The sequence below is a fragment of the Xenopus laevis genome, chromosome 5S (genome assembly GCF_017654675.1).
Source record: "Xenopus laevis strain J_2021 chromosome 5S, Xenopus_laevis_v10.1, whole genome shotgun sequence".
Lineage (NCBI taxonomy): Eukaryota > Metazoa > Chordata > Amphibia > Anura > Pipidae > Xenopus > Xenopus laevis.
Window position 1 is genome coordinate 134,346,467 of NC_054380.1, and position 72,089 is coordinate 134,418,555.

At 39.3% G+C, this 72,089-nt stretch overlaps 2 protein-coding genes across 3 annotated transcripts; one reads left to right on the forward strand and one right to left on the reverse strand.

The window, feature by feature from the left end:
- Window positions 1-1,079: 1,079 nt before the first annotated feature.
- On the forward strand, window positions 1,080-23,573 carry LOC108717501 (adhesion G-protein coupled receptor F3). The gene is made up of 15 exons (XM_041565088.1): window positions 1,080-1,238; window positions 2,943-3,119; window positions 5,623-5,726; window positions 6,663-6,721; window positions 6,810-6,943; window positions 9,981-10,214; window positions 10,927-11,148; window positions 12,678-12,812; window positions 13,201-13,403; window positions 15,102-15,284; window positions 16,108-17,487; window positions 18,727-18,765; window positions 19,916-19,951; window positions 20,329-20,417; window positions 22,844-23,573. The coding sequence occupies exons 1-14, from the start codon at window positions 1,157-1,159 to the stop codon at window positions 20,413-20,415; spliced, it is 3,075 nt and encodes a 1,024-aa protein (XP_041421022.1). The 5' UTR covers window positions 1,080-1,156; the 3' UTR covers window positions 20,416-20,417; window positions 22,844-23,573.
- Window positions 23,574-24,518: 945 nt separating this feature from the next.
- Window positions 24,519-45,280, reverse strand: MGC86332 (protein). Of its 2 annotated transcripts, XM_041564031.1 has the most exons (15): window positions 44,896-45,280; window positions 43,878-44,032; window positions 43,747-43,771; window positions 43,602-43,655; window positions 42,002-42,042; window positions 41,839-41,917; window positions 41,181-41,298; window positions 39,911-40,086; window positions 38,737-38,958; window positions 37,038-37,184; window positions 33,847-34,062; window positions 32,403-32,873; window positions 30,227-30,400; window positions 27,321-27,498; window positions 24,530-24,723 (listed from the first exon to the last, which is right to left on the reverse strand). In XM_041564031.1, the coding sequence occupies exons 2-15, from the start codon at window positions 43,944-43,946 to the stop codon at window positions 24,576-24,578; spliced, it is 2,118 nt and encodes a 705-aa protein (XP_041419965.1). In that variant the 5' UTR covers window positions 43,947-44,032; window positions 44,896-45,280; the 3' UTR covers window positions 24,530-24,575.
- Between the last annotated feature and the right edge of the window lie 26,809 nt (window positions 45,281-72,089).

Consider the following 72,089-nt stretch of genomic DNA (forward strand, 5'->3'; position numbering starts at 1 on the left):
ACATCTGGATTGTGTTACTGCTGTTACTCAGCATCAAAATGATGTCTTTGCCTGATGCTTTAGATTCGAAACTGCCACTTTCGAGATGGCAGTAGCTCCAGTGTCCCCCTGTGTTAATAGGTAAGTTTTCCACTGGAACTGATGCAATGTTGCTGAGGGCAACTATGCAGTGAAGTGATGGAGCAGATTGAATTGATTGGCATTGATGAATTGTTGATAACACTATTAGACTTATAGCATCAATAAAATCCTGAATGGTGTGAAAAATGTTTGGGGGAGTGAGCATGTGACAGGACATACCCAACATTGGACTGGGGACCACAAGGGCCCACAAGGGCCACTATTTCAAGGGCCCCCACATCCCACAAGCCAACCCCCCCCTGGTCCCCCCACCCTAGGCACAAATCCCTGGTCCCTTGCTCCTACTGCAACCACCGCCCAGGCCCCCCACTGCAACCCCCCTCCACACACCCCCGGCATGTATCCTCCCAATCTTGCGGCCGTAATGAGGCCAGCGCTGTACAAATCCACAGGGAGCGGATCTGGGCTGGTGGGGTCCACAAGGGCTGCAGCCCACTGGGTTTTTTCCTTGTGTCCTGCCGGCCAAGTCTGACCCTGAGTGATATCGATTTCTAATAATCTTAAAGGAGTCACTAGAAAACTATATAGAAACTGCAAAACAAACGAGAAAAAAACATAATAATAAAACCTAATTACAAGATGTTTATTAAATCTACTATAGTTGGGGGAGGGGGTTGATATTTGCATACAGTATGCCACAAGGATCTGAAGATCAAAAAGTAAAATGGGAAGAAACTGTTGAAAGGTTTAATAGAGATTCTTGAAGCAAGAGGTATTTGGGGGAGTTGTAAACAGGCCACAGGTTGGACAGTAGAACATCAGCAACTTCCAGAAGCAGCTATCAATTTTGCAACTTTGCTAAAGCTCCAATTCTATTCTGGCTACATGAGGCATATGATAACTATGGGCCACCTGTTCCAGAACTTGGCATGAGGCTTAACATCAAGTCTCTGGATTTGAGGTATAACATAGAATCTCTGGTGTGTTTCCAGCCAGTGAGGCCACGCACGAGTATGTACTGTACACGCATCTCCTTATTGAGGGATTCTCCACTGCCGAAGCAGAAAGCCGTTTGATGAACTCAACAATGATGCCCTATAACATATCCCTCAATGATACCACATCTGCGAACATTCTGAACCTTCAGATCACTACAGGTGAGGATCAGTGAGAGGCTACAGTGCTCTCTACTGCCAATAGAATTGATTGCACAGTGTGTTTTCTCTGATGTTTCTCCAGTCAGAAGAATTCTTGCATCTCAGCTGTAGGGTAAGATCAGAATCCCACTGCCCGGCACATAACTCTAGAAATGTATCTTCCCACCTGGATCAGGTCATGTTCATAGCCCAGTGCCAACCCAACCTTTTCACTAACACAAATCCCAAAGAGTGTTGGTTTAAAGGGGCTTCTTGGCCCTTGTCTAACATGAGTGCAGTGTATATGTCAAAAAAGGGCATGTGTTGAACATACTTTTTGCATATTTTTGTTAATCCCAAAAAAGTCTATGGCAAGGGAAACTGAAGCTACTCCATGTTTGGTCCTTGCGAGCAAAACAGGCAATTCGATTTTAGGGGGCTTTGTTCTTCAGCACTTAATACTGCAACACCAATTTAAAGGGAAACTATCCCAAAAATCATCATAACAAAATAAGAAATTTTCAAAATATAATCAATTGCAAATTCTGACCCGTTTCTGGAATAATCAAGTTAATCTTAGCTCTCTCAATTCCTCTCTTCATTCCCTCTTCATGCTGGAGTTGGAAGTTTGCATGGCAGTTAGATGCAATGGAGCCTTTGGGGGGGGGCAGAGATTTTGCCTGAAAGATGTCTTAGAGCTCACTCTTTTCAAATCATCAGAAATACTCGCTCTCAGCATACATGTTTGATTTTGTTTATGCTGGAGTCTGTTGTTTTAGTGAGCTTTAATACATCTGCTAGAAAAGGGAGTCCCAACCCAAACAGATATATTGGATCTCAATGTCAATCAATTCAGAAACGGTATTGAACATCCCACAAACCAACCACACCCCCCCTGGTCCCCCCACCCCAGGCTCAAATCCCTGGTCCCTTGCTCCTACTGCAACCACTGCCCAGACCCCCCACTGCAACCCCCCTCCACACACCCCCAGCATGTATCCTCCCAATCTTGCGGCCGTAATGAGGCCAGCGCTGCACAAATCCGCAGGGAGCAGATCTGGGCTGGTGGGGCCGCAGCATTTTAGTATTATGAAGCTTAAATAACATTTTCGTGATATTTCACATGGAGAAATGTAAGATTTATAAAAACATTATTCATGATTTTTTTAATATGTAGTGCATTTTTGTCTCCTAAAACCAGGAGTACTGCACCAATGAGGTGAGTTGAGAAAGGCGGTGGCATCCCACTGGTTACCAGGGGCAGCAAAAATGCTATAGCGTAACAATGTGCCACCTGGGCCCTCTCCCCACCAAAACAGTCTTAAGAGGGGTGTGCACAGCCACTCTTGCTCCATCCCACACTGCCCGCCCACTCCCCATCCGCTGGTCCCCAATGCTCCCCACCAGCTCTCAATTAGGAGAGCAGCTGCAGAGTGGAGATTTACATTTAACTTAGAGGAAACAGACCCTGCTTCCTGGCCCCCCTTATTCCCTGGGGACCCTCAATGGGGTCTGCTTTCTCTATAGTTACACTACTCCTGGTACCTTTAAGAGCAGAATTACGCTTCTCTATGCTAGTGTTGTAGACCCCTCTGGACCCCCTCCAGCACCAAAAAAATGAGCACCCAGGGGGCAGCAGTAATCCGCCTCAGGTCACAGTGGCCAGAATCACCCCTGCCTAAAACAAATTGTATTATTTTATTACACTTAAACTGTCTGTTCTAGAGTGCAACATTACGAATTTTGGAAGGTCCTGTGTATGCAAGGCTGGATTCCTATGGAACATGACATCCTGTTACACGTATCCAACATGTGCCGGTTATCCTTTCTGCACCTGCCTAATGGTGCCAAACGGCAGTGTTCCATTTTGTGAGCTGCCGTGCGACCCTTCTAACGCTACAGGTAATCACTGTGTTTATTTCTATAATGGACACAGGAAAACTCAGTCCTTGGGAAGGGTAGTGTTTGGGTTTCTTGTGCTTTTGTTAGTTTGGCAGCTGCCAGGTTTTTGGAATCATATTCCCGACAGGCAGGGACCTGAAAACTGCACAATTATCTGTCTTCCTAGAATGAGAGCAAGAGGGCAGCCCTAGAAGCGTGGCTGCCATGATAATTGACTCCTTGGATGTTCAACCCATGCCTTGGTCAAATCATGACTTCCTGCATGTAATGTATAAGGAAACCCACTACGTTTCTAACCAGCACAGACATTGCATTTTTCATTCTGTTCTATCTAATTATAAGGGGGCCAAATAATAAAAGTTGCAAAGTCTGCATTCATCATTACAACCAGATGAATGCTTATGAACAGGTGACCAATTATGCAACTGCTAATAATATGCTATGAGCTAATAGACCTGGTGCAAACTCTTAAATTATACGTCCACATACTATAAAGTAGACCCAACCAACAGTGGGGCAGATTTAATAGCACATCTGCTACTGTACCAGTGCAGTTACCCATAATAATCAATTCTTATTTTCACTCATTAACTTGTGAAAGGTCAACCAGAACTAATTGCTGATTCGTTGCTTTGAATAATGTGCGCTGATGCAATTTAGAAAATCAGCCCCAGTGGGGGTCATTTATCAACACTGGGCAATTTTGCCCATGGGCAGCAACCCATGGCAACCAATCAAATTGCCGCATTCATTGTTCTACTTGCAGCTGACTTCAAAAAGCTAATCCCTGATTGGTTGCTATAGGTAACTGCCCATGGGCAAATTTGCCCAGTGTTGATAAATGAGCCCCACTGTCTTTTACTTTGATCTGTCTCTGAACTGAGCAAATAAACTTGGTGACATAGAGGGGTGTCTCTTATTTCCCTAGAGCAGTGGTCCCCAACCAGTGACTCGCAAGAAACATGTTGCTCACCAACCCATTGCATTTTGCTCCCAGTTAGTGTCGGACTGGCCCACTGGGATACCAGGAAAACTCCTGGTGGTTCCAGGTGTCAATTGGCCTCTTGCTTCTAAACATTTGGCCAATTTCATGGTCATTCCCTATTTATAGTACAGAAAGTAAATACAAAAGACTAGAGGAGACTTGAGTGAGGAGAGAAGGAATAGTAGTTTGGAAAGTGGGACCACGGTCTAAGGTTTTCTGTTGGGCCCATGGACTAATGTTTTCTGGTGGACCCCTGGCATTCCAGTCCAACACTGCTCCCAGTGGCCTCAAAGCAGATGGGTTTTTTTTCAATTCTTGGTTTGGAGGCAAGTTTGGTTGCATAAAAACCATGTGTACTGCCAAACAGAACCTCTTGTAAGCTGCCAGTCCAAATAGGGGCTACCCAATAGTCAATCAGAGCCCTTATTTTACACCACCAAGGAGCATTTTTATGTGCTTTCTTTGCTCCCCAACTCTTTTTTATATCTGAATGTTCCTCATGATTAGAGGACTCCAGTCCTAGAGCATAGGTTTCCAGTGAAGATCCTTAGAAATCACAAAAACATGAAACCAGTCCTACTTAAACAATGTGAATTTAAAGATCTTCATTTCTTAACAGAGGGTTGATAATTATTTGGTGGACATTGACATCACTTAACACTTTATATAGTGAATAAAATATCCACTATTGTAATAGATAAGGATATTCTAAGTCACTGAGGAGTGCCATGACCATATAAAAGTACAAGGCCGATATATGGAAAAGTAATACACCTCTAGGCATCAATTATAACTGATGACATCATGAAGCACCGTTTCTAAGGATATCATTTACAGAACATCCATGGCTCTTGTGTATTAAGTACTCTTTATTGTAAAATAGAAGGATACATGTATGGGATCCGTTATCTTTAAATCCGTTATCCAGAAAGCTCCAAATTACGTGAAGGTCATCTCCCAAAGACTCCATTTTATCCAAATCATCCAAATTTTTATAAATGATTTCCTTTTTCTCTGTAATAATAAAACAGTTCCTTGTACTTGATCCCAACTAAGATATAATTAATCCTTATTGGAAGCAAAACAATCTAGTGGGTTTATTCAATATTTCAATGATTTTCTAGTAGACAAGGTATGGAAATCCAAATTTTGGAAAGATCTGTTATCCGGAAAACCCCAGGTCCTGAGCATTCTGTATAACAGGTCCCATACCTGTATTATAAGTCACCAAGGTGTTCCATGACCATATAAAAGCTTTGGCCTCGTGCTTTTCAACAGGCCATGAAACTCCGAGGTTACTTCTAAAATCCTCATATTTTCCAACAAGGGGTACTTTATTTTTTTTAATACACACGTTTTAGTGAGTCATGTGACAACAATGACATCACTAAGCTCCATTTATAACTGACGAACCGTTTATAAGGATATCATTTACAGGATATTCATGGCTTTTGTATAGTATAAAGCTATATATCACACATTATTAATAGGTCTTGTGTATGTATTTTCTTTTTGCAGTTGCTCTTAATGGAATATTTACACTTAATCAAAAATATACAACAGAGCTGCAAAAATCCAGCAACCCAGCCTATAAGACTCTAGAAAAGAATATTACTACAGCTGTAAGTAGAGGCTTTCTGGGAACAATGGACCATAACTGATTGGCAAAGTATTTGATGTATAACCTTAGAGAATCATAGAAAGTTACAAATAATAGAAGATTACAGTGGCAACTGGTCTTAGTTGTAGTACTGGGTATCTAGAAATGAGACATGAGCAGGAAAGGGAAAGAATGGACTTTGGAGAGTGGAGAGAAAAAAACACCATTATTATTGATGAAGTGAGTTGTTGTTGGCAATGAAATGTTGGCTAAAGGTGGCGATTTTTGGCAATCTCATATCATCTGCCCACCCAACAATTGTGCAGTCCAACGTCTGACTGGCCCACCGGGATACAAGGAAAACTTCCGATGGGCCCTCTGGCTTCCAAACATTTGGCCTATTTCATGGCCATTCGCTATTTCTATGAGAACAAAGAGGCTAAATAGATGGAATAATACATAATAGTATGTAAAGACAAGAAACTAGGAGAATAGTGGGTGAGTGAGGAGAGGAACAAAAATAGCACTGAGAGAGGGACCCTGGTCTAAGGTTTTTGGGTCTAAACCAGGCATCTGTGAGGGGGGGCTAAACTGTTCATGAGCCTTTATAGGAGAATACAGGGCCAGAACTAAGTGTAGGCAGAAGAGGCAGGTACCTAGGGCGCAATGATTGGGGCACTGGGCAGGTACATCTTGAAAAGTCTTCTGCCTACTCCTAGCCTGGGGTTTCTTGCTGGTGTTGGCTGTACTTAGCTCTTCCTGATCTACAGGAACGTCACTACATGCGAGAGTGCATGTTTGCACAAGCGTGCACATGGGGGGAGAGGTGTCTGGCCCGGCTGCCAAGGGTGCCACATTGACTTTGCCCACCCCTGGGAGAATACTTAGTTAGATTCCCCAATAATACCTTATTAATAATGTCCTTTTTCAAATGACGTCACTTCTTCTCTTACTTCAGCTCGTGTTTGCCTATTCAGGAAAATGTTCTCCTTTGAACGTGTCTATATCTGGATTCAGGTAACAAAAATACTGCCCATAATAATCAGACTGACACTTGTAAGACAGTTTTTTAAATATTTTAATATTTAATAATTCCATCTACCAGCAATGCAGGAGGCGTTATTGCACATTACCAGATGTTGTTGGGAGATCCAGTAACCACAGGCAACCTCACAGCAAGTGCCACTACAGCAGTTCAGCTTCTTCAAAATGCTGTTAATTCCACCGTTACTGTAGCAGGTAATCTGATCTGTGCCCATAAGCCTTTTATTTACTACTAAGGACAATTTTATTTATTAGTAAGGACAATTTTATTTACTACTCAGGACAATTTTATTTACTACTAAGGAGAATTTTATTTACTAGTTGGACAATTTTATTTACTAGTAGGGCAATTTTATTTACTAGTAAGACAATTTTATTTACTAGTAAGGACAATTTTATTTACTACTAAGGACAATTTTATTTACTAGTAAGGACAATTTTATTTACTACTAAGGACAATTTTATTTACTAGTAGGACAATTTTATTTATTAGTAAGGACAATTTTATTTACTAGTAGGACAATTTTATTTATTAGTAAGGACAATTTTATTTGCTAGTAGGACAATTTTATTTAATACTAAGGACAATTTTATTTACTAGTAGGACAATTTTATTTACTAGTAAGGACAATTTTATTTACTACTAAGGACAATTTTATTTACTAGTAGGACAATTTTATTTATTAGTAAGGACAATTTTATTTACTAGTAAGGACAATTTTATTTACTACTAAGGACAATTTTATTTACTACTAAGGACAATTTTATTTACTACTCAGGATTATTTTATTTACTACTAAGGAGAATTTTGTTTACTAGTTGGACAATTTTATTTGCTAGTAAGGACAATTTTATTTATTACTAAGGACAATTTTATTTACTAGTAGGATAATTTTATTTATTAGTAAGGACAATTTTATTTACTAGTAGGACAATTTTATTTACTAGTAAGGACAATTTTATTTACTACTAAGGAGAATTTTATTTACTAGTTGGACAATTTTATTTACTAGTTGGACAATTTTATCTACTAGTAGGGCAATTTTATTTACTAGTAAGACAATTTTATATGCTACTAAAGACAATTTTCATTTACTAGTAGGACCATTTTATTTACTACTAAGGACAATTTTATTTATTAGTAGGACAATTTTATTTACTAGTAAGGACAATTTTCATTTACTAGTTGGACAATTTTATTTACTAGTAAGGACAATTTTATTTACTAGTAAGGATTATTTCTGGCCATGAGATTTGGGCACCTCTTTTGAACTATTGTCTTGTCCATTCTCCTGTTTTCAGTAGACTTCTCACGCCAGTTTGTTCGCAAACAACGCAGAGAATGGGCTGATCCACTCTGTTTATCAAGCTCTGCTTTGCCAAAGGACAAATAGTATCTCAAATGATAGAAACTTTAGGGAAACACAAGAAGAAGTGAAGCTATAGCCTAAATATATACAATGTAAAGTCAGCTCAGTGTCCTTCCTGCTAAACTGCCTTCACCACTTCACGGATAAAGAAGTTGTGACTAGTAGGTGGCAAACGGGAGTCAGGCTGTGCTGGTCATAACAGGAGATGCTGGAGGAGAATTATGCCATATACAGGTATGGGATCCGTTATCCGGAAACCCGTTATCCATAAAGTTCTGAATTACGGAAAGGCTGTCTCCCATAGATTCCATGTTATCAAAATAATCGAGATTTTTAAAAATGATTTCCTTTTTCTGTGTAATAATAAAACAGTAGCTTGTACTTGATCCCGACTAAGATATAATTCATCCTTATTGGAAGCAGAACCAGCCTATTGGGTTTATTTAATGTTTACATGATTTACTAGTAGACTAAGGGGCAAATTCACTAACCGGCGAAAATTCGCCAGCACTGGCTTCGCGCACATCGCAACACGTAAATTCGCCTGGACAACGCTAATTCACAAAGATCTGAAGGGTACCTAACGATGGTGAAATTACGCCAGCGAAATTACACTCAGCAGTTCGAAGTTACGCTAGCGTTGGCTAATTTGCATACGGCGTGCAGTTAAAGTACAATGGCCATATATGCTGCAGCAAATACATTACACTACACAAGGCCACGGAACCTTAATAAAATTATATGAAGTTGTTATATTGCCCTACGCATGTGCCAACAGTATAGTTTAGGTGCCATATGTTAGCAAATGTAGGGGAGAAAGGAGGGTACCCCAAAAAATGTACGATCTTTTTCAGTCTATCACCCTTTAAATAGGAAAAATCTACTCTATTGCACTTCGCCTGGTCTGAGTTGGCAATGGCAAGTTTGGTGATAGAGGTGACGGTCAGTAAAATCACAAACTTAGGGGCTGATTCACTAAGGGTCGAATATCGAGGGTTAATTAATCCTCGATATTAGACTAGGAATTTAAATCCTTCAACTTCGAATATCGAAGTCGAAGGATTTAGCGCAAATACTGCGATTGTACGATCGAAGGATTATTCCTTCGATCGAACGATTAAATCCTTTGAATCGAACGATTCGAAGGATTTTAATCCAACGATCGAAGGAATATCCTTCGATCAAAAAAACTTAGGAAAGCCTATGGGGACCTTCCCCATAGGCTAACATTTACTTCGGTGGGTTTTAGGTGGCGAAGTAGGGGGTCGAAGTTTTTTTTAAAGAGACAGTACTTCGACTATCGAATGGTCGAATAGTCGAACAATCTTTAGTTCGAATCCATCGATTCGAAGTCGTAGTCGAAGGTCGAAGTAGCCAATTCGATGGTCGAAGTAGCCCAAAAAATACTTAGAAATTCGAAGTTTTTTTACTTCGAATCCTTCACTCGAATTTAGTGAATCGGCCCCTTAGTGTAATGCTCTTTCGCCAGACCAAAAACTCACCTGGCGTTAGAGTGCGAAGTTGCGCCAGAGTCTATCTCCTTGGTGAAATTACGCCAGCTACCTTTAGTAAATCGGGGAAGTGCCGAAATGACGTCAGGTTGGTGAATTTTCACCAGTGTTAGCCACTTCGCCCATCAGTAAATTTCCCCCTGAAGGTGTGAAGATCCAAATTATGGAAGGATCCGTTATCTGGAAAACCCCACGTCCCGAGCATTCTGGATAACAGGTCCCATACCTGTATTAAAACTGCAGTGGTTTTTGTAACTCTGTGTCTGTTTAGAATTCCTGAATGAATCTAAAAGAAAGCCCAAAATGATGTCTATTTCACTCCAAAAACATCTGCTGTTGTTTTTTTTTTAGGAATGTCTTCCATTGAACCCCAGCAACTCAGAGTGAACATGTGGAGTCCAATTATACTGACATGTACAATTAATGAAAAGATGGATGCCGTGGATTGGTATTTGATAACAAATAACGGCACAGATATGATTTTCGATGCTGGGACAAATATACGAATTTCAACATCATATCCTGCAGGGGCAGGCATGACTATCTCAACTCTCTCAATCGCCAGAGCAGATCAGTGGTCGATTGGTAAGTTACACGTTGCTCCTTTTCAGAAGCGAATGTCTATTTGGTTGCTATGGGTTGATCCAAATGGGAAGCTTTGTGTTTTTTAACACATGCAGTGTGGATGAAAGGATGTTATATATCAGGTACAATCTACTTTGACCAGATTACTATTGGCTGCTCACATCCTTGTTGCCTCCAAACTTCCAGACATCTAATCAACTTACCCGTATATACTCGAGTATAAGCCAAGTTTTTCAGCCCCCAAAATATGCTGAAAAACTCTACCTCGGCTTATACTCGGGTCAAGCGCAAAAACGGTCACTGGCGTCTAAGAAGAGCCGCCGGCGCCTAAGAATAAGAATAGTCGCCGGCATCCAAGAATAGTTGCCAGCGTCCAAGAATAGTCTCCAAGAATATTCGCCGGCGTCAAAGAATGGTCGCCGGCATCCAAAAACAAGACGCCGGCATCTCCAATTGGAACAGAAACCCTCAATTTTTTGATTGAAACTTACCAGAAGCTGCTGCATTTCTCACCCTCGGCTTATACTCGAGTCAATAAGCTTTCCCAGTTTTTGGAGTTAAAATTACGTACCTCGGCTTATACTCGGGACGGCTTATACTCGAGTATATATGGTATTTCAAATTGATTTAATTCTTCCTGGAATGAGTTCCATTCACCTAAGGGCTCATATATTAAGGACAAACTAAATCCATTTTTTTTTTTCATTTTTAGGAACATATCTCTGCCAGTTTTCCCGCAAAGGCCTACATTATAACGCCACTGCTCGAGTTAATGTTTCCCTGCTCCCGTCTGAAATCATCCTCAAACCAATCCAATTAAGTTTTCTTGCCTCTGCCGGAAATAGTGTGAGACTGCAATGCTGTGCTAAAATTGATGGGGAATCCTATAGGGTAACATGGACATACAATGGAAAAACAGAAAATGCATATGCTGGTCAGTATACTCAGGAATAAAAGTGATGAGTCTTCAAAAGCCAATTTTGCTCCATTTTACAGCTTACTGAAGCCCTAATTTATTAGGCTATTTTTAGGTGCATAGTGCAAAATGGGTGCAAATTAGTATCCATAAGAACACTGTAAAGAAAGTATTGGCAACGTGCCACTGTAGCATTTGGCATCAATATTTTAGCACCAGAGTTGCCCATTCGCAGTAAAGGAGGTCCTGAATACTTGCCAAATCTACAGAGTGTGCAGAGTTGTTTTGAAATGTGGAAAATGTCAAGCAATACAATAAAACGCTGCAAAGAAATAGTAATGCCTTATGTGTGACATATAAATTGTTGAGAGAATCAAATCTACTGTTCTACTCAGTTCAGTTAAGGTATCCAAATAAGTCAAGAAAAGAATTACTTTGAAAACACACAAGAAAAAAAAAGCCCATAATCACCAATGCATTTTGGTGCAATAAAAAAACAGCCTTTGACTCCAATGCGTTTTTCGAATTTTTGCTGGGACAGATTCGCTCATCACTAATTCTTTTCTAAGCAGACCATGGTCTTCAACAATGGGTTTTCAATACACCAAAAATAGTGATTTCATTTAAACCAATGTAAAAGCTTCTTCACATTGATTTTTCATTTTAACAACGTGTTTATTATTTTCCATAAACAAGACAATAATGGAGCAGTACCTATACAAAATCCAAAATATTGACTATAGAAGTATACATATATAATAACAAGTAATGATCTTCATGAAAAAACTAAGAGCAATAAAATTGCCAAAATGACATGCTTCTTCACATTGAAGACAGTATGGACAAAAAATTCTCTATCTCCTGATGTTGTAGTGGGAGATTCTCTTGAGGATGATAACATTTTTGATGTTAAGCAGAGCAGGGTGTCCAAGCTCAGTTGAAGAGAGGTCTAATGGTCAATAGTGCATAGCAGTGGTTCCCAAACTCTGGGACTGGTCTCCCTAGAAGTTCTCAAAACCATGGTTGAGTGAGACATTGGGTAGAACGCCTATTTACTGTCCGAAATACTCCTGGAAACCGTATTGAAAGTTATATTTGTTTAGATTTAGGGTGTCCAAGCTCAGTTCAAGAGAGGTCTAATGGTCAATAGTGCATAGCAGTGGTTCCCAAACTCTGGGACTGGTCACCCGGCCTAGAAAGTCTCAAAACCATGGTTGAGTGAGACATTGGGTAGAACGCCTATTTACTGTCCGAAATACTCCTGGAGAACGTATTGAAAGTTACATTTGTTTAGATTTAGATTTGGGTGAACACTTATTTGATGTCCTATTTATTAATGGAACTGTGGCTAATGGTTAATAAATATTAAATAATATTCCTTCAAACTTAGCTGGGCTTTGGTAAAATGCTGGTTGGTTTGAATGAAGTCTGAAAAACCGCTATAGTAAAATTAGTATCTCTGACCAGGGACCCCACTGTCTAGATTTTTATATAAAGAGGTGGCAGTGAGAAGTATGTTGGAATTGAGTGTTGTGTTTCCACCTTAGCAGGTACACAGGCAGATTTACAGTGTTACACGTTGAACGTAAGTGCACCCTCTACAGACACCAATTACAACTGCACATTTATCAACAGCGCCGGCCAAAAACAATCGGCCATTATTCTCGTCACCATAATAAAAGGTATGTGGGAGATGGATTTGCACAAGTTTAACGTTAAAGATTCAGAGCCATAATGTGAAAGGCATAGAAACGACCACAGCTCCATAGAATTTTATGTAGAACTGTGGATCATGAAAATAATTATAAATGATATCTTTGCATGCCAATTGATGGGGATCAATGAGGGGATCAATGAGGTGATTCAATGGATGCATTGGACTATACCTTTAATCCACCAATCACTAGATAGATTGGGAAACTTAAACTAATTAAGCCACAAAGTAGGAGGTCTCTGGAGGGACCTACAGGTCATTGGGCCTCATTCCAAGTTGAACTTCAACTCAATTGGTCCACTGTGTATTGGGAAATGTTTCAATAAGTTCACTTGGCTTATCACTTCTTCCAACAGACGGAGAACAATTTTGCCCGCAAACTAAAACAAATGATGGAATTAGTTGGGGCATTACAAGAGCTGGGTTACAGGTCACTGTCTGCTGTGCCTCGGGAAAATCAGGAAATCAGACGAGAAACTGTTCTGCTAATGGAGAGTGGATGGAGGTGCAAGATAACTGTATTAGTCTTATTCTGAAGAAAGCACTGACTGATGCCCAGGTAAAGGTCTTTGAATAATGTACACGAACAGTTGTGTATGTTTCTGTTGTTGCTGGTTTCTCAGGGTTTTTTGTTTGTTTGATTGTCTTTTCAACTGTGATTGGTGGCAGCAACCATCTCTACTTAAAGGAAAACTATACCCCCTAAATGAACACTTAGGGGCAGATTAATCAAGGGTCGAAGTGAATTCGAGGGAATTTTCTAAGTAAAAAAATTCGAAATTCAAAGTAATTTTTTGGATACTTCGACGATCGAATAGGATACTACGACTTTGAATTCGATTCGAAGTAAAATGGTTCGAATATTCGACCATTCAATAATAAAAGTACTGTCTCTTTAAAAAAACTTTGACTTCAATACTTCGCCAAATTAAACCTGCCCAAGGCCTATGGGGACCTTCTAGAGCAGTTTTCTACATTTTTTGAAGTCGAAGAAAAATCGTTAGCTCGATCGCTGAAATCCTTCGAATCGTTCGATTCGAAGGATTTAATCGTTTCGATCGACCGATTTTCCTTCGACCGCAAATGGCCAAATTCGATGAAAAAAAAGTTCGACTTCGATATTAGAAATCGAAGTAATTCAATTAGATGGTCGAATTTCGAAGTATTTTCAACTTCGAAATTTGACCCTTGATAAATCTGCCCCTTAAGCAACTGACTTATATCATATTAAGTGACATATTAAAGAATCTTACCAAACTGGAATATATATTTAATTAAATATTGCCCTTTTTACATCTCTTGCCTTGAACCACCATTTCGTGATGGTCTCTATGCTGCCCCTGAGATTACCTGACAGAAAAACTACAACTAAATAACAACAAGGGGGTTATTTATCAAAGTCCGAATTTATCTCAATTTTTTCTGCGACAAACTGCAATCAAGTCCGCTCAGGTTTTTTATGCTTATTTATCATTACATTTTCCCAAAAATTTGGTTTTCCCGATTTTTTCGAAATTTTCACCTGAAAACTTCAGTGTATTGCCCGAAACCCAGCGCACATCAAAAAATCATTGGGACTTCTTCCATTGACTTATATGCAACCTCGACAGGTCTGTGATGCCGGATTTTCAGATAAAGATTTTTGCATCCTCAGGGTTTAATAAATTCTGAAAAATTTGTGATTTTTTAAAAGTCTGATTTTATATTAAAAAACACACGATTTTTTGGTGATTTTTGCACAGAGTTTAGTAAATAACCCGCTAACTGTAACAGGAAGACGTGTTGAAGCAAAAGACACAACTCTGTTTGTTAATTGGCTCATGTGACCTAAGAAGTATAGTTTGTTTGGTGTGTTTGTGTGCACAGTGAATCTTACGATCCAGGGGGCGGCCCTTATTTTTTAAAATGGCAATTTTCTATTTATGATTACCCAATGGCACATAATACTAGAAAATTATATTATTATGAAAATGGTTTATTTACATGAAGCAGGGTTTTACATATGAGCTGTTTTATGCAATGTCTTTTTATAGAGACCTACATTGTTTGGGGGGTATAGTTTTCCTTTAATACCATTAGCCCTGCAGCATGCATCTTTCATACAGGGCTTAGGTGGGAACCCTAATTTTGACTTTAGTTGCTATTCAGCCATACAGCCGTGGATTCAAACCCCATTTAGCAGGACCTTAAATACTGGCTGCCGAACCCCTATAATGTTCATGTAGTTGTAAATGTCCCCAATTTTTCCTTTTGCTAGACATTACAAAATGGCCTTGGAAACTTGCAAGAAAGGGTACCAGCGATACTGTCAGTGGTGACTGATCTTTCAGCAGTATCAGTTAACAATCCTGCAGGAGTGACCACTCTAGTGTCTATACTGGGAATCATCTCAAATGTCTCTGCAAACATGAAAGTGACTTTTGGCGCCAGTGTTGTAACAGTAAGTACACGTGGCTTTCTTTGGATAACATTGGATTGTATTTTACTAATGGAACGTATCACACCCATAATATTCCCCAATACAAGAAACTCAAAATTGGTCAATAATAGCTTTCCATTGTCATATCATTAGCAGGAACAATCACTTCTACAGTTTACAGTCTATAGAGAGATAATACAAGCCATATATGTAAGCCCCATTGTGCAAGAAAGGTTGGTATATAGTTGGGACACACCTAAGATCAGCTAAAAACTCCTCTGACTCAAGGGCAGGAGATATATTTGGCCATACTAATATTTGGTCTGACCTGTGATATGTTGAAATTCCAGCTCATGTAACCTAAGTTGTTGAAGACCAAAAGTAGAGCTGGTGCTCCCTGTCATTGGCTTTATAAGGTCTGCCCTGGATGATATTGACGACTAGATGAAGAAGGCTCTCTCTCATAAGTCATAAGTACAAGTATGAGGAAATCATCTTAATATGCAGTTCATACATCCATTATATTACTCAAAAGCATAATATTTGGTCTGACCTGTGATATGGTGAAGTTCCAGCTCATGTAACCTAAGTTGTTGAAGAGCAAAAGTAGAGCTGGTGCCCCCTGTCATTGGCTTTATAAGGTCTGCCCTGGATGATATTGATGACTAGATGAAGAAGAAGTAGTAGTCATAAGTACAAGTATGAGGTAATCATCTTAATATGCTGTAGTTCATACATCCATTATATTACTCAAAAGACTTATCCTGGGTCACTTATTTATATACGTACAAAGGTTTGGGTGGATTATAATCTAAACATGTTCCCTATATCACCTTACCTGCAGGACTTCCTGGCAGTTGCGAGCAACCTTTCGGATGCCAGTTTCTCGTCACTATGGAAGACCAGCAGAAGCCCTGCTGCTTCTAATATGATGAAGTCAGTAGAGCAGTTTAGCGCCCTGTTTAAAACAGACAATGATACATTTGATATTCTTCTACCGTATATTCAGCTGAAGAGAAGCTCCTATGGAAACATGAGCAATATTGATGACTATGCAAAGGCATTCAGTGATTTCAATGGAGTAACCACATTCATAAATAAAGAGACCATCACTGCCATGTTGGCTACAGATAACATCACTATTACTACTCTGGTGTTCAAGACAATTGGATATCTGTTGCCCAACACCACTACCGGACCATTTAACGGTGCTCAGTTAAATAGTGTCATTCAGTCTACTTCTATAAATTCAGCAGTCTCAATCAATTTGTGTGGTGAGATTCATATGAACTTTACGACTAACTTCTCAGGCAGTAATTATGGACAACGCTGTGCTTTTTGGGACTTCTCCCAACCTGGCGATGGTGGTGGATGGTCAGATCAAGGATGCAAATCCAACGTTAATGAAAATTTGACGATCTGCTCATGCAACCACTTGACCTCCTTTGCCGTGCTGATGTCCATTAACGCTGAACCCTTATTTTTAATTGATGAGATCACATATGCTGGCCTGGCGGCTTCCATACTATCTCTGTGTGTGTGTATCATTACAGAATGCTTAGTGTGGAAGTCTATTGTAAGAAACAACATCTCTTATTTTCGACACATTTCTCTATTTAACATAGCACTTTCCTTGTTGTTTGCCGATGCTTTCTTCTTCTCCGCCACTTTCGAATCAGTAAAGAACTACAAGTTCATCTGCCTTTCGATAACCTTCCTGAATCATTTCTTCTACCTGGCCCTTTTTTTCTGGACTTTTTGCCAAAGTGTAATGCTTCTCCATCAGCTCCTGTTTGTTTTCCACCACGTTCGAAAGAAAATATTTATTTCACTTTCGCTTATTGTGGGATATTTTATCCCTGCCCTAATAGCCACCGGCACTTTTTTCTATTTCTACCCTAAACAAACATACCTACACCAAAGTGTGTGCTGGCTGAATCCTGAAAGTGGAGCCATTTATACATTTGCCATTCCCGCTGGATCAATCATTATTTTCAATTTCATGATCTTGATGGTGGTAATTTCCAAGTTATCTCGACCCTCTGTGTCAGAAGCTCACCGTCCAGAAGAAAAGGAAACAGCCAAAAGAATCATGAAGGCAGTGTTTGTGTTGACACCTGTTTTCGGTTTAACTTGGAGCTTTGGCTTTGCTTTACTCAATGACCTTGATTCTCTAACCAGACAAATTTTCTCATATGGATTCGCTGGGCTGAATGCTTTTCAGGTATGTCACATTCAGAATGTCTCATGGTGAAAAATGTAGCATGTCCTAAAAATTGCCAAACCTTGGGGTCTGCAAACAGTAGTCCTAAAGACCAGGAGGCTACTTTCACTAGTCCGTGCATCCAAGGTAAGCAGCACAAATGCTGAATTCATATGATTCATGGTAACATCTAAGTAGGTTTTATGACTTGGAATCAATGGTATCAAATTATATTTCTTCCAATTAAAAATAGAAGAGTCTTTATGGCAGCTAAGGCCATCTGCTTCCTGCCCAAAACGGTGTAAAGGAAAATGAAAACTATCAGGAGATTAGTCCATTACTGGACCATTCCATCTAAGCATCCGTCGGGGGAATTCCTGGGGTAATTAGCTATTTGGTACTGAAAGAACACATTCTTGAGCCCCACGTTCTTGAGGGCCAAAAGTATCTTAAGACCAAAGCATCTGACAAGGTGATCCTCCCCATTGTAGCTTTTATTGGCGAAAGATCTTCAAAAAGAACAACCATTTTTAAGGAATATTTGTGGAGATGCCACAACCAAATGAAAGTCTGGCCTGCCTTCTGCAGAATATTGCAGCTAAAATATCAAAGAGAAGGTGGGAACACATCAAGGTTTATTAACATATTGGAAGGACGACTGGCTTTGACAAAATTCCTTCAAACATACAAAAAATAGATAGGATCCCCTCGCTTGGTGTTGTATTAGCAAATCATTTGATGGAAGGGTTTCAGTAGACAATTCATGATCATAAAGTTACCAAGTTGCCATGTCAACTCCATATGATGGTCCACTGTTAACTATTTACATTTGGAATCTGCATAACTTGGCGAAAGACCAAATTACTGTTCTCACACAATGATCCTCCCCCATTGTAGATTTTCTTAGGGAAGAAATCTCCAGCATTGATAAAACCTACATTATAGGGTCAGATGTGGGGTTGCTATGTATTCTACATTGTTCTACTAGGCTGAACAAGCAGGAATTGAAAACTAAAAGCAGATAATACTCTACTTTTAACTTTTTTTGGAAAATAGCACTGCTGGCAGGATTTTAGGCATTTTTACCATTCACCTCTTGATTAACTGCAATATCATGAAGCCAACTCTCAGAGACTTGTTACGGTCAGTATTTCATGATGATGGCAAGGGTACCCCAAACTATAAATAAATATAACTGATGTTTACAAATAAAACCTGATGTACAGTGTACTAATTTATTTTTGTATTGTTTTCAAACAGGGCTTCTTTATCTTATTAACGTGCATGACAGAAAAAAAGGTAAGTAAGATGTAGGGTTTTCTGAAAACTACTTTGACCAAATCTGCACTGATTTTCCCACCCTATTTATCAATAAATGTTCCCCAAAAATCCTTGCAGTATTCTTGTGGATAAAAACTAGATAAAATCTTGGAAAAATCTGAATATCGGAACTTTTTCAATTTGCCGCCCTAATACCGCAACTTTTCAGATTTGACGCACAAATACCGCAACTTTTTCAGATTTAACGCACGAATACCTCGATTTTCTTTGATTGACGCCGAATACCGCAAAATTTTCCGATATACCCCCGAATTACTGCAATTTTTTTGGGATTTGACACTCAAATACCGCAACTTTATCGTATTTGCCTCCAGAATACCTAAACTATTTCAGATTTGCCTCCCAAATACCGTGACTATCTGGACAACTTTTTGGATTTGATGCCCGAATACCACAACTTTTTCAGAAACCCATCGTAGATCAGGATATCAATGGAACATTTGCCATTAACTTCTACATGAACTCGGCAGGTCTGAGTTGGAGTACTTTTTTATTCAGACTTTTAACACCATTGTGCTTTAATAAATCACGAAAAATTTGTGTTTTATTTTTCTAGGAAAATGTTTTTTTCCCCTTTAAAAGTCCAATTAGAAAAAATTGGAGCAGATTTATTGAAATTCAGGAAATGTGCCCCTTTTCTAAAGGTGGCCATAAATGCACAGATAATATCATATGAAATTAATTTTCGTACGATATTTGGTGTATGTATGGTGGAAGACGAGCAGACCAATATCAGCAGAAGACTTGGATATTGGTTGGCTTGACGATCGGGCCGGCTGGAAAATTTTGATCGGGCCCTTGGAAGGCACTTGAACATCAGCCACTGTTAGTGCTGAATCGTCAGATGCAGGTAAAATCTATTGTTTCTATATGTATATCTGACGATTCAGCTCTACATGTGTGTATTGAAACCAATATTCTTTCTTGGCTACATCTTTCCCAGGATAGATCGTAATTGTTACATCTATGGCCACCTTGGTGGTTCCCATAGGCTATAAATTGCTAAAAATCAGAGATAATCTCTTAGAACTCGGATAAAAACACTGATAGCACAAAACAAATTATTTGTGTGTATCAGAAACCATATTTTTTGTTTTTTCACATTTAGGTGCGAGACGCTCTCACTAAAAAGGTTTCCTCACGTGTAAGTAAAAATATATTTCTCTTAAAATATTGTAATAACCTGCTTGTATTTTTCTTAGATTTCTTAAAATCAATCAAACATGGCTTCTGTGTTTGATTTGTTTGTTACATATAGAATCCAGTTACCAATATATCAATATTCATAATATTCATAATAAAACAAACAAAGCTACAGCCCTGGCAATGCAGATAACTAAAGAACTCTATTATTTTTAATTCTAGTTAAAATGGATTTCATGCATATTTGAAAGTCACACATTACAATACTGTATCTTTTTTTTTCATATATTGTATTTATGATCTCAGTAAGTAAAAGTACATTAAAAGCAGTTAGATTCTATCCCAAGGCTTATTATGTTATATAATATTTTTCTCTAGATCAAGTCATCAACAAAGTCATCAATGACTAAATCTGAAGTTCCAAAGAAAATATTTAAGGTTTCCACCATCAGTAAAGACAAGTAAAGGTAAGAACCCAGGAATAACTGTGTGCTGGGTGTTGGCTCTATTATTAAAATGTGTACTTTGAAACTTTTGGCTTACGCCTTATAGGTTCACTTTCTTCAGGCCTATTGCAGTTGACATCAGGAGTAGGAAAATGTCCTTCATCAAATGAAGCTTCTCCAAAGTCATAACAGGAGCAAGACGACTTGCATTCCATATGCGTCCATCAGACAGTTCATATGTGTATGGTCCTCGCTGGCATCTCACTTCAAGTGGTGTAGTAAATTTAGATTGTCCTTGTTTCAGTATTCCTGGTTTCTTTATTCTGACTAAAGATCCAGGCTGAAAGTGCACTTCTCTTGCACCACGTTTTCTGTCAGTATAAGCCTTGCATTTGGCTTGTCGGCGTTTCACAATGTCAGCAGTAGATGATTTTGTAGGCACAGTATTTTGTGGAAGTTTGATGTCTGCAACATGTAACTTAGTGCGCATCTGTCTGCCATGTAATAATTCAGCTGGAGATGATTGGGTTGTTGCATGGCGCGTTGCTCTGTAGTTATGTAGGAACTCTGTTGTAAATACTTTCCAAGATTTCCCAGTAAGATTTGCTGTCTGTAGTGCTTCTTTCAGACTTCTATTGAACCGCTCGATTTCTCCATTTGCTTGTGGGTAATACACTGAATATTTCCTATGCACAATATTCCTCTCTCTCAGAAAGGATTCAAACTCAGATGAGACAAACTGTGGTCCGTTGTCTGATATTAACTCCTTTGGATTACCTTCTCTGCTGAAGACTGTAGACAGAAATGTTATTACTGTATCTGATGTTATATGAGAAACAAATGCAATTTCATGCCATTTACTTCAATAGTCTATCAAGGTTATAGCAAATCTACAGTCTATAGCTATAGGAGCATCTATAAAAGGACCGACAATATTAATAGCAAGTTTTTCCCATGCTGAATCAGTGAATGGTACTGGCTGAAGTGGTGGTGTATGTTTGATAGCTGTTTTGTCATGATTCTGACAAGTAACACAAGAATGAATGGCAGTTACCACATCAGCATCCATTGCTGGCCACCAGTATAGTTCTCGTAGTCTTTGTTTTGTACGTACAATTCGTTGATGACTCTCATGTGCAAGTTGTATGAGCTTTTCTCGCAAGGTCTCTGGTACCAGTAAATGGTGAGCTCCACGGACAACATAGCCATCTACTAAGGACAGTTTGTGCCTAATCCTGTAGTAAGGTTGAAGATCAGGACTGAGTTTCTTCTCAGCAACCACATTTACTCTTGGCACGAAAAGTTCTTTATAGCAGTAAGAGCAGTTTCATAAGTATCATCAGGTAATGGTAATGTATAGAATATATGCTGTCCCAGGCAGTGAATAAGTAAAGCACACTTTCTAGCATCAGAAATCTCCCCTTGGTCCGCAACAATAATGTAATTTTCAAACATATGGATCCAAGCAATAAAAGGTATGGTAGGCTCACCAGGGTTTAGAAGGAAAGGATGCAGGCTGCTGCAGAGGTAGAAGAGCCATCTCATCGTCAATTTATGTTTTGGGTAGCCGAGGATGAGTAGAGTATAACAGTGCTTTATTAGCAGACTCATGCAGTAACTTTTACTTTCAATTTTAAGCTATCCAGGAAGTATGCACAGTATAAGTCTGAGCACAGTGACATCTACAGGCCATTTTTATAAACACCACACCTAATTTCTAACTAACCCTTTCCTAGCTTCTAACTAGTCCTTCCTTAGGTTCTAGCTAAACTTTCCCTACCTTCTAGGCCTTCTCTTGCTTCTTACTAAGCTTTTTCTACCTTCCAAGTAGGCCTTCTCTAATTTTGAAGTAGGCTTTTACTTGCTTCTAACTAGTCCTCCCTTAGCCTCTAGCTAAGCATTCCCTACCTTCCAGGCCTTCCCTAGCTTCATACTAGGCTTTTTCTACCTTCAAGTAGGTCTTCCATAATTTCGAACTAGGCTTTTCCTAGCTTCTAACTAGTCCTTCTCTAGCTTCTACCTAAGCTTTCCCTAACTTCTAGCCCTTCCCTAGCTTCTAGCTAAGCTTTCCTTAACTTCTAGGCCATTCCTAGCTTCTTACTAGGCTTTTTCTACCTTCTAAGTAGGCCTTTTCCCAATTTCTAACTATGCTTTTCTTAGCTTCTAACTAGTCCTTCCCTAACTTCTAACTCCTAGCTTTCCCTAACTGCTAGGCCTCCTCTTGCCTCTAGCCAAGCTTTCCTTAACTTCTACGCCTTCCCTAGCTTCTAGCTAGGCTTTTTCTACCTTCTAAGTAGGCCTTCCCTATTTCTAACTAGGCTTTTTCTAACTTTTAGACACCACACGGAGGCATAGTCCTCTGTATGCTGAGCTGTAGAGATGGAACCAGAGGGAACTGAGATTCTGTCCCAGGCTCAATCTTTTAAGGTTAACTTTTTTTTTTACAGAAGAATTTGGGACATGCTTTGGTCACATATATCAGCTCTGAAGCTCTATCAAGCATCCAAGAATAAAGACAAAATACTGTATACTCTCACTATTCCATACCCTATATTTTATTTTTCCTGAAGAAATGTAATTGAATTATATGCTATTAGATAAATAAAATAACAGTTGTGTGGACAATCTTGGTCTCAGCAGATGTTGTTCAACTACAACTTCCAGTGATAGTAGCTATAGCTGACTGATATCTAGAGGCAGCAAGCTTGCCCAGCCCTGCTGTGGATTATATTCCAACAGGCCAGGAGATCAATGTTTTATTATAATCCAGGAAATATTCCGGTAGCATGATGAGTAACTGTATAGTAATGTTGATCTGTGTAGTCCATGGGAAATTACATTAATGTGAGATCACAAAGCTCCTAGTTATAAATCCAGAGTACATTATGGATGTTGATGCGTGCATCCGACACGACACATCTATCAGATGAAGACGCAACATGCAGCGTTCACATCCGACAGTCGTGACAGATGCACGCAGCAACAACGTCCGACATGGGCGCTTCCGACGTGACTCCTGCGTCATCTCAGCGTGCCGGAACATATGCAATTGCAGGTAAAATCGCTTGTGTAGTTGTAGTACCCTAAGGGTTGGAGCTACATGCCTAGGCAAAAAAACAGGTAACCTCAAACAGTGTCAGACTGGGGGCCCTGGGCCCACCAGACCTGTAGCCTCAGGGGCCCCCACACCACCCCCTGGGCCCCCCAGCTGCAAACTATTCTATGCCACAATACCTCCTCCACCCCGGCGTTGAGACAATGCAGGAACTGAGTGTCGCCAATACCTCCTATACCCCCTCCACATCGCACACACCGCAAGTTTTTTGTGCAGAAGAGGGAGTGCAGGAGCGGGTCTGGGACAGCGGGGCCCAAAAGAGCCTGGGCCCACCGGGTTTTTTCCCAGTGTCCCATCGGACCAGTCCAACCCTGACCTCAAATCACATCAGAACTGATATTTTATGTGAGTGGACCCTGTGTATTGATTATGATCAGCATGTCAGTCCTTGGGGGACCACATCACCGACACCCAAATATACAGAGAACTATTTAACGTACGAGGGCAACAAGCAGAATTCAGCCATTAGCATCTGCAGAAGAGTTTTAGCTAAAGCACCTCAAAGCAAAAGTAAGCAAGCCCACAAACATTATAAAGGTTTCCTTTAATTTGAATTTTAGCATTTTTTAGAATGGCAAATTTTCAATTGGCCCTCATCTTTTCTTTTTTAAAGTTGTTTAAAATGATTTAAAATGATTGTTCTTCTGCTGACTCCAGCTTTCAAATGGGGGTCAATGACCCCATCTAAAAAAAAAACAAATGCTCTATAAGGCTGCAAATGTATGGCTACTGCTACTTTTTATTACTCAGCTGTCTATTCAGGCCTCTCCTATTCATATTCCAGTCTCTTATTCAAATTAATGCATGGTTTCTAGGGTAATCTGGACCCTAGCAACAAGTCTGTTGATATTGTAAACTTAACAGCTGCTAAATAACTCAAAAACCACAAATAATAAAAAAAAACAAACCCAATTTCAAATTGTCTCAGAATATCCCTCTCTACATCATACTAAAAGTTGATTCACAACACAAACCCCTTTAATATAATTCAAAGAGAAGAGCCTACATTATATTGTTGTGGTTTTTATTATTAATGTCTCTGCAGTGAGCAAAGTGGAGTGCAGTTATCTTCGGCTTATTATGGCAAGAATAGCCATAGTGAGGGCAATGGCACCTGCCCCTCCTCCAATCAGCATCCCGAGGACATTCCCGTGCATCTTCATGGACTCACACTGTTCCCCGGCATAAAAAAAGGCCTGGCTGGAGGAGCATCTGTGCAGAGAAAGTCTAATTATTATAGAGCCACAGGACTATGAAAAAGGAAGATTTTACAAGAAACAAAAATAGTTAAAATTGGGTGCTGAAGGGCAAACTGGCCAAATGATAAATGGACCATAACTGGTACCATCTGGCCCAGCCAACAATATAAACTAACAATACAATGAGGGTCACAATATGGATTTGGAAGCAATGGGGCAGTACAGGTGATGTTGTATAGTGACAATGGTAGTGCTTGCTGAATAGCAATAGCCAATAAAAACTAGGGATGCACTGAATCCCCAAATCCTTTGTGAACGATTCGGCCGAAATACCAAACCGAATCCTAATTTGCATATTCAAATTAGGGAAAGGAATAAGTGGGAATATGTTTTTTTTTACTTCCTTTTTTTGTGACGAAAAAGTTATAAGAATACCCTTCCTGCCCCTAATTTACATATGCAAATTAGGGTCCAGATTTGGTTTGGCCAGACACAAGGATTTGGCCGAATCCTGAACTGGATAATAGATTCGGTGCATCCCTAATAAAATCAATCAGCATTCTAACTGCCAGTAAATTCTAACTGCCAGTCAGTTGCTATTGGATATAAGACCTGAAAGCAAAAGATCTTTAGTAGCAGTAGCAGTGCTAGGTACTAAACAATGCAGAGAAAGGCACCATAAAATGCTATAAATTAAACATTTGTTTATTTGTATTCTGCCAGTGTGCCAATTCAACTTTAGGTTGTGAAGCAGATATTAAAGGGGAACTATTGCGAAACTGAAAAATTACTATAAGCTTCATCATACTGAAATAAGAAACTTTCTAAATATAATCAATTAAATATTCTGCATTGTTTCTGAAATAATCAAGTTTATCTTCCCTATTCCTCTCTCAGCATCTGTTTCTCTTCATTCTGTCTTCATGCAGCAGTTGGGTGTCAGATATTCACTGACAGTTAGATCCAATATATTTTATAGGGGGGCTCCATTCCTAGCAGATGTATTCGAGCTCACTCAAATAACTGATTCCAGTACAAAAAAATCTAACAAAATAACTGTCTTTTGCACAAATCCTGCATGTAGAGAGACGTGATGTCTGGTGAGTTTAATAGAGTGAACTCTAATACATATTCTAGGCAAAAGGAGCCCCCCTATAAGATATATTGGATCTAACTGTGAATATCTGACACCCAACTGCTGCATGAAGACAGAATGAAGAGAAACAGATGCTGAGAGAGGAATAGTGAAGATAAATTTGATTATTTCAGAAACAATGCAGAATATTTAATTGACTGTATTTAGAAAGTTTCTTATTTCAGTATGAGGAAGCTTATATTATATTTTTACGACAGTGTAAGCTCAATGCTCCCTTTGCACACTCAATGCACTAAATTCTGTGCCATTTACATATTGCACAATTGAAGGGTGTATAGAGACAGGCCCCAGGCCTTGTTTGGGTCTCTTTGTATTTGCGATGCCAGGGCCTATTTTGAATCTCAGTCTGGATCTGTTTATAGAGATTACAGTAAGAAACTGGGCAGAGGCCCATCATAGAAGACAGAGCAAGGCTGGTACGAGAGGATTCAAGACTAGATAGGAACATGGTTGAGCAGTGTCGGACTGGGGGTCCTAGGCCCACTGGGACTTCTACCTCAGGGGCCCCTACACAGCGTCAGACTGGGACACCAGGGACCCACCCAAAAACCTTATACCAGGGGCCCACTCTCGGTAGTATTTTCTTCCTCTCCTCAATTAACCTCTTGCTTAAAGGGATACTGTCATGGGAAAAAAATTTTTTTTTCAAAATGAATCAGTTAATAGTGCTGCTCCAGCAGAATTCTGCACTGAAATCCATTTCTCAAAAGAGCAAACAGATTTTTTTATATTCAATTTTGAAATCTGACATGGGGCTAGACATATTATCAATTTCCCAGCTGCCCCAAGTCATGTGACTTGTGCTCTGATAAACTTCAATCACTCTTTACTGCTGTACTGCAAGTTGGAGTGATATCACCCCCTCCCTTTTCCCCCGAGCAGCCAAACAACAGAACAATGGGAAGGTAACCAGATAGCAGCTCCCTAACACAAGATAACAGCTGCCTGGTAGATCTAATAACAACACTCAATAGTAAAAACCCATGTCCCACTGAGACACATTCAGTTACATTGAGAAGGAAAAACAGCAGCCTGCCAGAAAGCAGTTCTCTCCTAAAGTGCAGGCACAAATCACATGACCAGGGGCAGCTGGGAAATTGACAAAATGTCTAGCCCCATGTCAGATTTCAAAATTGAATATAAAAAAATCTGTTTGCTCTTTTGAGAAATGGATTTCAGTGCAGAATTCTGCTGGAGCAGCACTATTAACTGATGCGTTTTGAAAAAAAAATATTTTCCCATGACAGTATCCCTTTAAAATTATATACAAGCTTACAAGCTTAAAATGATACTTTGCAGGTTCTCACCCAGTCAGAATGCAGTGTATAATAAATATATATGATAAATAGAAGACCCATCATTCATCCGCTTAATGTTATTTGCATCCCTCCATATCTCGAGCCCCAGCTTTAGCACAAGCCCTTATCAGTAGATCTTATTATAACCTTGCCCACCTGCAGGAAGCCTTTCCTTTTTCTTGGACACAAACGCCGCCATTCAAACAGGGGTTGGGATCGCACAGAGTTTCGCCAAAATGTTGTGGAGAGCGTTTGCTCCTCTCAAGAACCACTTCTTGTTCTCGTGGTGCAGCGGCCTTGATCGGTACTTCTGTTTTACTGAGGAACGCAAGGTCTGGAGGAAAAGTATGAGAATGAACGTGCGATGTCAATTTGTCAAATACATCAATGAAGAGGTGATACAGTATATGTTTTATACCATAATACCAAGCAGTGTTGCTTTAACTTAGGTCTGGGCGAAGGGCAACATATCTTTTGAGGGGCTTTATATAAAGTAGGACTAAGAAAGCTTCTTTAGATATTGATGAACTACGAGAACCTCTGACAGCCTTTTAGTGATAGTAAGAACTGGTGTACAACTAATGGACTGCAAGGGCCACACACTGACATCAGGAGGTATTTTGGCCAAATAACCTTAGCATCCATATTATACGACACTCCCTTCCCAGAGACTATTATCCACTGTTACTATAGGCACCATCTCTCCCTACTATACCTGCTATCCCACAGTCACACTCCCTTCCCAGAGACTATTACCCACTGTTACTATAGGCACCATCTCTCCCTACTATACCTGCTATCCCACAGTCACACTCCCTTCCCAGAGACTATTATCCACTGTTACTATAGACACCATCTCTCCCTACTATACCTGCTATCCCACAGTCACACTCCCTTCCCAGAGACTATTATCCCACTGTTACTATAGACACCATCTCTCCCTACTATACCTGCTATCCCACAGTCACACTCCCTTCCCAGAGACTATTATCCACTGTTACTATAGGCACCATCTCTCCCTACTATACCTGCTATCCCACAGTCACACTCCCTTCCCAGAGACTATTATCCACTGTTACTATAGGCACCATCTCTCCCTACTATACCTGCTATCCCACAGTCACACTCCCTTCCCAGAGACTATTATCCCACTGTTACTATAGGCACCATCTCTCCCTACTATACCTGCTATCCCACAGTCACACTCCCTTCCCAGAGACTATTATCCCACTGTTACTATAGGCACCATCTCTCCCTACTATACCTGCTATCCCACAGTCACACTCCCTTCCCAGAGACTATTATCCACTGTTACTATAGACACAATCTCTCCCTACTATACCTGCTATCCCACAGTCACACTCCCTTCCCAGAGACTATTATCCACTGTTACTATAGACACAATCTCTCCCTACTATACCTGCTATCCCACAGTCACACTCCCTTCCCAGAGACTATTATCCCACTGTTACTATAGGCACCATCTCTCCCTACTATACCTGCTATCCCACAGTCACACTCCCTTCCCAGAGACTATTATCCACTATTACTATAGGCACCATCCCTCCCTACTATACCTGCTATCCCACAGCCACACCCCCTTCCCAGAGACTATTATCCACTGTTACTATAGGCACCATCTCTCCCTACTATACCTGCTATCCCACAGTCACACTCCCTTCCCAGAGACTATTATCCACTGTTACTATAGACACCATCTCTCCCTACTATACCTGCTATCCCACAGTCACACTCCCTTCCCAGAGACTATTATCCACTGTTACTATAGACACCATCTCTCCCTACTATACCTGCTATCCCACAGTCACACTCCCTTCCCAGAGACTATTATCCACTGTTACTATAGACACCATCTCTCCCTACTATACCTGCTATCCCACAGTCACACTCCCTTCCCAGAGACTATTATCCCACTGTTACTATAGGCACCATCTCTCCCTACTATACCTGCTATCCCACAGTCACATTCCCTTCCCAGAGACTATTATCCACTATTACTATAGGCACCATCTCTCCCTACTATACCTGCTATCCCACAGTCACACTCCCTTCCCAGAGACTATTATCCACTGTTACTATAGGCACCATCTCTCCCTACTATACCTGCTATCCCACAGTCACACTCCCTTCCCAGAGACTATTGTCCACTGTTACTATAGACACCATCTCTCCCTACTATACCTGCTATCCCACAGTCACACTCCCTTCCCAGAGACTATTATCCACTGTTACTATAGGCACCATCTCTCCCTACTATACCTGCTATCCCACAGTCACACTCCCTTCCCAGAGACTATTACCCACTGTTACTATAGGCACCATCTCTCCCTACTATACCTGCTATCCCACAGTCACACTCCCTTCCCAGAGACTATTATCCCACTGTTACTATAGGCACCATCTCTCCCTACTATACCTGCTATCCCACAGTCACACTCCCTTCCCAGAGACTATTATCCCACTGTTACTATAGGCACCATCTCTCCCTACTATACCTGCCATGATACAGTCCTTTCCCAATGGACATGAACTTCACTGTTATAGCTGAGGTTGCTGCACTACAAATAAGGTCAAGAAATAAGTGTGTGGAGCAAAACTTTCCTTCGTGAGTATAAATTTTGCATTTTCTGTGTCTAGCATTTATTATTATATTTTATATTTTTGATGTTGTATAAGAAATATAGACATTTTGGATAAAACTGTATATTGGAATCATATTTACTTTCATATACAGTACACATTTTACCAAGTCTTTTTGAATCGATAGCATATGGAATCATTTTAAACTTTTTGGCCCAGGTGATAAAATAGTAAATAACAGTTTTACTCACAAAAAACAACTGATATACGGTATAGGCTGATTTATTTGCTAAAATGTGTAAAAATAATGATGTGCTGTGATAGCGGGAACAATAAAACTAAACCTTCAATAAATGTCCATGTGTATTATTATTTTGAACGTTAAAAGCTCATTTTAAAATGATAAGAAAAACAAGCCACATAGGGAAAAACTTTTTTTTCTCCTACAAAAATAAACGTACCTTCAAAATCCACGAATAGAATCAGATTGTCGTTTTTCAAGAAGCTCCTCCTGTGCAGTTGGCTGTGGGATATAAATGTGCTCCAGCCAAAGTCAAGGGTTCTGTAGCAGTCACACGTAACATCATACTTTCCTATAAGGGAAGGCCTTTCCCAGCGTGAGATGTTATTCATTGCTGCACAGAAATACAAGATTATTTAGTATATGAACCTTATAACATAGAAGCAAAAATGTTCAACTGCCACCTGATTGGGCCGTTGCTCTGGTCAGAAGGAAAGGACAGTTTCCCTGGAGAACCTGCTGAGCAATGACATTAAAGAGATATTGATACATATATGTTCTACAGGAATGTGCCAGTATGTCTCCCCTTAGTCACCATTGTTACTTAGGTATTCTTGCAAAATAGGTGATGCTTTCCCATCATTATTATTCTCAAATACAGGTTCTTCAAACAGAGTAGAGGCACCAGCATGTCCTCCAAATCAGGAACAAATATCATTCTGGATAGCCAAGAAAATCATCCAGTCATCTATTTATTGTGCAAAGCGCAACATGTTTTGGATCCAGTGATCCTTCATCAGGTGTTTAGTCTACAGTGTACATAATCCAAATCACCTTGAACCCTCACAAATACCCACAAGACAAGTGTCCATTATGGAGCCAGATGCATTGGAATCCATGCTACAGATTTTCCACTTACAGTTCCATTATATGGCAATAATCCATACGTGGAATTATGAAGTTTGTATTCCAATGCGTCTGGCCACTTGCAGGAAATGACCTTCACTCGCTGGTATTTTGTGTGTGGGGGGGTTAAAGATGATTTTGGTTATGTTCCCCTGATCACTGGATCGGCTTTATACAATCAAGGGACTACTGCATGATTGACTTGGTACTTCATATTTAAATTTGTTGCTCATATACTCTGCTACTTACATGTATTGGCCAATGACACCTTTTCTCCCAGGGCTGCTAAATTAGTGATGGTTACACATGAAATATCTTGAGCACTGATAGAAACAGCCAATTGGGTCTTCTGACCCATCCTCTAAAACCAAAATGTATTTTGGGTAAATCTTGAATGGATTTTACTATCATATTAGGAGCTTAAGGGGTATATTTATCAAAGAGTGAAGTTAATAGTGAAGTTCCGCCACTAGAGTAAAATTCCGCCACTCTCCATTCATTTCTATGGGATTTTTATAGGCGTATTTATCAAAGGGTGAACTTTCACTTTCACCCATTGATAAATACGCCTTTCAAAATCCCATAGAAATGAACTGAGAGCTGCGGAATTTCACTCTAGTGGCGGAACTTCACTCTTTAAAATTTACCCCTAAGTTTCCACTTGGAACATGGACTCCGCCGACTAATTTCATGGTCCCCATTTGTCCATTAACGGTGGGCCAGAGTTAATTCCATATCTTTCTCAGACATTGCTCTCCCTGCTTCTCCCTATAACCTTGCATTTGGGTTAAAGTAAACCTTTAAAATAAGGGAAAGTAAAATTGCTGAGGGTGTTATTCTAAGCACTTTTGTCATTTACATTCGTTATTTATTTTGTTATACATGTATCCCTTAGGGGCTGATTCACTAAGGGTCGAATATCGAGGGTTAATTAACCCTCGATATTCGTCTGGGAATTGAAATCCTTCGACTTCGAATATCGAAGTCGAAGGATTTAACGCAGATAGTACGATCGAACGATCGAAGGATTATTCCTTCGATCGAACGATAAAATCCTTCGATCAAAAAAAGTTAGGCAAGCCTATGGGGACCTTCCCCATAGGCTAACATTGACTTCGGTAGCTTTTAGATGGCGAACTGGGGGGTTGAAGTTTTTTTTAAAGAGACAGTACTTCGACTATCGAATGGTCGAATTGTCGAATGATTTTTACTTCGAATCCTTCAATAGTCGTAGTCGAAGGTCGAATTAGCCCAAAAAAACTTTGAAATTCGAAGTTTTTTTACTTCGAATCCTTCACCCGAAGTTAGTGAATCGGCCCCTTAATATCTTGAAATAAAAACAAAATAAATCATGAATGTAAATTACAAAAGTGCTTAGAATAGCCCCCCCTCGTTAATTTTACTTTCGCTTATTTTAAAGGTTGACGTATCCTTTAGCAATAGTTTTAGTGAGATGAGAACCTAAAGATTATTTCGCAAGCAGCTCTTACATTCTATGACTTGAGAACTCAAGGTTGTGAAGCTCCTGCTGGACGACATCCTGAGCTGGACATTAGGGTCCTGGTCAAGAATGGTGATAATTGCTTGTCTGTTTAAGGCCGGCCATTCCATAACGTCGTCATCCTCTCCGCTGCACATGTGAAACGAGATCCCTGTGTAGTTTACATAGGGCGATGATTCTTGTCCATGAGGGTAAATGGATACCGCATATCCGTACCCCTCTGGGCTGGTGAAACAATTGCTCATAAAACGATCCCCTTTAGTTGTGCTTTCCAGGATTTGGGAGAAATCCCTTACTTGCCATACAGCGTTGGGGCATGGCGTTTCTGTGAGGCTGATGTCATCCAGTAATATCCCACCTCTGGTCTTATTATTAACGTGGACTCCTTGGAAGACGTAGCGGAACTTTTTGTCGGCGTTGAGGGTCACATGAGCAATTTTCCACTTATTGTCCCTATCACCTAAAAAGAGAAAAGTATAAATGACTGTAACGGTTACATAGCTATTAATAGATGTGCTAATTAAGGCTGTTGGTTCAGCGCTTTAGAAACAAGTTTCATGAAGATCAGGTATATGCCCTTCAACGTGTGATAAAAAGTTAATTAAGTCGTTACTTCTTCCAAAAAAATGTTGTTTCCTCGATCTTATGTTTGAAAGAGAGGGAGTCATTATGGATATCTCACATCCTAGTGGAATTCATTATAAATAAATTAGAGATCTTTCTAATCCACCAAAAACTAGGGATGCACCGAATCCAGGCTTTGGTTCGGGATTCGGACTTGTTCAGCAGGATTCGGATTCAGCCGAATCCTCCTACCTGGCCAAAACTGAATCCGTATCCTAATTTGCATATGCAAATTAGGGGCGGAGAGGGAGATCGCATGACTTTATGTCACAAAACAAGGAAGTAACATTTTTTTCCCCTTTCCACGCATAATTTGCATATGCAAATTCGGATTCGGTGCGGGATTCAGCCAGGATTTGGCCTTTTTCAGCAGGATTCGGATTCGCCCGAATCCTTCTGCCCGGCCGAGCCGAATCCGGATCCTAATTTGCATATGCAAATTAGGGATGGGGAGGGAAATCACGTGACTTTGTCACAAAACAAGGAAGTAAAACAGTTTTCCCCTTACCACCCCTAATTTGCATATCCAAATTAGGATTCAGTTCAGTATTCGGCCAAATCTTTTGTGAAGGATTCGAAGGTTCGGCCGAATCCAAAATAGTGGATTCAGTGCATTCCTACCAAAAACACATCCAGAAATGTTCAGATCCCACCTTTACACCCTCCCAAATTTTGGTTAGCATTTGCACCAGCCAAGAGATGAAAGCTATGCATCAATACTGGTGCAAGTGTTGCATTTTACTACCCCAAGAACACTAGATAAGTGAGGCCCAGAAACTCATGTCAATCAATTTCAGTGCTGACAATACCATAAATGGTGTGAATTTTCCTCATCTTTCTAACATTTCCGGCACCATCATCTATCCGTAACCAGATCACTAGTTTGTCCTGGGAGTTTCTTTCCATCTTGTAGAAGAACTGCAGACACTGCTCTGATCTCTTGGGGTACAGAATACGAGACTCGAGGAGGCCAGTGCTTCCAATGGGGCCAGAATGGGTGTCAAAGAACATGAAGTAGCCAGCGTCTGAAAAGGCAAAAACGGTTGATTAGAACAAGGACAATTAAGTTGACCATAAGTTGACCACATGCAGGGAAGTAATGTCAGCAGATTTGGATCATTTAATAACAAGGAGGCCTATTTCTGGTGAGGAAACTAAACATTCCACCTTACTAACAGGAATCCAAATAGACCTGTTAAATAAGAATGTGTCGCCCTAGTTGTAGGTAGTCTGACCCATTTGGAAAATCTAGCACCAACCTTGAGTTGAACCTTGAAATGCCTACAGTTATGGAGCATAATGCAGCTAATTGTCAGTAGGGATCATGTATGACCATAAATGCAGTTGTAGTTTTCAAAACCCCGCCCCCCCCCCCTCATTTGAAAGCTGGAAAGAGTCAGAAGAAGGGAAATATTTCAAAAAGTATAAAAAAATTAAAATAAAGGCCATTTGAAAAGTTGCTTAGAATTAGTCATTCTGTTACATAATAAAAAGTTATTAAAAGGTGAACCATCCCTTTAAAAGTACTTGCTTTAAAAGACACTCCTTACACTTCTGTATAGTTGCGCTTGGTTCTTCTTGCCCTGTTCTGAAACAAGTCACTATTGATGTAGGGGAACCCATAAACTACCACTCAGTGTGGAGGTGGTGGTAGCTCCAATGTTCCCCTGCCTCAATAAGGTCCCCATAGTGTCCTGCATCAGTCGCCATAGCACATTGGCAAACTGGCAATCTGGGCAGCTAAGTGGCAAATGAGATTCAATGTTGATAAATGTAAAGTCATGCACCTGGGATGTAACAATATCCACTTATACCCTTATTGGGACTGCACTAGGCAAATCCATTATGGAAAAGGACCTTGGAGTCCTTGTAGATGATAAACTTGTCTGTAGCAAGCAATGCCAGTCAGCAGCATCAAGGGCAAATAAGGTCTTGAGCTGTAGGGGGAGGAGGGGGTCATTCTTCCACTGTATAGAGCACTGGTAAGGCCCCATCTAGAATATGCCGTACAGTTTTGGTCTCCATCACTCAAACAGGACATTATTGTATTAGAGAGGGTACAGAGAAGGGCAACTAAGCTGGTAAAGGGAAAATCTTAGCTATGAGGAAAGACTGGCCAAATTGGAGATGTTCACGCTGGAGAAGAGGCGCTTAAGGGGAGATATGATAACTGTATAAATATATAAGGGGATCATATAATAATCTCTCTAATGATTTATTTACCAGTAGGTCTTTCCAGCTGACACGAGGTCATCCATTCCCATTAGAAGAAAAGAGGTTCCAGCTAAATATTGGGAAGGGGGTTTGTTACAGTGAGAGCTGTGAAGATGTGGAATTGTCTCCCTGAATCAGTGGTACAGGCTGATACATTAGATAGGTATAAGAAGGGGTTGGATGGTGTTTAGCAAGTGAGGGAATACAGGGATATGGGAGATAGCTCATAGTACAAGTTGATCCAGGGACTGGTCCCAATGTCATTTTGGAGTCAGGAAGAAATTTTTCCCCTCTGAGGCTTTAGTTGGGTTTATTTGCCTTCCTCTGGATCAACTGGCAGTTCCCTAACTTACTATGTCACTATGTTACATTTGCACCAATAGACTAGGACATTCATGTCATTTATTTAATACTGGAAAAGATGCCAACTGGATTTACAAAAATTTCAGAATCATTACGTACAATGAACAACATTGACTGCAGCAAAGCTGGAATTCTGGGGAAAACCACTGAAGTATGGGGGGAAAAACATGGCGATTGTACTCAAAATTCCACGTTGATCACTGCACTTGTTGTAAACCACCCTTATAACCCAATAACTTACTCTTGCAATTCAATCAGACGAGGTGCTTGTTTTTTCTGCATTTAATGTGTTTAGTCTATCCTTACAATAATGAATCTGAGGCAAGCATCTTGCACTGTATCCATTAATGACTGAAGGCAGGAGCCGCCCTGATCAGACTCAGATACCCTTCTTCTTAGTTTTCCTTTAACTTATCAGGCAAGTGCCTTCAGGAATGCACTGAGCTTTCAGATTATGTGTTTATGCCAGTGGTTAAGCAATAATAAACGGTCTTTAAGATGTAGTAAAAAATGTACCTAATCATGAAAGGTCAAGGTTTAAAAAGACAACATACACAACCATATGGCTTTCATTAAAAAACATGCATCCTGCCATAGAGCAGTGATTGGAAAACACAATTCTTTCATATTTGTGGGAATTTGAAAGACATTATCAACCAATCACAAACCAAGGCTTCATATAATGATAAAACAGTTTAAAGGGATTCTGCCACGATTATGTTTTTTTTTTATTTCTAAATTACACTGCAAATAATTCACTCTACAATATAAAATTTCATTCCTGAACCAGCAAGTGTATTTAGTTGTAATATTGGTGTGTAGGTGCATCTCAGGTCATTTTGCCTGGTCATGTGATTTCAGAAAGAGCCAGCACTTTAGGATGGAACTGCTTTCTGGCAGGCTGTTGTTTCTCCTACTCAATGTAACTGAATGTGTCTCAATAGGACATGGATTTTTACTATTGAGTGTTGTTCTTATATCTACCAGGGAGCTGTTATTCGGTTACCTTTCCGTTGTTAGGCTGCTGGGGGGGGGGTGATATCACTCCAACTTGCAGTACAGCAGTAAAGAGTGACTGAAGTCTATCAGAGCACAAGTCACATGCCTGGGGGCACCTGGGAAACTGGCAATATGTCTAGCCCCATGTCAGATTTCAAAATTAAATATACAAATATCTGTTTGCTCTTTTGAAAAACAGATTTCAGTGTAGAATTCTACTGGAGCAGCACTAGTAACTGATGGATTTTGAAAAAAAAGTGTTTTCTTATGACAGTATCCCTTTAATAAACATGAAATCACAAGCCTTGAACATGTACTGATTTGTGTTCATATTTAGATTTAGTTTCTTGCTTTCTGCTGAGCCTGGTATTATTTAGCGCTCCCTAAGCTGACAGTTAGATATGTCTCCAAATCAAGTTTTTACCCTGGCAGCCTCCAGCTATAGTGTGATCCTCAAGACCCGGTTCGCTCATCATATGCACCCAGTCGGCATTATCGTTGGTCCCCTGAATCATGCCGCAGATATTAATGAACTCAAATGAGCACTGGTCCAGCAGGGTGTGTGAAGCCGCTGAAAGGTAAATTTAAAAAACTGGATAAGACAGGGCATATTTTTAAAAGCAATATGATTCTTATCTAATTCTAATGTCTGCTTTGCTTCACAGTTAAGATCATTTATTTTACAGGATTTATGTTGAGCATACATTTCGGAATAAAAGAAAGACTTGATTTATCTTAATGAGCAGAAAGATCTACTCTGACTCATAAGAAACACGGAGATGCATTGGCCAGAACATCATGCCCCAACATAATCATACAATACCCTTCGGCAGCAGTCACCATTATCCTTACTCTTCATTCTCAATGGAGACTCATGAGTCACCCTCACCATCCTCCAGCCCTTCCATTGTACATAGAGATTTACTGAACACCACCATTCCCCACCCTTCTGTTGTACATGAAAACTCAATGGCTGTTGACATCAGTCTCTATTTTATCTCTGAACATAGAGATGCATCATCATGGCTGCCGTTCCATTATACTTGAGAAAAAACTGGTCGTCATCATCATGCCCTACCCTACCATTATATATTAAAATATACTGGTAATCATCATTCTCTGCCTTTCCATTATAAATAAAATGTTCCTCATCAACATGCCCAACCCTTTCATTATATACTGTATGGGGATATACTGGTCTACATCATTCCCTACTCTTCCATTATATATGGAAATATACTGGTCATCATCGTCATGCCGTACTCTTCCATTATACATGGAAATATACTGATGGTCATCAATATGCCCTACCCTTCCATTATATATGAATACATTAGTCATCATCATTATGCCTTCCTTCCATTATATATGAATATATTGGTCATCATCATTATGCCTTCCCTTCCATTATACATGGAAATATACTGATTGTCATGAATATGCCCTACCCTATATGTATATATTAGTCTTCATCATTATGACTTCCCTTCCATTATTTATAGAAATATACTGATTGTCATCAATATGCCCTACCCTTCCATCATATATGAATATATTAATCATATCCATTATATGTGGAAATATACTAGGTGTATATGTGTAAAAATATAAACTGGTAGTCATGATAATGCCTATCTTTCTATTATACATTCCATTATATATGAAAATATACTGAGTATCATCATCATCATGCCCTACCCTTCCATTATACATTAAAATAGACTGGTTGTCATAATCTTGGTCTACCCTTTCATTATACATGACAATATACTGGTCATCATCATCATGCCCTTGTCTCCCTTCCATTATACATAAACTTACACTGATCTTCATGCCTTTCTTTCCACTATACAAGAAAATAGGCTGATTGTCATCATCTTGGGCTTCCCTTCCACTGCACATGTATCAGTCATTACATGGTCTATTCCCTCCACCTGAGGATGCATTATCTCGTAGTTTTATCATCACCCTCAGGCACAGCAAGTAAATTTATGGATCCCCATTACATGATACAATTATTTTTGCAAACCCTACATTAAAAGTTCAGATAACTCTTGACCCCTTTATAATTAAAGAATATATTTATGGTTGAAATGCCAGTTGTAGAAATAACAAGAACTTACTGCAGTTATACATGCGATTCAGCCGCTCTAAGTCTATTTCAGAGAAGTCCAGGCGTTGCCCAATAATATCATTGAAAGCTTCTATCTTGGCCGTGATTGTTGGGACGTTTTCATTCTTATTAAAGGATAAGGGACCATAATGCATGACAGATTCATAATCATATGGGGTATTCAAATCCGTGATAAAGTCATTCTCATATTTATTAAAATTGTGTTCCAGGCCTGGAAATAAAGTTAGCAGATATAACATAGAACTGTTATTTATTATTTAAGTTATCACTCCCGCTAAATGACTTGTGTTATTTATTACCCACAATTCAGTATGAATATGTCTCATGTGCAAAACACACGTATAGATAAGTAATAGCTAATATAAACCAGTTGTTACAGACCGTTCTTCATAATTTAATGGAGTTCATTTCATGGTATTAAAGCAACAGTAACACCCAAAAAATGTGTTTAAAAGGAATGACAATATAATGTACTGTTGCCCTGCATTGGTAAAACTGGTGTGTTTGCTTCAGAAACACTACTATAGTTTATATAATCAAGCTGCTGTGTAGCCATGGGGGCAGTCATTCAAGCACAGGATACACAGTAGATAACAGATAAGTACTACTATAGTTTATATAAACAAGCTGCTGTGTAGCCATGGGGGCAGCCATTCAAGCACAGGATACACAGTAGATAACAGATAAGTACTACTATAGTTTATATAATCAAGCTGCTGTGTAGCCATGGGGGCAGCCATTCAAGCACAGGATACACAGTAGATAACAGATAAGTACTACTATAGTTTATATAAACAAGCTGCTGTGTAGCCATGGGGGCAGCCATTCAAGCACAGGACACACAGTAGATAACAGATTAGTTCTGAAGAATCCCATTGTATACTACAGAGCATATCTGTTATCTGTTGTGTATACTGTGCCTTTTCTCCTTTTCAGCCTTGAATGGTTGCCCTTGGATACACAGCACTACATTATATTGTCATTAACAATAGAACTGAGCTGATCCTTCTGTATTATGTTTAATGAGCAGTAGAGTACATGACTACTACAGATATCATATATTAGAAGTGAATCTTGAATAGTTTTGAAAGGTTTTACAGGAGTTGTAGAAGGAAGCAAATTGGACAACCCAGGCACGTAATATATGTAAACTTTATACTGACCGCTAGTAATCTCATCCCACCAGATCTTGACATAGTCATCACGGTCGGATCTTGACTGTTCATGATAGAAGCCCAGAGCATGAAGAATCTCATGTTCCACAATGGCCTTGTAATCGCATCTCTCCCCAATGGAAAGGTTCTGTCCTGTCTTCAGGTCCCCAACCATCGACCAGCATCTAGGAAGCATATGACATTTGTTCAGAAGATGAAAAAAAAGTCTTCTCCAGTTATAACATGTGGTAGCTACAGCGAAACCAGATGAATGATATTTGGTTCAACTGTGTTTTAGTAGATCCTTGGGATCTTCTCATCCAGGCATAATGGAACTCTTCAATGAATAATAAGCCCACAAACTCCTCTAATATTACAGTTTCCACCTCATTGGGCAGAAACATTTCTAAAATCCCCATGCTGGGAAATATAATTATGGGTAACAGAGTAATTCCCATGATATGTTATTTTTATATGTGTTAGAGAGGAAGTCACGGAACAGAATCATTTGCATACTACTCTTTCCCTTCATGATAACATATTTAGGGAAATAATTTCCCTATTACCTTAGGGTAGTATTAAGCATGCAACAGATACAGTATATTCACAACAACAAGAGTTCAATCCTTTGGGTGCAACAGAATCATCTGCAAATGAAGGTCTAGGTGCAAAATACAAGCAAACATTTGTACAATGCTCCCCCAGGAATTTGTAAAAAGTGCCATTATTTGCACGCCTAGAATGGAGTTGGGCCTTTCTCTGTGTGTGAGGGGTTGCCATGCAGGGGGTGAAGGACATGGACATTATACATGAGCATCCTGAAAGCTATGATGGAACTTGGTCACAAAACTTGCCCATGTTTGTAAAAGACATGGACATTGTGAGATTATTGGTGCACTAAAAAATCCACAACCTCAGTGTACAAAGAGGACCCTGTATTTTTGCCTGGTCTATGCCATGCTGAAAGTAAAGTACGGGTCTCACCTTGAGCCTTAGCCATAGTAATAAACCAATGGATGCCTAGACACAAAAACGTGGGAGCCAGAGCTTCAAACATTTCATTTTTGTGGGTAACACTGTGGAGTCAGCCAACCCACATACATTGACCTGGGCTCCCAGTACCTCACTATGAAAATTAAAAAATATAAAGTACTTACATTATGTAACAATACGATAATAAATCATTGTTCTCAATGTAGACTAACCTCCCAACACTGCCCACAGGTTCCTCCCCCAAGGATCTCATTTACCCGCAGAGAATGTTAAAGACGCCACTTACCCGCCGAATTTCTGAAAATGGATATATGTAGGCTCCCCTTCGTATGGTTTAAAATCCACACAAGATTTTAGTCGAAACATTTCAAAAGTCTTTAGTATGACAGACTTCGCGTTTAATCCTAACGAAAAAAAATAATGATTACTGGAAGGATATTCATGGGGCTACTTCATAAACAATGTTTTTGTGTCTTATGGCTACAAATTGAGGCCCCAGCTTAACGGAAAGTCACACTGGGAATCTTTCAACTTGAAGTTAGGTATAAATAGTCCATGAGTAAGTGTGAATGCGCACAAAATGCGTCAAGCCTATTGTTTTAGAGGGTATCAATAAAATGGAGTTTGAAAACACATTTGACTGGTGGAAGGTGTGAAAAATACACAAACAAATGAACGCTAGCGCATCTTCCCTATCAAATGCTCACATTACCGAAGTAACTATTGCGAAAAGTCGCCAGCGTTTGGCGCCCAGGACAAAACTCTGCATAATAGTGAATTGACATAGTCTGAGCGCATTTGTGTCCGGCGAAGTGTTGTGATGGGCGCGAAGCAGACGCTGATGAAAATTCGTCGGTTAGTAAATCTGCCCCATAGTGTTTAGAGCATGTAAAGTATAGTTCCCTAATGCACTAACACTAAAGTCAATGTATTATAAGGCTTACCCAAGTTATCTGCCAATATGTAGGGGATGGGGAAGCTCCATCGGTATTTGTCATCACGCAGAGCATTGCGAGACTGAGGCTGATGGAAGAAACAGTTTAGCTCCATTACTTACTGCAAAATAAAGTATTCTGGGGTGGACAATGGTGCAAGGACAATACTTACTGTTAACACAATGTCTCCCTCAAATAGGTCCAGTCCTGATTCTGCAAGAGAAGGGATTTGTGTAATTAAATGCACTGGATTGTCTATGTAACATAAGCTGCATCATCCCATAGTCACATACGTGTGATTGGGACCTCAACCAGCTTAAGAAAGTGTTTCATTGACTTTTATGTTTTGGTATTATGTTTTCAAGAGGTCTATCTTTTAGTCAAGACCTCCTTACCTAACAACATTAAGGGGCCTATTTATCAAGGGTAGAATTTCGAAGTAATGGGAGTTTTTTTAAATTCCCATCAACTCGAAATTCGAATAAAAAAAGTCCAACCAAAATTTATTAAAAAAATCTAATGTTTTAAATTCGAGTGAATAGGTTGTATTGGAATAGAATTTGGGTCGTATTTGTACGTTCAAAAAAAAACTTTGATTTTTCAAAGTCCCCCAAATGACTAGGTTCGAACAGGTTCTAGGAGGCCCCCCATAGGCTACAACACCAATTCGGCAGGTTTTAGATGGCGAATAGTCGAAGTCGAATTTGTAAACAGACAGTACATGATAAATTTTGATATTCTAATTTTCACATTTTTTCAAATTCTAATCGAATTTGGACTATTCCCTAGTCAAAGTACACAAAAATTAGCTCGGAAATCTCGACTAAGCACACCCGCTATCACTTCTTTAGATGCCCCAAGCGATACCCATAGTGTAGAAACTACAATGTAACTTGTATTTATACAGGTATGGGACCTGTTATCCAGAATGCTCAGGACCTGGGGCTTTCTGGATAATGGATATTTCTGCAATTCCTTAAGTCTACTACAAAATCATATAAACATGAAATAAACCCAATAGGCTGGTTTTGCTTCCAATAAGGATTAATTATATCTTAGTTGGGATCAAGTACTAGTTACTGTTTTATTATTACACAGAAAAAATAAATAGTTTTTAAAAATGTGGATTATTTGGATAAAATGGAGTTTATGGGAGATGGCCATTCCATAATTTGGAGCTTTCCAGATAAAGGGTTTCCAGAGGATGGATCCAATACCTGTATTCCCTTATATTTGCTCCAATACCTGTAATAATCAGTAAACGTATGTATAGTGGTACTATTTACAGTACAAGTATAGGATCTGTTATCCAGAAAGCTCCGAATTATGGGAAAACCAACCTTCCGTCGATTCCCTTTTAATTCACATTTTAAATACGATTTCCTTTTTCGCTGTAATAATAATAAAGCAGTACCTTGTACTTGATCCCATCTAAGATATAAATAATCCAAAACAATCCTACTTGGTTTATTTAATGTTTACATTTTTCTAATTTTTTTTTTTAGAAAAGTATAGTGATCCAAATTACAGAAAGACCCCTTATCCGGAAAACCCCAGTTCCTGAGCATTCTGGATAACAAGTCCCTTTGTATGTGAGGTTATGCCTGTTCTTGATATAATAAGTTTTAATCTACTCTTCGCACAGTTTTTGAGCTATAAATAGTAAAATCTGTGCATCCTCAACCCCATTAAACAAACCCATTAAAAGTGGGGAAATAAGCAAACACAAGGGCATTGGGCATTGTCTCTGAAATTAGGAAAAACCTACTTACCCAGATTGATTTGAGGAATATCTTCCCTTCGCTCCCCAGCATCGGCGTCATTCCCTGTGGGTTTAAAAGATTCATATCTGATCAGTTATTTTATAATTAGAAATGACCGCAAAAACGTTACATTTGTTTTTCAATCATCACGTACCAAGTTTTTGGGGTCTGTGGTTTATCTACAAGGGGGAAAAAAAAAACAGAAATCATAATTAAATCTTTCCAACCAATCAGAAGCCTTCCCACCCCAGGGAGAAACATTTGTATTTGGGGAACCATTGTTACCGAGAGAGCTGCGAGACCGACAACGAGGGTGAGGAGAGAGCAGAGCTGGAGGGATCCTTGGAGACCCATCACTGTTGAATGGAGGTGGCAGAATGACTGGGCTTCTCTCGGGCAGAGGGATAAGATCTACGTGAACTTTGTACGGTCTATCAGCGCTGGGTTAAAAAGTTCGTATTTATGGAAGGAATGGTTAAAAGAAACGATGTTATTTTGCACACTGCTAATTGCTTTATCTTCAGTTTAAAGACCATAAAGCAACATAAAACACGGGCATCAGGTTTAACTGCTTTATTATTAACTATCCTTCTACCTTGAACATGAGAGTGATGTACAGCAACAAGGCATTCCTGGGGCCCCCAGTGTCATAAGGGGCCCCATAGCAGAAATATTTCCTACTATTTTTTCATTTTTTAATTATTAACAGAGATCATGAATCTCAATTGCACAACAGCTGAGGCTACACAGAGACTCCCGGCACGGCTGTGGGTATTATAGTAAGTAGGTTAAACATTGATTCAAAAGGAATTTAATCCAACACCAAGGGGCACATTTATCAAGGGTCAAATTTCGAAGGAACTGGAAGTTTGTTTTTTTTTTGAACTCCCATAACTTCGAAATTCGAATAAAAAAAGACCAACCGAAATTTATTTAAAAAAATCAAAGGTTTTTTTTGCTGATGAATTGGCTGCATTAGATCGTAGTAAGATTGAATTCGATTGCATTTGATTCAAAGTATTTTCATAAAAAGTCCACCAATTGACTCCATATAGGTTCTAGGAGGTCGTCCATAGGCTAAAACAGCAATTCGGCAGGTTTTAGATGGCAAATGGTCAAAGTTTTAAAGAGACAATACATGATAAATTAAATTTTTCAAATTCGAATCGAATTTGGACTGATCCCTAGTCGAAGTACACAAAAATATTTCGTAATTTTAATTTTTTTTTGCTTTGAATTTACACTTCGACCCTTGATAGATCTGCCCCCAATTGCCCCCTATTTCTATAGGACTTCAACTCACCCAGCCTTTTCCAAAGTAAGTGGTTATGGAAAATGTTTTCTTGCTCATAGTAACGAAATAGATGACGTTTTCCAGATCCCTGTTAGGCTGCACCGCATGAAGCCCGAGACCACATCTATGTTGACTTCTTTTAACAGGATATAACAAAGGCCATATATTCCTAGAATAAATCAGGTTTAGACAAGAATGAAAACAACTGGCAGTAAGACCATCATAAAAACTAGGGGATAACAAAGAATCTGAACAAACGTTAGAAAGCTCAAAATTTCATTTACATAAAGCCATTAAAAAGCAAAAATTAAGGGATAGTGGCCACTTAAATAGTCGTTTCTATTCTTCTTTCAAATCAGGCCTCTCTTATTCATATTTCAGTCTTTCATTCAAATAGCTGCCTTGTTGCTAGGGTAATTTGGACCCTAGCAACCAGATAGCTGCTAAATTCCAAAGCTTCTGAACTAGGGTTGCCACCAGTCTGGATTTGAAAACCAGGTCAAAACTGCCTGCCTGGTTTTCCTAATTTGGATCGCCAACCTCCACATCATAGCCCTGCCCACCAACCCAGCTGTGAGATGTCATTGTCCCGCCCACAATGTAATCTTCCCACCTCCGAGACATCATTGACCCGCCCAGAGCTCTCATTAGGAAAGGTGGCAACCCTATTCTGAACAAACTGAGAAAAAAATATATTTATATAAACATAAACATGAACTTACTGCACCACAAGCCTAATCAAACAAATGATTTATGCTTTCAAAGTTGCACCATCTTGTAACTTTGTTAGACATCTTTTCAAGACCAAGACTGTGCACATGCTCAGTGTGGTCTGGGCTGCTTAGGGATCGTCATAAATTATCAAAACAGCACAAGTCAAATAATATCTGCCAGAAGCCGATACAACATACTGATTAATAATCAGAATATACAGACTGCACTGGGTCCTGTGTTGTCATGTAATCTAATGTGGATTTTATAGTTTTTGTATTGTTTAATACAAACTTTCTCTAACTCTGCAGAACCAGTGGCTGCAGCAAAATAATCCTCCAAAAAGAATCCCAGTTTATCTGTTTCAATCTGGCTCCATGATCTTTGTCCCTGCAGCTGGAGTTGGAAACAGTAAAGGGGATGTAAAGGCAAAAATAAAATTCAATACAAAAAGTCGCTGACTGCTCTACAGGGAAACAAACAAAGCTGCTTGAGTTCTGCATGGCTGGGAAGTAAGGCGGGGGCTCCCTCTGCTGTTCATAAGTATGATTGTTTCCCTGCAGAGCAGTTAGGGACCGTCTGACAATTCCTATCCACAGCAGTAAATGAAGGGAGGATTTCACTGCATACAGTCAGTTTTCTTATAAAAACGGTACACATTTTTTAATTAAAGGACATTGGAAATAGATTTCTTTTTCATTAAAGAAAGTAAAAATGGGATTTTATTTTTTTGCCTTTACATGCCCTTTAATTTTAAGGTGAACTAACCATTTAAGTAGTATCTTCTGAAATAGGGGGCTAGCCTTAGGTATATATAACTGCTTATAGATATCAGGACTTCATACTTTTATGTCAACAATTTCTTTTGCAATGTTAATGATTCTATACACCTACATAACACTTAAAAAATACTGTAAATTCCTAAGAAGTGTCCCGTGAGCTTTACTCAGATAAGAGCAGGAGAAATATAACAGCTTTATGGCCTTTATCTACTGCTGAGCAGGTCATTATTGGCCTATGGATCAAGAAGTGATGTGTAGCTGGTTACTATTTCAATGAATACTGCCGTCCCTGGATCACCCTTATACTTTAGGAATTAATACTCATAACCATTTATTTTTGCATTAGCCTCCAACCCTTTCATGACACTATCTGAGTTATCTGCTAGTACAGAGTCTTTACAATGAGAATTATACACATCTGCTCTCCTTAAAGGATTGAACTTGGGCATGAACCGTCCTTTGTTCTAATCTAAAGGAATGCTCTTATTGATGAGGCCTTTACTCTAACATGGTCATTATTTCATCATCATATATACCAACCCGCAGTCCCTCATTTGTACTGGAAAGTCCCTCTTTTCTCTGCACTGAACAGCCAGAAAAAGAAACAAAGTTTCTAACTTAATTGGCTTTTAGCAGAGAGCCCAGAACAGCTAACAGGTGCAAATAAGATACTTTGTAATAATTTTGAGGCACAAAAACACAGTTTAGATAAGGAGAAATATTTTCAAACTTTCATAACCTGCCAAATGTTGTAAAACAAACATGGTAATTAGGGGGTGTGGCCACGGAAAGGGGTGTGGTCAAACAATTTGCTGCGCTACGCACTGAAAATTTTTGTCCCTCTTTTTACTTCCAAAATGTTGGGAGGTATGTAAATACTCAATTAACTCCATTCTTCATTACCTATATCTGCTTAAAATAGCTTGCATAATGAAAGGAAATAGAATTCTAGAAATGAAATGTTCCCCACTTTGACAAACTTTGGAAAGAATTTAATTCGGTTCATCAAGCCGTGCACCTTATTTTGCATTTGTTTTGATTGACACAAACTGTGAATGAATGAATTGTGTTGCAACAGCGCCACCTGCTGGTCATTTTCCCACCAGTCTGACCAGCAAGTAGTCAAGGAAGTTGTCAGGAGAAAGAAAGAGGCTGCTCTGATGTTCTTCTACTTAGGAAAGATGTGAGAAAGGTTTTTAATTTTATTCCTAAGCAGAAGAACATCAGAGCAGCCTCTTTCTTTCTCCCGACAACTTCCTGGAGCCCCAGTGTCCAGAAAATGGCACCTGCCTGCGTGCTGTGATTGTGTAATTCCAAGACTAAAGGAAAAAAAATGTAAATAATAAATACAGCGTAAGTACATTTATTTTGCTCAACTAACATGATAGAAAAGAATGTGGAATTATTTCTTAGGGTGACAGGTCCCCTTTAAATATTGAGATAAAATCAGATTTTAGTAAATAACCCCCTAAGGCTAAAACCCCTCAGGGAGTAGTTATGAGCAGGTTGTGGTTGGAGAAATTTACTTTCTGGGGAGCACTTGGGACACGCAGCTCCCCAGTGTTCCAGCATTGGAGATTTATTATCCGTGAATAGTGTGCCACAACATAAATCACACTTGAACATCGGAGTTTGCACTTTTAACTACTGTCTGATATCGTGACTTTTGGAAATTTTTGTGACTTTCGGCGAATGGGCAGTTGTTCGGGACCGGAATATTACTCCAACTGCACATGCACCGAAAACGACGGTCTGCTTCTGAAGTTTAAGGAAGAAAAGAAGGTGGCAGCTGTGAACTCCTGAGGACAGAATCTGCACTGAGGGGTAAGTAAAAAGTTAGGGGCATTTGCCCGGGTACCAGGTAGGCTTGGTGGGAGGAGGGAGGGGGGTCTACGTAGGGTAGAGGGGTAGGGGTTTTTATGTTACGGGTTGCATTCTCCTTTAAGCCACAGTGAAAGTTAAAGAAGAACTAAACCCTAAAAATTAATATGGCTAAAAATGCTATATTTTATATACTGCACGTTTAAAACCAGCCTAAAGTTTGAGCTTGTCAATAGCAGCAATGATCCAGGACTTCAAACTTGTCACAGGGGGTCACCATCTTGGAAAGTGTCTGTGACACTCACATGCTCAGTGGGCTCTGATTGGCTGTTGAGAAGCTAAGCTTAGGGCTTGTCACTAATTATCCAGCAGAAAATGAGCTTCCCTGGCTGTAATATAAGCTGATGCTACAGGTTTGCTGATTATTCAATTCTGATGCTAATTGCACTGGTTTCTGTGCTGCCATGTAGTAATTATCTGTATTAATTACTATTAATTACTATTTCTTTTCTTTGTTTGGATCTCCTGGAGCTTCTTCTTCTTTGCTTCCAACTCTTCGTCCTATTCATCCATAGGGTTTCCCTCTGCTTCTGCTGTTTGTCGATACGCAGCACATTCTGCCTCTGCTCTGAAATGTGAAAAATCAAAGTTTAGAACCCCACATTAAAATATTATTTCCTTATACAGGCAGTCCCCAGGTTACATACAAGATAGGGTCTGTAGGTTTGTTCTTATAAGAAATCTGATTGTGTGCAGTGAAATCCTCCCTTCATTTACTTGCTCTGACTGCTGTGGATAGGAATTGTCAGATGGTCCCTAACTGCTCTGCAGGGAAACAATCATACTTATGAACAGCAGGGGGAGCCCCAGCCTTACTTCACAGCCATGCAGAACTCAAGCAGCTTTGTTTGTTTCCCTGTAGAGCAGTCGGCGACTGTGTAGAGATTTGTATTGGATTTTATTTTTGCCTTTACATCCCCTTTACTGTTTCCAACTCCAGCTGCAGGGACAAAGATCATGGAGCCAGATTTAAACAGATAAACTGGGATTCTATTTTGAGGATTATTTTGCTGCAGCCACTGGTTCTGCAGAGTTGGATTACGTTTGTATTAAACAATACAAAAACTATAAAATCCACATTTGATTACATGACAACACAGGACCCAGTGCAGTCTGTATATTCTGATTATTATCAGTCTTGTTTTATCGGCTTCTGGCAGATATTATTTGACTTGTGCTGTTTTGATAATTTATGACAATCCCTAAACAGCCCAGACCACACTGAGCATGTGCACAGTCTTGGTCTTGCAAAGATGTTTAACAAAGTTACAAGATGGTGATCCCCTGTGGCCAACTTTGAAAGCATAAATCATTTGTTTGATTAGGCTTGTGGTGCAGTAAGTTCATGTTTATGTTTAGTATACAAAATACAGCATTTCTACCCTAATTCTATTTTGCACTTTAATTCCCCTTTAAGTTGAATTTGTATATAAATTGAAATATATGTGTACCTATTAAATACAGATGTCTGTTTTAACATACAGTAGTATTTATTTTTACCCTTCTGTGCTCTGCAGTAGTCAACACGTGCCAGAGGGGATTGGGCCAGATGGTTTATTAAAACTAAATTATAATAAAGGCCAAGTAAACCATAGTATGTTACTGTAATAGCCTTCGTTTAGAAGTGTGAATTGTATGTAAGTCACATGTTTGTAACTCGAGGACTCCCTGTACTTATACAATAGGAAGTTCATTATCTCTTGTAATATACACATATCGATGGGTTGCAATATGAATTACACAGCTAAACACTTTTTAAAAATGATGACATCACTGAGCAGCATTTGATTGAGTATATGTGTTGTGTTTATTATTATTTCAACACTCTCTATTCTGTTTTTCTTGCAAAGTTCATGATTCAGATTAGGGTTATAATGGAAGAAACCAAGAAGGGATTGGGAAATAAATTGATAGCATACTTCCCAAAAGCTAGAGCTTGGTCATTATATGGGCACCCAAGGGCCACCTCCCTAAAGTGCCCATTCTAGGCATGGACTCGTACCCTTGGGTGATAATATAAAAAATACAGCACTGGCCCCTAGGTTCAACAAATAGTGTTCCCAGTGGGTTTTACATGGGTTGCCTGGTTCAAAGCTGCCTGCACACATTTCAGAACTCTCCCCTAATTAATGCAGAATATGACCAATCACAGGTCCCATAGCCCTGTCCTGACACCAAAGACCCGCCCCTAAACATCACAAACTCTGCCCTGTCATGTCATCTACTCCACACCCCTGTGTGCAACATGGAGGATCTAAAGAGGGCGACCCTATTGGCAAGACAGACATAAAGGGGGTTATTTATTAAAGTCTGAATGCTAAAAACCCAACAAACTTTTACTATAAAACCCGAATTTTTAGTGGAAAAAAAACTTTAATTTTCTGAGACTTATTATACTCTAAGGCAGTGGTCCCCAACCAGTAGCTCGTGAGCAACATGTTACTCACCAACCCCTTGGATGTTGCTCTCAGTGGCCTCAAAGCAGGTGTTTATTTTTTAATTCCTGGCTTGGAGGCAAGTTTTGGTTGTATAAATACCAGGTGTACTGCCAAACAGAGCCTCAATGTAGGTTGGCAATCCACATGGGGCTACCAAATGGCCAATCACGGCACTTATTTGGCACCCCAAGACCATTTTTCATAGCTAGTGTTGCTCCCCAAATACTTTTACTTCTGAATGTTGCTCACGGGTCCAAAAGGTTGGGGATCCCTGCTCTAAGGCTACAAAAAGTCTGAATCTGAAAATCCTCCATCTGAGACCTGCACAGTTTGTATATAAGTCAATGGGAGAAGTCCCTATTCTATTTGGAAGTCTCTGTGGTCTGCACTGGATTTAGCCCGAAAAATCCCACCATTTCGGTGAAAAATCCCAAAAAATTCAGACTTTTCTGGAAAAAGCCAGAAAAAAATGGAGCGATTTGGGAAAAAATCAGAAAAAAATCATACGATTCGGGTTTTCGCTGATTTCATCAAGTTCTTCCCCAATTTATCAAGTTTTATCCCCAATTTTAAAATCGTGTTTTTTTTTAAAAATAAAAAAAGGTCAAATAGTGGATTCTAGTTTGGTCAGACTTTTTTATTTTAAAAAATCAGATAAATTCCGATTTTCATAAATCTGGGCAGACAACTGTCAACGTATTCAAACTTCCACTTCAAGGAACTTGAAACAGTCTTTATGGCCATGTATCTCTGCTATTCTCCTCGCGTTGTTTCCATGTAAGTCTGCCATGTTGATAGGCGCATGCAGGGAGTGATGGGCCCTTAAAACACCAAGGGGCATATTTACTAAAGGGTGACGATTCATCAGCGTTAGTGCTTTTAGGCACTTTGCCGATTTACAGGCGTAAATTCGCTAGCAAAAGAGAGGGACACTGGCGGTTATTCACACTCTAACGTCAGGTGAATTTTCGCTCTGGCGAATGGATGTTACTTAGCAAATTCACTAAGATGTGGTTTTTACTGAACGTTACCTCTTTCGCCAGCTCAGACCTCAGGAGAAGTGCATTGGAGTGCACAGATCTTCCTCATTCTTCTGTTACTTTCATCATATTTTTAGTGGAAAAAGTTTTTAGGTCCCAAAAAACGCTGGCGTCTTTTCCTTTTTTCAGGGTGACAAGCTGCAAAAGTCCTTAAAACTTTTTTGGGGTAACCGGGTTCCCCCCTACATTTTCTAACATACGGAACATTAAGTGGCAGATTTATCAAGGGTCGAATTTCGAAATAAAAAAATTCGAAATTCGACCATCGAATTAAAATACTTTGACTTCGAATATCGAAGTCGAAGGATTTTTTACCGAATTTGGGAATCGATCGATCAAAGGATTTCCCTTCAATCTCTAAAGACTTAGAAAACTGCTCTGGAAGGTCCCCATAGGCTAACATAGCACTTCGGCAGGTTTAATTTGGCGAAGTATTGAAGTCGAAGTTTTTTAAAGAGACAGTACTTTGATTATCGAATGGTCGAATATTCGAACGATTTTTACTTCGGATTGAAGTCGAAGTAAATTCAAAGTCATAGTATCCTATTCGATGGTCGAAGTATCCAAAAAATTACTTAGAATTTCAAATTTTTTTACTTAGAAAATTCCCTCGAATTCACTTTGATCCTTGATAAATCTGCCCCTAACTATGTGTAGGGCATTATAACAACTCTATTGTCTTTGTTAAGGTTCCCCGGGTTTGTGTAATGTACATAACATATACGTCCATTCAACTTTATAATTTCCCGCCGTATGCAAATAAGCCTGAGCGAAGACCTCTAACGAAGTTGCGCTAGTCATAATAGAATGTTAACGCATCTTTGCTTTGATTGCCAAATTAATGCTAGTAAAATTCGCCAAAGTTCAGCCCTGGACGCAACTTTGCATTCTAGTAAATTAGCGCTGTCTGAGCGAATTTTCGCCTGGCGAAGTGTTGCAATGGCTGCGAAGCCATGCCTAAGGCATAAAGGAGGGGCAGACAATATTTGATTGACAGCTGAGATTTTTAAATGAGCTTACAACAGCTATGAATGCTTTAATCAAAAATATAAATTGGATTTCACGTTTAATTTGAACAGGACTTTTATTATACATTTTATGACAGGTCCAATTTAAGGCCACACATTTATTGTTATTGCTACTTTTTATTACTTATCTTACTATTCAGGCCTCTCCTATTCATATTCCAGTCTCGTATTCAAATCAGTGCATGGTTACTAGGGTAATTTGGTACCTAGCAACCAGTCTGCTGAAATTGCAAACCGGAGAGCTGCTGAATAAAAAGCTAAATAACTCAAAAAACACAAATAATAAAAAATGAAAACAAATTGCAAATTGTCTCAGAATATCCCTCTCTGCATCATACTTAATGTTGAATAGAAAGTGAACAACCCCTTTTAATTTAGGGTTTAGGAGATTATCTAAATATGATCAGTGCAGCCAATCCGGCTGAAGTTCCTAGAAGCTCATTTTTACATGATTTGGTAAAACGACCTTAAACGGATGCTTCACCATAATTTCACTTTTAGTATGATATAGGCAATGATACGCACTTTCCAGTTCATTTTTATTTTATGGGAATTTTAAATTATTCATAGTTTTGCTGTGCAGCTCTCAGACTTGACTCAACTTGAATCTGGTTGGTAGGGCTCAATTACCCTAGCAACTAGGTGGCCATTAGAAAGTCAGAATGAAAGATGAATGGTAGGCAGCCTGAATAGAAACACAGTCGTATGAAGAAGTTTTGGAACCCCTCAGAATAATTTACTCCACTTTCAACAAAAAAGATAACAGTGGTAAGTCTTTCATTTCCCCGGAACATCCGAGTACTGGGGGGTTTTCTGAACAAAGATATTTAGTGAAGCAGTATTCAGTTGTATGAAATTAAATCAAATGTGAAAAACTGCCTGTGCAAAAATTTGGGCATCCTTGTAATTTTGCTAATTTGAATGCATGTAATTGCTCAATACTGATTACTGGCAACACCAAACTGGTTGGATTAGCTCGTTAAGCCTTGAACTTCATAGGCAGGTGTGTCCAATCATGAGAAAAGGTATTTAAGGTGACCAATTGCAAGTTGTGCTTCTGTTTGACTCTCCTCTGAAGAGTGTCATTATGGGATCCTCAAAGCAACTCTCAAAAGATCTGAAAACAAAGTTTGTTCAATATCATGGTTTAGGGAAAGGCTACAAAAAGCTATCTCAGAGGTTTAAACTGTAAGGAATGTAATCAGGAAATGGAAGGCCACAGGCACAGTTGCTGTAAAACCCAGATCTGGCAGGCCAACAGGGACAATCCTGGCCCCTCCGCCGCCTGAGGCAGCAGCAGTTGCTGCCGCCCCCTCCCCGTGCGCTTACCTTTTTGCACCTGAGGGGGTCCAGGAGGGCGTCAGAGAGGGTCAGTACGCTATCGCAGAGAGCCTAACTGTGCTCTCGTGCTAGAAGAGCTGAATTTCCGGTTTGAGAACTGGAAATTCGGCTCTTAAAGTATCAGGAGCGACATTTTTGCTGCCCCTGGTACCTAGTGTGGTGCTGCCGCCTGAAGCGACAGCCTCAACTCACCTCATTGGTGAAGCACCCCTGCAGGCCAAGAAAAATACAGGAGCGGCATATGCGGAGGATTGTGAGAATGTTACAGACAACCCAAAGGTCACCTCCAAAGACCTGCAAGAACATCTTGCTGCAGATGGTGTATCTGTACATCGTTCTACAATTCAGCACAATTTGCACAAAGAACATGTGTATGGCAGGGGGATGAGAAAGAAGCCATTTCTGCACTCACGCCACAAACAGTCGCTTGTTGTATGTAAAAGCTCATTTAGACAAGTCATTTTGGAACAAAGTGCTTTAGACTGATGAGACAAAAATTATTTTTTATTTGAGTTATTTGGTCATAACAAAAATCGCTTTACATGGCGGAAGAAGAACACGGCATTCCAAGAAAAACACCTGCTCCGACTGTCACATTTGGTAGAGGTCCCATCATGCTGTGGGGCTGTGTGACTAGTTCAGGGACTACTGGGGCCCTTGTTAAAGTCGAGGAATTCAACCCAATATCAACAAATTCTTCAGGATAATGTTCAAGCATCAGTCACAAAGTTGAAGTAACGCAGGGGTTGGATATTCCAACAAGACAATGGGGGTCATTTATAAACTTCGCGCAGGGCAGATTGGTTCGCAAAGTGAATATATTTGCCCTGCGCATGGTTATATTTATAAAGCTGAATAAGAGGGTGCATACAGAATTGCAATTTTTTTATTCACAATGCGAATATCTAAAGGGGCTTTATAAATATGTCACAATTCGCAAATTGCGAATCTTTATGCGCACACTCTGCGACTCAATTACGCCACAACTTTGGTGGCGGATAAAATATTCGCAAAACAGTTTTGCAAACTGCGAATTTAACGCTATTTTCGCGCACAACAACCTCGCACATTGGGTGCGCTCGCGCAAACTACTGTCTCATTTGCGCGCCATTTGCGAAAATTTATTCACACTGCGAATTCGCAAAAACCGGAAAGACGGGCAGAGCAGTGCAATATATTAGCGCTCAGCAAAAAACATGCGCAATACAACCATTTGCGAAAAATATGCGCTTTATAAATGACCCCCAATGAGCCTAAACACACTTGGAAATCTACAAAGACATTTATGCAGAGGGACAAGTACAATATTCTGGAGTCCCCCGACTTGAATATCATGGAAAATCTATGGGATGATCTGAAGCAGACTGTCCATGCTCGGCAGCCATCAAATTGAACTGAACTGGAGAGATTTTGTATGGACCAATGGTCAGAAATAGCCACATCCAGAATCCAGACACTCATCAAAGGCTATAGGAGGCGTCTAGAGGCTGTTACATTTGCAAAAGGAAGTTCAACTAAGTATTGATGTAATATCTCTGTTGGGGTGTCCAAATTTATGCACCTGTCTAATTTTGTTATGATGCATATTTTCTGTTTATCCAATAAACTTTATGTCACTGCTGAAATACTACTGTTTCCATAAGGCAAGTTATATGTTAAAAGGAAGTTGCTACTTTGAAAGCTCAGCCAATGATAAACAAAACTCCAAAGAATTAAGAGGGGTTCCCAAACTTTTTTATATGACTGTATATACAACCTCGCCAGGTCTGAGATGCCGGATTCTGACTTTTTGCAGCACTGGACTTTGATAAATTTGAGGGTTTTTTTCCGCACTAAAAATTCAGATTTTATGTAAAAATATATATATTTTTTAATTCTTTAATAAATAACCCCCCTAGTGTTTCAGGAGGGAAGGGAATACTAATTAGGGGCACATATATTTGTAGTCATTGACTTCTTCTCTAATAATATCAATAATAATACAGGTATAGGATCCCTTATCCCGAAACCCGATATCCAGAGAGCTCCGAATTACGGAATGGCTGTCTCCCATAGACTCCATTTTATCCAAATAATCCAAATTTTTAAAAATGATTTCCTTTTTCTGTGTAATAATAAAACAGTTGCTTGTACTCGATCCCAACTAAGATACAATTAATCCTTATTGAAAGCAAAACCAGCCTATTGGCTTTATTTAATGTTTAAATGAATTTCTAGTAGACTTAAGGTATGAAAACCCAAATTACGGAAAGATCCGTTATCCAGAACATTCTGGATAACAGGTCCCATACCTGTAATAATATTGGGCAATTCTCCAGTGCAACACAAGGTGGCAGTCATAGCAAGCTCTTGCATTATCATTATTATCCATATAGTGGCAACCTATTCAAGGCCCATTTATCAAAGTCCGAATTTATCTCATTATTATTATTACTCCGACCAAATCCGCACAGGTTTTTCCCCTTATTTATCAATACATTTTCCCGAAAATTTCTTGTGTGGGAAAAAACCTGAAACAATCGTAAAAAAAATAATTGTACCGATTTTTCTGATTTTTGCCCTAAAACCACAAAATCTTTGGATTATTGCATGAAACCCAGCGCAGATCAGGATATTTTTGGGACTTCTCTCATTGACTTATATGTAACCACTGCAAGTCTGAGATGCCAGATTTTCGGATTCTGACTTTTTCCATCCTCAGGGTATAATAAATCCTCAATTTTTTTCACTAAAAGGGGTGGTAAAGGGGGTAAAGGGGTGGTTCACTTAGTTAAATTTTAGTATGTTGTAGAATGGCAAATTCTAAGCAACTTTTCAATTGGTCTTCATTATTTTTTATATAGTTTTGTATTTATTTGCCTTTCTCTTCTGACTCTTTCCAGCTTTCAAATGGGGGGGGGTCACTAACCCCATCTAAAAAATTAGGGATGCACCAAATCCAGGATTCGGTTCGGGATTCGGCCAGGATTCAGCCTTTTTCAGCAGGATTCAGATTCGGCCGAATCCTTCTGACCGGCCGAACCGATTCCGAATCCTAATTTGCATGTGCAAATTAGGGCAGAGAGGGAAATCGTGTGACTTTCTGTCGAAAACAAGGAAGTAAAAAATGTTTTCCCCTTCCCGCCCCTAATTTGCATATGCAAATTCGGATTCGGTTCCTTCCTTCGTGAAGGATTCGGGGGTTCGGCCAAATCCAAAATAGTGGATTCGGTGCATCCCTAAAAAAAATGCTCTGTAAGGCTACAAATGTATTGTTATTGTTACTTTTTATTACTTCTTACAGTCCTCTCCTATTCATATTCCAGTCTCTTATTCAAATCAATGTATGGTTGCTGAGGTAATTTGGACCTTAGCAACAAGCTTGCTAAAACTGGAGAGCTGCAGAATAAAAATTTAAATAACTCAAAAACCACAAGTAATAAAAAATGAAACCCAACTGCAAATTGTCTCAGAATATCCCTCTCTACATCATACTAAGGGGCCGATTCACTAACTTCGAGTGAAGGATTCGAAGTAAAAAAAACTTCGAATTTCAAAGTGTTTTTTGGGCTACTTCGACCATCGAATGGGCTACTACGACCTTCGACTACGACTACGACTTTGAATCAAACTATTCAAACTAAAAATCGTTAGACCATTCGACCATTCGATAGTCGAAGTACTGTCTCTTTAAGAAAAAACTTCGACCCCCTAGTTCGCCATCTAAAAGCTACCGAACTCAATGTTAGCCTATGGGGAAGGTCCCCATAGGCTTGGCTAACTTTTTTTGATCGAAGGATATTCCTTCGATCGTTGGATTAAAATCCTTCAAATCATTCGATTCGAAGGATTTTATCGTTCGATCGAAGGAATAATTCTTCGATCGTTCGATCGCACTATTTGCGCTAAAATCCTTCGACTTCGATATTCGAAGTCGAAGGATTTTAATTCCCAGTCGAATATCGAGGGTTAATTAACCCTCGATATTTGACCCTTTGTGAATCGGCCCCCAAAAGTTAATTTAAAGGGCAACAACCCCTTTCAAGGGCATGTCAACCCAGAAATATTTGCCTAATAAAAGAAAATATAATTCTACGCAACTTTGCAATAAACATTCATTACAATGTTTTCATGGTTTTAAATTAAAGCCGGGTCTGTCCCTTTCTATTGTCTGCACTGTTGGTTCAGACTATTGATACAATGTAAAACAAGGCAGATGATTAACAGGCTGCTGGGGAATTAAGAGTTTTTCAATATTGTTTAATAGAAATAGTTTTTACAAATAACTTTAAAAGCAATGAAAATGTTTAATAAACGTATATTGCAAAATTGCTTAGAATTGAGTTTTATTGGATTTTTATTTTGGGGTTGACTTGCCTTTTAATTAATTGATTCTGCCACTAGGTGGAGCCTGCAGTAGACACCAAAATAATTTTCCCTGATGTGAAATTCACACTGAGAGGCACATTTATTTAGGGGCAGATTTATCAAGGGTTTGAAATTCGAATTAAAAAAGACCAACTGAAATTTATCAAAAAAACGTTGTTTTTTTTCAGGTGAATAGCCAGTTTTCATTTGAATTTGAAACGTACAAATCTAAGTAACATCGTATTCAATCGAATTCGATTCAATGTTTTTCCAAAAAAAAAACATTGATTTTTCTAAGTCCACCAATTGACTCCAAATAGGTTCAACAACCTTTTTAAAAAGACAGTACGTGTTAAATTTGAATCGAATTTGGAGTATTCCCTAGTCAAAGAACACGAAAATTAGCTCAAAATTAGAATTTTTTTTTATTTGAATTTTCACTTTGACCCTTGATAAATCTGCCCCTTTAAGGGTCGAATTTCGAATTCATGTGAGTTTTTTTAAAAACTCCCATGAACTCAAAATTCGAGTAAATTGAAATCTGTTATAAAAATAGGAACTCAGACGAATAAGATCTACCTGAAAACTCGAATTACAATCTAATCTGAATCTTAAAAACTCGATAGGAGTTTTTTCCTCCGAAAAAAACTAGATTGTCAGAAGGTTGCAAACAGCTCAGAATTGATCCCTGGACGTCTCCCATTGACTTAAACAACAATCCGGCAGGTTTTAGGTGGCAAATAGTCGAATTTGAGTTCTTAAAGGGCCAGAGTATGATAAATCTCAAAAATAGAATTTGAATTTTTTGAAAAACTGAAATCAAATTTGAATAACTCCCTAGTCTAAATCGACAGTTTTAACCACAAAAAAACTTTAGAATTCTAATTTTGAATTCTAATTTTTTATTTGACCCTTGATAAATCTGCCCCTGAAATGAACCCTTTCAGCATTCTTGTCACTCTATAGGAGAAGGATTATTTTGGCCACATTCTTTAATGGTAGTCAACGCTGGTGCTACTGAAAAATCGGGAGATTGGGGGGGGGAGGGTAGCCATCAAAAGCCTTTTTTTGTGTTTAAAGTGTGAAGGATGCTGTGTAAATCAGATGGTGAATAAATTTCGATGATTTCAGTCCAATGGGGTTGAATACTTATACAAGGCATTTCATCTAGATATTTAGCTACACGGCTTGTGAATGTTATGTTTCAGCTTTATAGGCATCAGAGGGCAGCCTTAATCAGGAGGGTAACTACAGAGGAAGCAGACCCTGTGGCTGCAGGGGGACCCAGGAGGTATAGGGGGTCCCTTTAAAGGAGAACTAAACCCTAGAAATGAATATGGCTAAAAATGCCAGATTTTATATAGTGAACTTATTGCACCAGCCTAAAGTGTCAGCTTGTCAATAGCAGCAATGATCCGGGACTTCAAACTTGTCACAGGGGGTCACCATCTTGGAAAGTGTCTGTGACACTCACATGCTCAGTGGGCTCTGATTGGCTGTTGAGAAGCTAAGCTTAGGGCTCGTCACTAATTATCCAGCAGAAAATGAGCTTCCCTGGCTGTAATATAAGCTGATGTTACAGGTTTGCTGATTATTAAATTCTGATGCTAATTGCACTGGTTTCTGTGCTGCCATGTAGTAATTATGTGTATTAATTACTAATCAGCCTTATATTGTGACATTTCTATTCTATGTGTACTGTATATTGTGAGTGGCTCCCTAAGCTCAGTAAGAGACAGCAGCACAGAGCAGAAAAGAAGATGAGGAGCTACTGGGGCATCTTTGGAGACACAGATCTTCACTGCTAAAGGGCTGTGGTTGCCTTGGGCTGGTACACAAGCATAAAACATCATGTACAACATTTCTAAATACTTCTTTATTTTAATTTTCCTTGTCCTTTAAGCCCCAATTTCAATATATATTGGTAAAAAATATATTGATAGTTGGGGGGGCCCTAAAATTAATTTGCTGTGGGGCCTCTAGTTACACCCCTTGGCTTGATTGCCACCTTGAGCCATCATATAGAGCTTAGTTGTAGCCAGGTGTCTGTATGCAAACTTATCTATCCCATAGGGGACATTGTGGCTTGAACGCAGGCCCGGACTGGCAATCTGTGAGTTCTGGCAAATGCCAGAGGGGCTGCTATAAGGTCCCATAGAAAGTCAGTATTTCGTGGGCTGGTGAGGGCTGATTGGGCCTCTGTGTACCTGAAATGCCAGGGCCTGTTTTAATTCTCAGTCCGGACCTGTTGAACGGATTTGTCTTCTCCCCAACAGGAAACACTCCATTAAATATAAGTGAAGCTGAGCTGGAGAGGCTTCCATTTATCAAACACTGAGTACTGGAGGCGATACTGCTGAGATCTCCTGGGACCGTCACCAGGAAAGCTGTTCAGTCACTGAAGATTTATGTGTGTTGCTTTTGTGCTGGATTTGCTCAGTACTCTTTAGGGTGCTGCAAATAGGGATGATGACTAGAACCTTATCCACTTATATATATTAGGTCAGCAGGATCAGGAGCAAAAAGACAGGGACACTACGGGGGTTATTTATCAAAGTCAGAATTTATCTCAATATTTTCTGAAAAAACTCTGACCAAATTCTCACGGGTTTTCTGGGCTTATTTATTCATACACTTTCCCAAAAATTTTGTTTGTGGGAAAAAATCCGAATTGTGAAAAATCTGATTATCATGATTTTTCTGGATTTTTCACCCAAAAAATTTTGCCAGAAAACTCCAACAACTTCAGGGTATTGACAAAAACCCAGCGCACATCAAAAAATCATTGGTTCTCCCATTGACTTATCTACAACCTCGGCAGGTCCGAGATGCCGGATTTTCAGATTCTGACTTTTCCATCCTCTGGGTTTAATAAATTCCGAAAAATTTGTGATTTTATAAAATAAAACAAAAAAAAAACACATTTTTCGTGATTTTTGTATTCGGAGTTTAGTAAATAACCCCCTATGTCTTCAAGCAAAACCTTTCCCAACATAAACATAGGAACATAGTTAATTAGCGTTTCAGCATTACACATTCGTTCCCCCTCTTTGGGGTTCTGGGGTTTTCCCTTTCAGTAAGACAAATTCGGCAGCTCCTGGTCAGACTCATCTTCTGGCAGCACAAAACCTTCGTCCAACACAAGGAGGTGTCCCTGGGCCTCACACCTTCCACCATCCAGAGACACTGAGGTCTAGTCCGGCACCTCTTTTACCTAAGTAAACAACTACCTCTAGCTGGGCAACTGCAAACCCCTCAATGGAGCATGAAATGTAGGGCTCACCTTGCTCTCCTCACTCACTCCAGGAGCCCAGTTATCCGACTTCTCCAAAGCCGGCAAATAAACACAGCCATGCTTGCTGCGATTCTATACATTTCCCCTGGAGTTCTTTGTTTTCCAGTGTAACATTGGTGAAATACACACACACAATCACAATCATTTCCAACACATCTCTTACAATATAAATATAGTGGGGCTCAAGTGTTGGCAATAACAAACGTAGCCAACAGTGAGCAACTCTAGGGGTCAGATTTATTAAAGGGTAAGTAAACCTTTAAAATAAGTGAATGTAAAATGAATGAGGAGGCTATTCTAAGCAATTTTGTAATATACATTCATTATTTATTTTGTTTTAATTCCAAGATATTAAGGGATACATGTACTGTTAATATGAATGAATTGTGTTACAACAGCACCACCTGCTGGTCATTTTCCCACCAGTCTGACCAGCAATTAGTCAAGGAAGTTGTCAGGAAAAAGAAAGATGCTGCTCTGATTTTCTTCTGCTTAGGAAAGGTTTGAGAAAGGTTTCTAATAGTTTTCTTAAGCAGAAGAACATCAGAGCAGCCTCTTTCTTTCCCCTGACAACTTCCTTGACTACTTGGTGGTCAGACTGGTGGGAAAATGACCAGCAGGTGGCGCTGTTGGAACAAAATTCATTCATATTAACAGTACATGTATCCCTTAATATCTTGGAATTAAAAATAAATAAATACTGAATGTAGATGACAAAAGTGCTTAGAATAGCTCCCTCATCAATTTTACATTCACTTATTTTAAAGGTTTACTTATCCTTTAAGGGGACACATTTACTTAGCATGAGTGAAGGATTAGAATAATTTTTTGGCTACTTTGACCATCGAATTGGCTACTTCGACCTTCGACTACAACTTCGAATCGAACGATTTGAACTAAAAATCATTCGACTATTCGACCATTCGATAGTCGAAGTACTGTCTCTTTAAAAAAAACGTCGACAACCTACTTCGCCACCTAAAACCTACCGAGGTACAATGTTAGCCCATGGGGAAGGTCCCCATAGGCTTTCTAGGCAATTTGGGATCGAAGGAAAATCGCTCAATCGATGAACGATTAAAATCCTTTGAATCGTTCAAATTTTCCTACGATCGTTCGAACGAACGAATTGCGGTAAATCCTTCGACTTCGATATTCGAAGTCGATGGATTTTACTTCGGCGGCCGAATATCAAGGGTTAATTAACCCTCGATATTCGACCAATAGTAAATGTGCCCCTAAGGTTAAATTGAAAATTCAAATTTTCAACAAAAGATTCATGGTCGAAACTCTGAAATTCGAATTGTGAATTATCCAAACTCGATTCGAGTTTCAAGTCGAATTTGAATTTCAAGATTTATCATACTCTTGCCATTTTAGAACTCGAATTCGACTATTCGCCACCTAAAACCTGCCGATTTCATGTATAAGTCAGTGGGAGAGGTCCAGGGACCAGTTTGGACATGTTACTAGCCTCTCTGACATTCAAGTTTTTTTCGGAGAAAAAAACTCAAATCGAGTTTGAGTTTTCGAGGTCGGTAAAATTTGTGTCAAATCAATGCATTGTTGCTAGGGAAATTTGGAGCCTAGCATCCATTGCGGACAATGCAAGCTGGAGAGCTGCTGAATAAAATGCTAAATAACCCAAAAACAAATAGTAAAACATTAAAACCAAACTGTCTCAGAATATCCCTCTCTACATCATAGTAAAAGTTCATTTAAGGGGGAACAACCCCTTTATAGTGCTCTGGAAAATGCTTTATGTATATTTACTACTAATAATAATGGAGACTAAGGGGCAGATTCACTAAGGGTCGAATTTCGAAGTTAAAAATACTTCGAAATTCGACCCTCGAATTGAAATCCTTCGACTTCGAATATCGAAGTCGAAGGATTTAGCGCTAATCCTTCGTTCGATCGATCAAAGGATTTTTCGTTCGATCGAATGGTTAAATCCTTCGAATCGAACGATTCGAAGGATTTTAATCCAACGATCGAAGGAAAATCCTTCGATCAAAAAAAGGTTAGCAAACCTATGGGGACCTTCCCCATAGGCTAACATTGACTTCGGTAGGTTTTACCTGCCGAAGTAGGGGGTCGAAGTTTTTTTTAAAGGGCAAGTACTTCGACTATCGAATGGTCGAATAGTCGAACGATTTTTCGTTCGATTCGTTCGATTTCGTTCGAATTCGAACGAATTTAACCAATTCGATGGTCGAAGTACCAAAAAAATACTTCGAAATTCGAAGTATTTTTCATTCGAATCCTTCACTCGAGCTTAGTGAATCTGCCCCTTAGGCTTAGCGTGAATATGCTTTTTGGTTGTGTTTGTGAAGTTTGAGATCATTTAAAGTCCAAAAAACAAATAAGGGCTAATCATGTGATGGAGTTTAAACTGAGAGTATTCCTATAATAGGGCACATTAGAGGCCACATTCATACAGAGACACAGGCTGAGCAGTTCTGGCTCGTTATCTGGGGAAGAAATGCTCTGATTATTTACTTATGGTCTCCTTGGAAAAACTGGCATTTTCTTCCCACAGGAACATTGGAGCAAAGCAAATTTAGAGAAGAATGTTTTCTTGGAGGGTTTCGTGGCCTTTGGCGGAGGAAAATATCAGTGTCCGGGAAGGTCAGTGAATTCTATTTATTACTGAAAAACGAGTAAGGGAAACTGTCCCAAATATCAGCAGTGTTTTATATATTTGTTTTTGTGTAGGGGAAGAGGACATTTGTTCTGTCCAATACCAGAGGGAAAAAACAGCTGATTCATGTGTTGCTCTACTACAAATCTCAGCATCTCAAAGGATGATGTACCCCCTACAGTAAATGATAAGGATATGAGAAGTCACTGGGGGGTTGTTCTGTGACCATATAAAGGCACAAGGCTGCAGGCTGAGTTATACAGGGAACTCTGAGTATCACTCATGTATTATAAGGGATAATGTACCCCCTACTGTAAATGATAAGGATATTAGAAGTCACTAAAGGTTGTTCTGTGACCATATAAAGGCACAAGGCTGCAGGCTGAGTTATACAGGGAACTCTGAGTATCACTCATGTATTATAAGGGATAATGTACCCCCTACTGTAAATGATAAGGATATTCGAAGTCACTGAGGGGTTGTTCTGTGACCATATAAAGGCACAAGGCTGCAGGCTGAGTTATACAGGGAACTCTGAGTATCACTCATGTATTATAAGGGATAATGTACCCCCTACTGTAAATTATAAGGATATTAGAAGTCACTGAGGGGTTGTTCTGTGTCCATATAAAGACACAAGGCTGCAGGCTGAGTTATACAGGGAACTCTGAGTATCACTCATGTATTATAAGGGATAATGTACCCCCTACTGTAAATGATAAGGATATTAGAAGTCACTGAGGGGTTGTTCTGTGACCATATAAAGGCACAAGGCTGCAGGCTGAGTTATACAGGGAACTCTGAGTATCACTCATGTATTATAAGGGATAATGTACCCCCTACTGTAAATGATAAGGATATTCGAAGTCACTGAGGGGTTCTGTGACCATATAAAGGCACAAGGGTGCAGGATATTACAAGTCTTTTAGGAGATCATATAAAGGCACATCAGTAAGGATACATTTTACAGGTTATTCATAATTTTGAATTATATATGTCTATAATAGAAATGCAGCTTCAGCTGTCTATCATTCTGTGAACTTAAATCACAATGCAGATATAATACTGATTCTTACTGACGTTGTGGTGTTCATACAAATGGCCTGTAGATGTCACTGTGCCCAGACTTATACTGTGCATACTTCCTGGTATCTTAAAAGTGAAAGTGAAAGCTTACTGTTGTGTAATGGCTGCATGAGCCTGCTAATAAAGCACCGTTGTACTCTACTCATCCTCGGCTACCCAAAACATAACAGACGTGTTATTGCATTTATTTTTGGAGTCGTTGTTTTCTGTTATAGCAAACAACAGACAGTATGATGCACACATTTAACCAAACATTAAACAGGGCTTTTGTCATAAAGGCAAGTACTCAGACTAAGGCAATCTAATTAGGAATATTATATTAATGTTGCATTTTAATTGCGCTACTGATTTAAATGTTTGGTTCTGCGTTTTAAACCTCAAAACATTCCCTGTAAAGTGTTGTGGGTAGTTTGTTGTACTGGGGATGCCCACATTATACACAATCCATGTTCTCCCCTTCTGAGATTGGGAAATTGGAGACACTGCGGCTCATGTAGTAAAGGTTTCCTCATGCCAATCATTTAGCATTTGCTGTATTGCACTTCTGATTGGCTGCTACTGTTACTAAACCAGGGGCAGATTTATTTCTCTGTTTTCACAATTTGCACTTGGGGTTGTCACTACTGATAGGACCACCATTACAACCATCTCTCACTGATTCCTATAAAACCTGTTTTCCTGCTGGAAAGCAACTCAACATTTACACATCTCTAACCCCTAGGCTCACACTTCAATTACTACCAATACTTTATTATCCATATTTCCTCCCAATCAATGAGCAATAAAAGACCCTAGTAATAGAAATAAAGATTTTGGGAGATTAGTGCAGATGAATTATATTTTTCTCAATATTTAAGTACAACCAGGGGCAGATTTACTAAGGGTCGAATTTCGAGGTTTAAAAAAACCCTCGAATTCGACCCTCGAAGTAAAATCCTTCGAAATCGAATATTGAATTCGAAGGATTTTAGTGCAAAAGGTTCAATCGAACGATCAAATAAAAATCATTCGATCGAACGATAAAATTTGACCAATTCGATGGTTGAAGTACCCCAAAAATTACTTCGAAATTAGAATATTTTTGGATTCGAACTATTCACTCGAGCTTAGTAAATCTGCCCCCCAGTGTAATAAGGGGCAGATTTATAAAGGGTCGAATTGAAAATTTGAATTCGAATTTACAAAACTCTCAAATTCTAATTGTGAATTACCCATCTCGATTCGAATTTTAATTCAAATTCGGTTTTCGAGATTTATCATACTCTTGCCCTTTAAGAATTCGAATTTGACTATTTGCCACCTAAAACCTGCCAAATTGCTGTATAAATCAATGGGGGAGGTCCAGTGAGCAATTTGGAGATGTTTGCAGCTTTCCTGACATTTCAGTTTTTTTACAAATTCGGGTGAATGGGATCGACCCGCAAACTTGAATCGAGTTCAAATCATAATCGAATTGAATTTGATTCAAGTTTTTTCTCCAAAAAAAAACTTGATTTTCAGGAAGGCTGCAAACAACTCCAAATTGATTCCCAATGGCTAAAACAGCACTTCGGCAGGTTTGAGGTGGCGAATAGTCAAATTCGAATTCTTAAAGGGCCAGTTCATGATAAATTTCGAAAATCTAATTCACATATTTTTAAAAACTCAAATCGAATTTTAACTATCCCTAGTCGAATTCCACTTAAAAACCTTTACAATTTGAATTCCAAATTTGAAAATTCAAAAAACGGAAAAAATCATGAAAAAAACAAATCGTATAAATGTTTTAGATTTTCCACCTGAAAACTCATTTTTTTTTTCTGATTTGTGACCACAAAATCTTTGGATTATTGCATGAAACCCAGCGCAGATCAGGATATTTTTGGGACTTCTCCCATTGACTTATATGTAACCTCTGCAAGTCTGAGATGCCGGATTTTCGGATTCTGACTTTTTCCATCCTCAGGGTATAATACAGCCGAAAAAAATTGTGGGTTTTTTTTCCATTAAAAAATTCGGATTTCATACTAGGAAAAACACAATTGTTGGGTTTTTTTTGGCATCTGGAGTTTAGTAAATAACCCCTTATTATGATGTGGAGTTATTTAGCTTTTTATTCAGCAGCTTTCCAGTTTGCAGTTTCAGACATCTGGTTGCTAGGGTCCAAATTCCCCTAGCAACCATACACTGATTTGAATACAGAAATGATAAGACGCAGCTCTTCCCATGTCTAATACGATGCCGCTCTCATACACAATGACTGTCTCTTCTCTATTCAGTGCATGGTCTGTCACCCTGAGCTCCTGCACTAAAAACCTCATTGACCCCTTTAAGGGGTTGCATTTATTTAAATAATAAAATATATGCCTGAAAGCTCTTACAAATGAACAAATAACAACGTTTCTTTCATTTTTGGAAGATGCATCATTCAAATTCTCTGTCTTATCTGCTGTCTGAATTAGACTGGTGCCGTCCGATTGCAGCGCTGTGGGAAAACTGAGACATACTGAAAATGATAATCCATATTTCTGCCATGCGTTAAATTCACCAAAAACATGTAAATGCTGAATATACCCAATAAGATTGTTTTGCCACCAATATGGATTCATGCAGCTTAGCTACCATCAAGAACAAGGTACAGGTATGGGACCTGTTACCCAGAATGCTCGGGACCTGGGGCTTTCCGGATAATGGATCTTTCCATAATTTACATCTCCATATCTTTAATCTAAGAGAAAATCATATAAACATTAAATAAACCCAATAGGCTGGTTATGCTTCCAATAAGGATTAATTATTTCTTAGTTGGGATCAACTACAAGCTACTGCTTTATTATTACAGGGAAAAAGGAAATTATTTTTCAAAATTTGGATTATTTGGATAAAATGGGTTCTTGGGTAGGGTTTCCACATTTTCTGGAAAAAAATACCGGCCTTCCTAAATATTTATCTTTTTTTCCTTATTAATAACATTGGGATCAGCCATCATTTCTACCCGCCAGGCCGGTAAAATACCGGCCAGGTGGCAACCCTATCTATGGGAGACGGCCTTTCTATAATCTGAGCTTTCTGGATAACTGGTTTTCAGATAACGGATCCCATACCAGTACTGCTTTATTCTTACAGATACAAAAGAAACGTTTTAAAAAAAAGTTATTTAGATTAACACTATGGACAATGGTCTGTAATTTAGTGCTTTCTGGATGTCAGGTTTATGGATAAGAGATCCCATACCTGTATAATATATATAACTATAGGTATGGGACATGTTAACCAGCATTCTTGGGAGCAGATAAGGGGTCTTTCCATAATTTGGATCTCCATACCTTAAGTCAGGAGTGCCTATACTTTACTTATGTGGGGTCTAATTTTTGTGAACAAATCGTTAGCATTCTGCTCTATTGAAAATATTATTTAAATATATTGATTAATGAGCAAATGTACATTGCTATATTTAACAATTATGTAATCTTAATAAATAAATAAACTGTAATAAATAGCTTAATGAAAATAATTAAATAGGAGGGTAATTAAGTCCAGCTGTTTGTTGACAGTGTCTTGAGATCTACCGATCACCAGCTAATGGTCTATTGATAGATCCCCATCTAACTTTTGGGCTCCCCTGCCTTAAATCTACCAAAAAATCACATGAAATAAGCCCAATAGGCTGGTTTTGCTTCCAATAAGGATTAATTATATCTTAGTTGGGATCAAGTACAAGATACTGCTTTATTATTACACAGAAGAAGGAAATCATTGAAAAAGAAAATATTTGTTTAAAATGGAGTCTATGGGGATGGCGTTCCCATTATTTGGAGCCTTAAGGATAATGGGTTTATGGATAATGGATCCCTTACCGGTACAATATATTGTTTTGAGAAACAAATGTTTATATAGGAGATGATACTTCCCCATTAAATTCAAGGTTCCACAGACCCAACGTATCCTTGATTCTGACTTTATTTATAATGTACTTGTGTAATTGTTTCTATAGTGACTGCTTTGTATGCGTAATTGAATAATTATGATGCACGTTTTTCCATCTCCTTATTATCCTGCTCCTTGTGTAGAAACCTTATCTCATTGTGTAGATGTTACTAACGCTGCTCTGATGTATTTCACTATGGGAACTTGGCAGGTTACACCAGGACAATGTGCCAAGTTCATATTGGGTTTCCACTGAACACTGTGCTGGTTGCTCTTTTGGATCTAACATCAACGTTCCCATCTTTGCATTAGCAACTTCTTTTCTCTTTGGGATGAGCTCTAGTGTATTTTGTAGCCTCCAGGACTCAAGAGCCAAGAATACAAAGCTCTGGCTTTAATAGGGCTGCACTTTAGCATAGTAAAGTCAAGGAGCATTTTACATGATCATTTATAGACAGAAGTGTCAATGTATTGATTGCAGGAGGGCAGAGAATGGGGACAAGCAGCAAATCTGATAAACAAGCAGTGTGTCTAGAAAGAAATAGTCAAGATCAGACAGATGGACAAAGGCTGACACTGCAGAGAGGTATTCAGGTGGTAATAAGTAAGGTGGGATGGCTGGGGTATACCTGTACATGGCACAACAGAGTCTTTAAGACATTATGAAACAAGGTTTAATAATGAATAAACTTACAGAAAAAGGTGCAAAAAAAAGAACAGGCAGTGATGATAAAACGGCAAGTAGGAATCGTAGTCAGAAACAGGCCAAGGTCAGAACCGGGAAATCTGCAGCAGTAGGAATCAGGAAGTTGGAACTTGATAAAGGACTCAGGACACAGGATTCAGGACTATGGACTCAGGACTATGGACACAGGACTATGGACACAGGACTCCATACTCAAGACACGGGACTCAGGACTATGGACTCAGTACTCAGGACACAGGACTCGGGACTCAGGACTATGGACACAGGATTCAGGACACAGGACTTAGGGAACACATAGATCAGCAGATGATGACCAGCACTAACAGCCTCCAGTGGCTCCTGATGTAGTTGGAAGTCCAAAAACCCCAAATACAAGGTTCAAGACGTGGCTGGTCCTGAAACCGGTGGACTGATACAATAAAAGGGCACTCTGGAACAACATTGACGGCAGACCTATAATTGGATGCTCAACAAAACTGTCACCTACGGGTCTACTGAACATCAGAAGGTCTGGCACATAACTGTGTGAACTTTTGGGGACTCTTTTTTTAGTTCTGACAGTACTCCATAGTAGCATAACTTGCAACCTGTCTTACATGAATAAGATGAGTGATCAGGCTGGATTGTTAGCTGTAGACCTTTAGTAGGAGTAAGTGACCAAGTGCTGGCCTGGCACAGAGGAAGGGCTGGCATGCTGGAACTGCAATGTAAAAATACCCAAGACAAAACTTGGCCAGAATGTGAGGCTGCCCATCAGATATTCATCCTTGTGGTTATTGGTCTACATGTGCCCCATAAAAGAGAACTAAAGCCTAACTAAGGAAGTAGCTAGAAATGCTGTACATGATGTTTTGTGCTTCTGTACCAGCCCAAGGCAACCACAGCCCTTTAGCAGTAAAGATCTGTGTCTCCAAAGATGCCCCAGTAGCTCCCCATCTTCTTTTCTGCTGATTCACTGCACATGCTCTGTGCTGCTGTCACTTACTGAGCTTAGGGAGCCACTCACAATATACAGTACACATAGAATAGAAATGTCACAATATAAGGCTGATTAGTAATAAATACACATAATTACTACATGGCAGCACAGAAACCAGTGCAATTAGCATCAGAATTTAATAATCAGCAAACCTGTAGCATCAGCTTATATTACAGCCAGGGAAGCTCATTTTCTGCTGGATAATTAGTGACGAGCCCTAAGCTTAGCTTCTCAACAGCCAATCAGAGCCCACTGAGCATGTGAGTGTCACAGACACTTTCCAAGATGGTGACCCCCTGTGACAAGTTTGAAGTCCTGGATCATTGCTGCTATTGACAAGCTCAAACTTTAGCCTCGTGCAATAAGTTCACTATATAAAATATGACATTTTTAGCCACATTCATTTTTAAGGTTTAGTTATTTAAATCTGCCTGGCTCTTGGCACAAGACAATTACATAACAATCAGCTCACACAAAGCAACACAGAGGTGGCCAAATTGCACCAATCAACTTATTTGGGAGGAGGAGTGAGTTCAGGGGTGTAACTACAATGGAAGCAGACCCTGCGGGGGTCCCAGAAGGTATAGGGGGCCGATGAAGCCCTAATTAATGAACAATTTTAACAGGCCATTACCCTTTCTTTGAGAACAAAGAGGCTAAATAGATGGAATAATAGATTATAGTATGTAAAGAATAGAGACTAGGAGAATAGAGGTTGAGTGAGGAGAAGAAGAATAATAGTACTGAGAGTGGGCCCCTGGTCTAAGGTTCTTTAGTGGGCCCCTGGCCTAAGGTTTTTGGGTGGGCCCTGGTGTCCCAGTCCGAAACTGCTCTGAGAAGCTACACAAATTAATGTTCTGCAATGCAGCCGGGTTCAGCAAAGCTGCCGGACAATATTGCTGCACAAATACCCCTATGGGAACCCTAATGTTCCCACATTGGTGGTCGATTAGCAGAGGCTAAAACAATCTTTTCCAAAATACCACAGGCAAACCATAATCAGCAATTTATTAGACTAT

What these genes read in the sequence shown, in the direction of transcription:
- LOC108717501 (XM_041565088.1), top strand. Translation starts at nt 1,157, where the DNA reads ATGAACTCAACAATGATGCCCTATAACATATCCCTCAATGATACCACA. An exon ending in CGACCCTTCTAACGCTACAG is followed by an intron (nt 3,120 to 5,622) that starts GTAATCACTGTG and finishes TTCTTTTTGCAG; the next exon opens with TTGCTCTTAATGGAATATTT. An exon ending in AAGCACTGACTGATGCCCAG is followed by an intron (nt 13,404 to 15,101) that starts GTAAAGGTCTTT and finishes TCCTTTTGCTAG; the next exon opens with ACATTACAAAATGGCCTTGG.
- MGC86332 (XM_041564031.1), bottom strand. Translation starts at nt 43,946, where the DNA reads ATGGGTCTCCAAGGATCCCTCCAGCTCTGCTCTCTCCTCACCCTCGTT. An exon ending in CATATTGGCAGATAACTTGG is followed by an intron (nt 41,299 to 41,838) that starts GTAAGCCTTATA and finishes TTTTTTCGTTAG; the next exon opens with GATTAAACGCGAAGTCTGTC. An exon ending in GTGGGATGAGATTACTAGCG is followed by an intron (nt 38,959 to 39,910) that starts GTCAGTATAAAG and finishes CTTTATTTCCAG; the next exon opens with GCCTGGAACACAATTTTAAT.